Source organism: Barbus barbus (genome assembly GCF_936440315.1).
Source record: "Barbus barbus genome assembly, chromosome: 36".
NCBI lineage: Eukaryota > Metazoa > Chordata > Actinopteri > Cypriniformes > Cyprinidae > Barbus > Barbus barbus.
The window spans coordinates 16,243,587-16,315,675 of record NC_136714.1 but is presented as its reverse complement, the minus strand read 5'-3'; the positions used below and the strand labels follow the sequence as shown (position 1 = coordinate 16,315,675).

Genomic DNA, 72,089 nt, shown 5'->3' with positions numbered 1-72,089 from the left:
CGCACTCACGTCTGTGGTCATGAAGTCACTTGAGAGACTGGTCCTGGCCTACCTGAAGGACATCACTAGACCCTTGCTGGATCCTCTTCAGTTTGCCTATAGAGCAAACAGGTCTGTGGATGACGCTGTCAATATGGGACTGCATTACATCCTGCAACACCTCGACAAACCTGGGAATTATGCAAGGATCTTATTTGTGGACTTCAGCTCGGCCTTCAATACCATCATACCTGACCTTCTCTCAGACAAACTGAGACAGCTCTCTGTGCCCTCCTCCATCTGTCAGTGGATCAACAGCTGCCTAACAGACAGGCAGCAGCTAGTGAGGCTGGGCAAACTCACATCCAGGACTCTCACCATCAGCACTGGCGCCCCTCAGGGTTGCGTTCTCTCCCCACTGCTCTTCTCCCTCTACACGAATGACTGCACATCAAAGGACCCCTCTGTCAAGCTCCTGAAGTTTGCGGACGACACTAGTCATAGGCCTCATCAAGGACGGTGACGAGTCTGCTTACAGACAGGAAGTTGAGCAGCTGGCTGTCTGGTGCAGTCTTAACAACCTGGAGCTGAACACGCTCAAAACTGTGGAGATGATAGTGGACTTCAGGAGAAACCCCCCTGCTCTCCCCCCACTCACCATCATGAACAGCACGGTGACTTCAGTAGAGTCATTCAGATTCCTGGGCACCACCATCTCCCAGGACCTGAAGTGGGACAATCACATTGACTCTATTGCGAAAAAGGCCCAGCAGAGGCTGTATTTCCTCCGCCAGCTAAGGAAGTTCAACCTGCCTCAGGAGCTGCTGAAACAGTTCTACTCTGCAATCATCGAGTCTGTCCTATGTTCTTCTATAACTGTTTGGTTTGGTTCAGCTACCAAAACAGACATCAGAAGACTACAATGGACAGTTAGGACTGCTGAGAGAATTATCGGTGCCCCTCTGCCCAGCCTCCAAGAACTTTACACCTCCAGAGTGAGGAAAAGGGCTAAGAAAGTCACTCTGGACCCCTCACACCCAGCTCACTCTCTCTTTGTACTGTTGCCCTCTGGCCGGCGCTACAGATCACTGAGCACCAGAACAGCCAGACACAAGAACAGTTTTTTTCCCCCAGGCCGTATCCCACCTGAACAACACATAACACACCCCGGTACTGTACATCTGTAAATAACTCATCAAACCTTCATCTGTACATAGGACACATGCACATTCACAGTTCTGTCTATGGTCATGTCTCTTTTCTGTATATTTTTATTACTATTGTTATTCTTAATTATTGTATATTCTCTTCATTAGTGTTCTTTATCACCTTAATTATATGTTGTCTGCACTATGTTTGTACTTTCTGTACTGGAAGCTCATAACACCAAGACAAATTCCTTGTGTGTGCAAACACACTTGGCAATAAAGCTTTCTGATTCTGATTCTAAGTTGCGGAAACACCAGCTCTACCTCAAGGCAGAAAAATGTCTATTTCACCAACCATCAGTACACTTCCTTGGATATCATCAGTCACGGTGGCATCCGCATGGACAAGGGGAAGGTGGAAGCCATCACATCCTGGCCCCGACCCACCACGATCAAGGAATTGCAGCGCTTCCTGGGTTTCTCAAACTTTTATAGAAGATTCATTCCCAACTATAGTTCGATCACAAGCCCCCTCACTGATCTCCTGCGAGGAGGTAAGAAGTCCCTTACCTGGGATGTGAATGCCACCAATGCCTTCAACCGTCTCAAAGAAGCCTTCACTACCGCACCACTCCTCGTCCACCCCGATCCAGAACTGCCCTTCATCTTAGAGGTGGACGCATCAACAACTGGAGTAGGTGCGGTATTATCTCAGCAGCAGGGGAAGCCTCCCAAGCTCCATCCATGTGCCTTCTTCTCCAAGAAGCTCAGCCCGGCGGAGAAAAACTACGACATCGGCAACAGGGAGCTTCTGGCCATCAAGCTTGCCCTGGAGGAGTGGAGACACTGGTTGGAGGGGGCAGCTCAACCATTTCTCGTGCTCACAGATCACAAGAACCTCGAATATCTACGAGACGCCAAAAGATTAAATCCACGCCAAGCAAGATGGGCATTGTTTTTCACCCGTTTCAATTTCCAAATCTCCTATCGACCGGGATCCCATAACGCCAAGGCAGACGCTTTATCTCGTCTTCACACCGAGGAGGATTCTCTCGAGGAGCCCAAAGGTATCTTGCCCTCCAACATCATCGTAAGTCCCATTGCCTGGTCCTCTCCTCCAGTGGTCTCCGACACTCCTCCTGCCAATCCTCCAGGCTGCCCACCGGGTCGTCAGTATGTTCCCAGGACACAGCGCGCTTCCCTCATCCACTCCTCTCACACTTCACTTGGCACTGGTCACCCAGGGGCCAACGCTACTCTCTCGCTGCTGAGCGATTGCTTCTGGTGGCCGAACATGGCCAGGGATGTGAGAAGGTTCGTTCAGGGCTGCCCAGACTGCGCCATATCCAAAAGTTCCCGTCATCTCCCTTCAGGCAACCCTTACCCATTCCCAACCGCCCGTGGTCACACCTAGGAGTGGATTTCATAACTGACCTTCCACCCTCCGACCATAATACCTGCATCCTCGTCATCATCGACAGATTTTCCAAATTCACCCGTCTCGTTCCTCTGCCCGGACTCCCCACTGCCATGCAAACCGCAGAACTTTTATTCAATCATGTATTCCGTTACTACGGCCTCCCCGAAGATATAGTCTCGGACAGAGGTCCACAATTCATCTCCCGCGTATGGAAGGCCTTCTTCGCTCTCCTAGGTGTGACCATCAGTTTGACTTCAGGTTACCATCCTCAATCAAATGGGCAGACTGAACGCAAAATCCAAGAAATTGGGCGCTTCCTGAGAACCTTCTGCCATCGCCGCCAGAACTCTTGGAACCAGTTCCTAGGCTGGGCCGAGTACGCCCAGAATTCACTCCGTCAATCTTCTACTGGACTCTCTCCCTTCCAGTGCGTACTCTGTTTCCAGCCTCCATTGTTCCCCTGGTCCGGAGAACCTTCTGATGTGCCTGCGGTCGACCACTGGTTCCGAGAGAGCGAGGGAGTCTGGGACTCAGCACATCACCACCTGCAACGGGCTGTACGCAGGCAGAAGATCGCCGCCGATGCTCGTCGTTCAGTAACACCCACCTATCTGCCTGGACAGAAGGTATGGCTTTCCACACGAGACATTCGGCTACGCCTGCCCAGCCGTAAGCTGAGTCCCAGGTTCGTTGGCCCCTTCACCATCTTGGAACAGGTCAACCCGGTCACTTTCAAGCTTCAACTCCCTGCACAATATAAAATTCACCCTACTTTTCACGTCTCCTTAATCAAACCATATTACCCTTCTGTTTCCCCAGAGCCTGGTCCGACCGAGGAACCCCCTCTCCCACTCATCATTGATGATGGAGCCATCTACAAGGTCCGAGACATCCTAAATTCCCGGCGTCGTGGTGGGAGACTAGAATACCTCGTGGACTGGGAGGGGTACGGTCCTGAGGAGCGCTCCTGGATCGCCAGAGATGATGTTCTCGATCCCAGCCTTCTGGATGATTTCCACGCCTCCTATCCTGATCGTCCTGCACCTCAAGGCCGAGGCAGACCACCACGACGCCGAGGTCGGCCCCCAGGAGTGGGCCATGGAGGGGGGGGGTACTGTAACAGAAGGACCAGGCTCCTCCCAGAGCCAGTTACCCCGATCCACTTCACCTGAGTTTTAATCACCTGCACCTGCACCTCATTATCACCAGCCACATATAAGCTCAGTCACCAGTTGTCCGATCTCAGGATTGCTACATGGACCGTCTCTGCTTCCCTAAAAGCTGAGTATAGATAACTGTGAATACTTACCTGTCCTTACTTACCTTCTGCCTTGTCCTCTTCCAGTCATCCTCCTCGTCTGTCCCCGGTGGCTTGGTTGAATCCTCGTGTGTCTCTGCCGCTCTGATGCTGCCTAGCTCTAGGATCTGTCAAGACAGAGAGACTTATTGTGACTGACATTCCTCTTACTTTAACCTCACAAATTGATACTCACCAAGTCCTAAGAATCTTCACGATTGCTGATTGCTGTTCACCTTGTAAATAAACACCTTGTGATTTCACTTACCTTCTGTGTCCGACCCGTTCCATTACAGCTATTCTTCCTTCATCAATTTTTAAAACTGGTAGAGATTGGTTTCTATAAATTCCTCCCATTTTCCTAATTGATCCCATACTTCACTTATGTCAATATCTTCTCCTATAGTATTACACCAATCTCTCCAGTACTTCTTTTTAGCTGCTCGGACTATTCTTCAGTACATCAGTGCTTCAGTCACAATCCAGTGTTGCCACCCGCCGAACCTTGGAAAACTCCTGACCGTTCCACCTCTATCGGTGTTGACAGAGAATTGCACCCTCAGATCCTATTTAATAATAATGAGCCTTATGAATTAAGAAGATTGAATACATAGCGAATTACACTACTACTAAATATTTAAAAAATAATTCCTTTTAAGTGTCACTTAAGTTTAATTAAGTATTGTTTAGACAGTATAATAATAATTAATAATTATGATGATACTGCCTAAATGATACTAATGAGATAACCTTAAGAGGCCTCATTTTTATAAAAATTTTCTTTTAGTCTGTGGTTATTAAATGCTTTGACAAAAGAATCTAATGGTAAACTTTTTTGTTTGTTTGAACCAACTTTGGTTCAAATATGGACTAACCTAGCTAAATTTTTACATTAAATTTTTTACCCAAAATTTGGGTTAGTTCATATTTGACACAAAGTTGGCTTAAAACAACCAAGCATTTTAGTGTTACACAGCATTTTGTTAATGATCTGTAAGCCTCGTTTTGTTCATATATGCATTCAGTTTTATTTTCTCTGTCTCTAGCAGTCAAAATGTAGGCTTACTTACTGCCATAACTGCCACAACCAGTCCTTGCACTGCCATAACTGCCACAACCAGGTCTGCAAGTGCACTTATTCTTTCAGCAATGCCATGACATTTAATCCAAAGCTTGGATCCAGATTTACAGGTGCTGCAATGTGTTTTTGTTTTAAACGTAGCACCCCTCTCAAATATGACCTGAATTACATCGCAGCATGACAATAGGCCTATATTATTTCTCTAGTTTCTCTTTCTGAATCAAGTAGTTTCTACAGTTTCATGATTTAGGCCTAAAAATAACCCAAAGATAGGTTTTATTTTAGTATCTATTACTATTAGATACTAGTATAGTTATTGTTAATAATTCATTTTAGTTCCTTTCAGCAACTTTTCTGTATACCCCACCACCACCACTTATTTATTTATTTATTTATTTAAATTTGTCTTGGCATATATTTTATTTATATTTATTTAATGTTTATTTTAGTTCAAGTAATTAATAAATTTTTTTATGGTTTTAATTTCAAATCCTGAAGGAAGACGTATTAAGTTCCAGGAGTTATCAAATTGATTTGCAAACAATACAGCCTTTTAGAAGAACTAAATGAAGAGTTCAGATGCAAAAGCCTCTAAGTACATCTGACCTTTTTCTTTAAAATTAACATTTCTTTCTGGCTACTATGTATAGGTTTCTATGTACAGTCGGGGTCAGAATTATTGGCACCCTTGGTAAATATGATCAAAGAAGGCTGTGAAAATTAATCTGCATTGTTAATCGTCTTGATCTTTTATTGAAAAAATTCACAAAAATCGAACCTTTCATTGAACTAAAACAATTGAAAATGGGGGAAAAGCTCATTATGAAATAAATGCTTTTCTCAAATACATGTTGGAAACAATTATTGGCACTCCTAGAAACTCTTATGAGTAAAATATCTCTGAAGTATATTCCCATTCATATTTACAATTTTGAGCACTCCAGGGTGATCATGAACATGAAATAATCCAGCCATGGCTTCCTGTTTCACAGAAATATAAATAGGAGGGAAAACAAAGCCTAAATTCCCTTAATCATCTATCACAATGAGAAAAACCAAAGAATATATTTCTGATGTGGAGTAAAAGATAATTGAGCTTCACAAATTAGTGAAGTGGCTTTAAGAAAAGAGCTAGAGCAGTGAAAATTCCCATTTCCACCATCAGGGCAATAATTAAGAATTTCCAATTAACATAAAATGTTATGAATCTGCATGGAAGAGGACGTGTGTCTATATCGTCCTAATGCACGGTGAGGAGGAGAATTTGAGTGGCCAAAGACTCTCCGAGGACCACAGCTGGAGAATTGTAGAGAAAGGTTGAGTTTTGGGGTCAGAAAACCGAAAAAATAGTCAAATAGCCCCTACATAACCACATGTTCCCTTCCAGGAACATGCATATTGGAAATGCATATTGGAAATGCATATTGGAACGCCTTCAGCGTGACCAGGCTCTGAATATGATGTGTAATCAGTCAAACAAGGGCGAGGCGTCACGGGCGGGGTGACGTCACGACCAGGAAGCATATAAGCACGTGCGGCGGAGCCGGCATCAGCTTTTTGTCATTCAGCGAAGCGCTCTGTGTGTATCAGTCTTATTTACTGTTGTTTGTCCTAGTTTTAGAGAAAAATAAGCCGGTCCCGCTTCTGCCGTAATAAAGAGAGAAAAAAAGGCAGAGAGGCGGCTGCGCTCGCGGGGCTTGCAGAGAGAGAGAAAGAAAATGGCTGGCGAGAGTCAGACGGGCATGTCCTTATCCCCTCCCGTATCCGCCAGATCTGGCGCCCCGTCTCTCGGTTCGGAAGCGGTCTCTTCCCCCCGAGACGAGGGCTCAACGTTTCGTCTCTCTTCCTCCGAGGAGGTTGATGTGACGAGCGTTGACGAGGTTTCGCCGCCTCTCTCGCCCCAGAGAGCTACTTCTATACAGGAGCCTTCTGTTTTCCCCGATCTCCTCACCGAGGTGTCGAGATCGCGGGTGGAATCTTTTCGTCCCGGCCATTCGTTCCCGCGGGAACTGAATGAGCGCGGGTATGCGCCGATGCCGCGGGTTGAACAGACGTTTGCGAGCTATCTGTCTCCCTCTACGGCATCGCCTTTGAAGGCTCCTGCTCTGCTTACAACATCTTTGGTGGGCAGAGGGTATGCGCGCTCTCTAAACTCAGGTGGCTGCTGGGCGGGCGTAGCCTCCTCCGCATACCAGCTCCTCGCGCAAAAGGTCCTGACGGGCGAGCCCCATCCTTGGTTCTTGTCCCGGGGCCCGGTGCTGGGAGCTCCTTATCGCCGCGTCTCACTAGCGACGGATGCTTCCCTCACCGGTTGGGGTGTGGTCATGAGTGGCCACCCTGCCCGCGGTCTGTGGAGTGGTCGCCACCTGACGTGGCATATCAACCAGCTAGAGATCCTAGCTGTGTTCCGTGCGCTCAAGCACTTCCTCCCAGACCTAAGAGATCACCACGTGCTGGTGCGCACCGACAGCACGGCAGTGGTCTCTTACATCAACCACCAAGGAGGTCTGCGGTCGCGCCCCTTGTATAAGCTGGCACACCAGATCACCCGAGGGGTGAAGCAGACGTGGAAGGTTTTTGGCCAGGCACAGGTGGACCTCTTCGCCACTCGAGAGTCAGCGCAATGTCCCCTCTGGTTCCTCCAGCTCCTCTGGGACTGGACGCTATGGTACAGACATGGCCGAGGCTCCGTCTGTACGCCTTCCCCCCGATCGCTCTGCTCCCGGGAATTCTGGCGAGAGTGCGCCGGGACGAGGTCAGTCTACCATTGGTAGCGCCGTTCTGGCCGGGCCGAGTATGTCTCGGACCTGATATCTCTCCTCGACGGCACTCCGTGGGAAGTGCCTGTCAGGAGGGACCTCCTCTCACAGGCCGGGTGCACCGAGGTGCACCCTCACCCGGAGTTATGGAAGCTGTGGGTGTGGCCCCTGAGGGGGCACAACTCATAGCTTCCGGGCTGTCAACCGAGGTTGTCGAGACCAGCCTCCAATCCAGAGCTCCCTCAACAAGGAAACTGTACGCCTTGAAGTGGAGGCTCTTCACTTCTTGGTGCGGGGACCGCCATGCTCGACCCAGTCAACTTCCCCGTTGGTGCAGTACTGGAGTTCCTGCAGGCCCGTTTCTCCGCAGGGGTAACCCATTCCACTGTTAAGGTCTACGTGGCAGCTATTTCATCATACCACGCCCTTATTGGTGGCCAGTCAGTGGGTAGACACCCCCTAGTTACACGTTTCCTCCGCGGTGCGCTGAGGCCTCCGGTACGATCTCGCGTCCCTACGTGGGACCTGGCTGTGGTTCTGGAGGCTCTGTGCATTGCACCTTTCGAGCCCATTCAGGAGATAACTGAGAGACTCCTCACTATCAAGACCGTTTTCTTATTGGCTATCACCTCTCTGAGGAGGGTGAGTGACCTTCAGGCCCTGACTACGGCCTCTATTCACTTTGCGCCCGGTTCAGCGAAAGTATTCCTCTACCCCCGCGTGGGGTATGTTCCGAAGGTCCCATCGGTCATTCCACAGCCGGCCGTACTGCAGGCCTTCTGTCCTCCTCCCTTCGGGGAGCCAGACCAGGAGAAGCACAACCGTATGTGTCCAGTGCGAGCACTAGACGCATACATCCACAGGTCCTCCCTGTGGAGAAAGTCGGACCAGCTGCCCGTGTGCTATGGTCCACCTAGGAGGGGTCTTCCTGCTACGAAGCCCTCCTCTTAGTAGGTGGATTGTGGGTGCCATGGCTTTGGCATACGAGGCCTCTGAGCTCCCCCCACCGGTGGGAGTCAGAGCGCACTCAACCCGAGGTGTGGCGGCCTCCAAGGCCTTCTGGGCAGGTGTTCCATGCAGGACATCTGCAACGCAGCTGGGTGGTCCACGCCCCTGATTTTCGTTAGGTTCTATGACCTCGACATCCGAGCCACTCCCGGCTCCTCTGTCCTTTCGTCCTGACACCAGGCAGGGACTTGTCAGTCTGGCGGCGTTGGTATCTCGTTCCCATATGCGTTTCGACGCAGCTCGAAGTTCCTGGAAGGGAACGTCTCAGGTTACGTATGTAACCATGGTTCCCTGAAGGGAACGAGACGCTGCGTCGCGTTGCCACACTTCCGGCATCCCTGCCAGCGCTTGCTTCATGACTTGAAGCTGAAGCCGGCTCCGCCGCACGTGCTTATATACTTCCTGGTCGTGACGTCACCCCGCCCGTGACGCCTCGCCCTTGTTTGACTGATTACACATCATATTCAGAGCCTGGTCACGCTGAAGGCGTTCCCATATGCGTTTCGACGCAGCGTCTCGTTCCCTTCAGGGAACCATGGTTACATACGTAACCTGAGACGTTATTTGGGAGGGTTTCAAGAAAAATTATCCTAGCTCATCCAAAAACAAACTCCAGAATATTCAGTTGTTTTTCAGACACGACTGGAACTTCAAATGGGACTGGCTTCTATGGCCAGATGAAACTAAAAAATTAGTTTTTAGCAGCAAACACTCAAGATGGGTTTGGTGCACACAGGGATAAAAAAGTACCCCATGTACAATATACTGCTGTATTTTTAATGTTGTGGGCCTATATTTCTGCTGGAGGTCCTGGATATCTTGTTTAGACTCATGGCATCATGGATTCTATCAAATACCAACAGATAAAAAAATCAATAAGTGACTGACTCTATTAGAAATCTTTTAATGGGCCATGTTTAGATCTTCCAACCGTACAATAATCCAAACACAAACCTAAAAAAAAACACAAAAATGGGTCACTGAGCACAAAACCAAGCTTCTGCTATGGCCATTTCAACGCTATCTCACGGCAATTCGTATGTATTTTACGAGGTGGCTAATTCGTATGAATTCATACGACCTCACTCGTACGATTTAGGATGATTTGTCTAAACCCCAGTGATGAGTAGGTTTAGATTAGGCGGGGTTAGATGTAGGTCATTCGTATAAATTCATACGGATAAAATACGTACAATTAAGCAAAAATCTTATGAATTTGTACGAGTGAGGTCGTACGAATTCGTACGAATTAGCCACCTCGTAAAATATTTACGAATTGCCGTGAGATCGGGCTGGCCATTCCAGTCCTCTGACCTGAACCCTGTAGAAAATGAGTGAGGTGAACTGAACAGCAACATCATGGAGCTAAATCTGAAGGATCTGGAGTGATTCTGGATGAAGGAATGGTCTCTGATCTCTTGTCAGGAGTTCTCTAACCTCATCAGGCATTACAGGAGAAAATTTAGAGCTGTTAAACTAGCAAATGGAGGTTTCAAAAAGTATTGAATAAAAAGGTGCCGTTAATTGTGGCCAATGTGCATTAGAGAAAAACATTTATTTCATAATGATACCCCCCCCCCCCCCATCTTAAATTCTTATTGTCCAATGAAAGGTTACATTATTGTGTTTTTTTTAAATAAAAGATCAAAAGGATTAACAATGCAGATTAATTTTCACAGCCTTCTTTGATCATATTTACCAAGGGTGTCAATAATTCTGACCACGACTGTAAGTACTGGTATTTCTGAATGGGTTGAGGTTGGGATTTAGCAAATTTGAAGTGAAAGTACTTGATGAACATATATATATATATATTTTTTTATTTGACCTTTATTTAACCAGGAAAATCTCTCTGAGATTAAAAATCTCTTTCACAGGATATATATACTGTGTGTGGAGAGCATTCACTCAGTATTGTTATCTCATTTTTGACCAAGATGGTTTTTAGAGGCTTTTGCATTGGAACTCTTCAAATGCCTTTTTCTTATGACTCTGTTGATGATTCACTTGCTCTGAATTACAACTCTGTTGGATGTCCAAGAAGTGAAGTGAGTCTTGTTAGATTAACCTCTCATTAAAAATGTGTTTGTGAAGGTTTTAGGCTCTGAGGACTATTAGTATACTCTAATCTCTGTCAGTCTTTATGGAAATGCCTATTCCCAAACAATCATGTAAAAACAAACATATTTTTCAGCACAAAAAGTGAACATAAATAATTAATTAACTTTGAGGCGAAGGGGAGTTCCAGTGGGGGTGTTTGTCTTGATACTCCAGAGCTTTCAAGTCACAAAAGATGCACTTTCTTTTCTAAAAAATCACAGAAGGGAAATATAATGATGCATTTTGAAAATGGAGATGCCATTTCATTAATGTCATCATGATGTTTTTTGTAATAATAGCTCAACTTTTGTAATAAAATCACAACTTTTTGTCAGTATTATTGTCATTTTCAAAAAGGAAACTTAAAAGTCTGTTTAAAACTTACTTGCCAATTATAAAATACTCTTCAAAGCTCTGAATTGTTTGTTTGTTTGTTTTTACAAATAATATATTCTAATGAATGTTCATGTATTAAGGCATGGTCTATGGAAAATAAGCCACGAATGGTTGATACCACAAACAGTATTATACATATTTTTTAATTTCATTATGTAGAATTAAAATCCATATAAATTGTGTAAGTGCAGTTTTACATATATTTCATATAAAAATAAAACATTAAACATTAATTAAAATAACACTAAACATTAAAGATACACAAATTGTATGGAATATTTCCAGTAAAACAGTAGATTTTATCAATTATCAATATATGAATTGCCTAAATCTATTTCATTTAAAAACTAAAATTAATGGACCATGGTAAATAATCACTTCATTTACCAGAATGCATGCTAATTTACTTTAATGTCAATTGCAAAATTGAGCAAATCAATAATATGAAATGAATATGATATAATATTAATATGAAGTCTGTGGATACATATTCTTATATAAATATATTCTTGTCTAGATTTGGAATTGGATTGGAAAAGTCCTTTCAACTAAATAAAGTGTCTTGACAAGTGCTTTGTCAGAAATGTTGATAAAAATCTGATAAAATACCATAATATTGGAACTTTTATAAAGTTACATGTACTGGCAATTTGTGATTTAAGGAGAGTGTCAGTAACAGCTAGCTATTAACCTGTAGCATTTGGCTGCATTCCCACTGAAGCTAAAACCTGCAGGGGAATCTTAGGTTGCTGCAGAAAGTGGCATTAGGAAGGCAAGAGGTTTTCATCCTGCTCTTAATGCAATAGTATAGTGCTGATGACAATGTAAAAAGGCACTGCTGATCAAATGAGATGTTAAACAGCCTTGAACCCAAGGGTCTTAATAGTCCACAAAACTGGTTATTCTATCTTTTACGCACCATGTTGCTTCAAACCTGGATGACTTTCTTTCTTCTGTTGAACATAAACAAAGATATCTTGAAGAATGTTGCTTAACCAGTTTTGGTTACAATGCAAACTGAAACTCTTTGGTTACCAACATTCTTCAAAATATTTTCTTTGTGTTCTCCAAACGAAAGCAAGTCATACTCGTTTAGAACGACATAAGGGTGAGTAAAAGATGCCAGAATATTCAGTTTTGGTTGGACTATCCCCAGTCTCACTGCCACAAAGCAAATGTAATTTTACAGAGAATACACAGGTGTTCATATTTGACCTCTAATAAAAGCCTAACAATGCATTTATTACAAAGTGGTTAGCCACTGCTTTTGAGTCTGGGCCTTGTCATACCAAATCTGTTTTCCCTCTGTCAGTTATATTAAATATTCATAATATTGCTGTTTTTGTTCATGTGATGTTTGAAAAAACAAGTTTCCTCAATGGTCACGCAAAAGATCCACTGGGACAGTGGTGAAAAGATGTAGAGAACACGTCAAAAATGGCAAAATCAGTCATTTAGAAAAAAAGAACCGCAAATTACAAAATCCAAAATGAGAAGCATCTCATTCTACATAAACTCTCTATTTTGTTTCTCTCATGGTTTTAATTTCTCTCCTGACAGACAAGTGAGTCTGGCCTCTACTTACAGTACATCAGAGTTCATTTAGATGTCAATTCTGCTTGAAACAGATAAAATGACTAAAGCATAAGCTGTAACAATTTTCATGTCACATGACCAGAAAATGTGCAAAAATGAGCAAACACAAAACATCGATGATCAAACAGATTGCAAAAATGTTTGCAGGTTAGTTATTTTAGTCTGATTCATTTTATTAAACACAATTTAATCTCAAATGATTATCTCCATGTTCAGGAACATATCCAATATATTTCAGTTCAGTACCTAAGTGCTAATGTTTAAACCACTGATATTAAACGTGTTGCTCTATGACAAATGGTTTGACTTTGCCTTTACCAAAAGTGAAGTAGTATTTAAATAAACAGCTGAAGGCCTGGTCTCTCAGGCCATATATAAGAGGACTTAAACATTTGGGGAAAATGATAAACATTAAAAAGCAAAAATACATCACATTCAGTGAAGTTATATAGTCAGTATAAACAAAAATAGCTTCTTGGATAACTCCAACTAAAATAGACGCAGCACAGAGTCCCAGTTGTATTAGATGCAGAAGAACAGTCTTGTTGGCTTTTTTAGCTGACATTTTATCACAGGCGGCTATTTTAGCCACAGCTGCTATAGAGGCGTAAGTAAAGATAATAACAAAACACACAGACACAAAAAATATACATGTGAAAGCTATTTCAAGTTTCTTATAGATCTGAAGTCGGAAAAGAGTGGTTCTTGAGCAGAATACATTCATCACTGTGTTTGTAGAATCAATCGCATAGAAAATAATCATCTCAGACAAGCACTGAATCAAACCCAACATCCAAACAACACCGATAGCTATGTGAGTTTTTCTGTAACTGGTGATTTCTGCATGTCTGAGAGGAAAGCAGATGGCCACATACCTCTCCAGTGACATTAAAGCCAGATTTAGAGTAGAAACCTGAAAGAGAGCTTGTGCAGCAATGAGAAGAACAAGACAGACATTTTTCATAATTAAAATCCTACTGACAGCACATATATACAACATTACACTCATAAAGAGATTGAGTGTATCGACCCAAAGCATGTGACCAAACAGAATATAGCGAGATGTTTCCTGAAAAACAGTCTTTTTCCTCAAAGTGAAGAGCATGACCCCGTTGACATAGAGGAAAATGACACATGGGGTCACAAACAAAAATGCCTTCATTGGTACATCTCGATTCAGAACCAACAGAGGCTGAGTGATGTTAGTTTTAGATTCATTCAAATTAGACATCTTCAAAAGCATAAGACATCAGATCAAGATGCTGTTACAGAACACTGAATAGAATAATACTGCAATCTTCAGCATGCGCTTCCCTTCCAGGTGCTGTTAACAGCACAGGTCACATTTTAAATACCGTTAAACTGAATCCCAGTGGGTGATTTGTGTATGTGCATCACAAAGACCTAGGTTGTGCATTTCACTAATAGCTGTCAGACAGCAGCCTTTGCCCCTCCTTGAGAAAACAAATACTCTATGCAATGTGACTGCAATTACTTCATTGTCTTTGTTATATTTATCATTTTTAGCTCATATTTCACTAATAAAAACATTCTGTCTACCATTGTGCTTTAATGATGATGGTTCTTTCAACAGCACTAGTTACCGAATCACCAATGAAAACAAAAACAACATTTAATGCCACTTAAATGAACAGGGATTAGATAAGGGATTTAATAGAAATTAATAATATGATATGAACATGAATAGTCTACATCAAGAGGAAATATTTTATACTTCAACTGCGACATCTAGAACTTGGCTTCTGCTAAAGCAAGTTTATACTTATATAGCAAACTCATAACATAAAGATAAAATAAAATAATAAAATAAATGGAAAAATTAAATTATTCTTTTAAATATGAAACTAAAACCAGCAGGTGACTTTGGTGCAGCGAATAACATCTGTGCTAATATTCGATAAAATAAAGGACATCATATTATATTGCTTACATCATGCTATACCTATTAAAAACAAGAACTCATATAGGGACATTTTTGCTCCATAACTTGAAGCACAAAAACTGTATGAGGGTAATTTTTGTACTTTCTCACTTGGTAGCTGTTGATGTTGCAATGAACACATTGCCACTTGTTGATAAAATTGATGAATGTAAATTTCACTTATGACATAACTATTAAAAGAAGACTAAATGGAGATCAACAAGAGGTAGGCCAAGATAATGTCTACTTGTAGACTACTGTTCAAAAGTTTTGCCAAATATTATTTCAATATACAATAACTGTTTTTTATTTGAATGTAATTTATTCCAGATGGTAATGCTGAATTTTCAGCATCATTACTGCAGTCTTCAGTGTCACATGATCCTTCATTCTATCATTCTACTATACTGATTTGCTGCTTAAGAAACATTTATTATTATTATCAATGATAATATATTTGTAAAAGCTGTGATACATTTGTTTTTCAGGATACTTTTACAGAAGTGTATGTTTAATTCTCATAATGTGAGGTACCAAGACTGTCAGTCAATCAATCAATCAATCAATCAATCAATCAATCAATCAATGTGATGCTCAGTGTTGTACATTAGTATCATGTCATGTCACTTTCCTTTATATAGCACTTCATACAACACAAAGCAGCTTCACAGTGATAAACCAGAAAACTAGCAGAATCAATTATATAAATTATTTGTTCTGTTCAGATAGGGCTGCATAGTGAATTATATTTGAATAATGCTAGATGCATAATACATTTGACAACGTCTTCTATGAAGGAGCTGAATCTGTAGTCAAATTGGTGAGGGTCTACTGCTCTTATAATGAAGGCCCTGATGTAACTGTACATGAAAGTCACTTGACTTGACTGTTCATTATCTTTTACACACTGTAGCTTAGTTGTAAGTTGGATGACAGCTTAATAGCAGGTTTTTTAGATGAAAACCGCTAAATAAGGTCTGATAACATTTTTGGTCAGTGATGACTGTTTTATTTTCTGTCGTAACAGCTGTCACATTTCTGCACGAATAGTTGCAAAAAACATAAATTAAAAGAAAACGATAATAAATACAATACACTTTCTTGTGGCCATACTCTACAGAGCAAAAAATTAGGGACATATGACATACAACAATGTCTGTTTATGAAGAAAAAAGTATTTTCTTAATCCTTACTTGTGTCCCAGTTTTAACCAGTAAAACATCTAAACAGAATTTAACACTAAAATAAGTTTACAGTGTTTTACAATGAAATCTGGTTTGTAAAGAATGCTGCAAAGTGTAGTGTGATCAGGGCTTAACAAAGACATTTCATAAAAATAAATCAGATGGCCAGAATAAATATGACTGATAGACTGATAGAATAAATTGCATGGATGCATTGAAAAGGAGATACAGCAGAACATTGAGTTGCATTGAGTCAAACAGTATAGATAAACTCTTTTAACACACACGGACAAGAAATTGTTCATAGAACTGTATTGGTATAAAACAAAGCAATGATGGAAAGATGAAAATAAAAAACTATACAATATTACAGACCATTCAGCAACAGCTATGGTGTAAACTCTAGTAATTGTATAAGATCAGTAAAAGGAAAAGCTGCAAAACTTGCACAAACACATCACGTGAGTTTTGTTGATGAACACATAATTGACATGCTGCATAAAATGCTTTAATTGTTGCATATTATATATATGTATATGTATGCATATATATCTTCTCCTATAGTATTACATCAATCTCTCCAGTACTTCTTTTTAGCTGCTCGGACTATTCTTCAGTACATCAGTGCTTCAGTCACAATCCAGTGTTGCCACCCGCCGAACCTTGGAAAACTCCTGACCGTTCCACCTCTATCGGTGTTGACAGAGAATTGCACCCTCAGATCCTATTTAATAATAATGAGCCTTATGAATTATTAAGAAGATTGAATACATGGGTGGTGATAGCACAGTGGATAAGACACATGCCTTTGGTGTGAGAGACCCGGGTTCGAATCCACTGTGAGACACCAATGTGTCCCTGAGCAAGACACTTAACCCCTAGTTGCTCCAGAGGCGTGCGACCTCTGACATATATAGCAATTGTAAGTCGCTTTGGATAAAAGCATCAGCTAAATGAATAAATGTAAATGTACATAGCGAATTACACTACTACTAAATATTTAAAAAATAATTCCTTTTAAGTGTCATTAAGTGTCACTTAAGTTTAATTAAGTATTGTTTAAACAGTATAATAATAATAATTAATAATTATGATGATACTGCCTAAATGATACTGATGAGATAACCTTAAGAGGCCTCATTTTTATACAAATTTTCTTTTAGTCTGTGGTTATTAAATGCTTTGACAAAAGAATCTAATGGTAAACTTTTTTGTTTGTTTGTTTACGATTCTACCCCACCATTACAAGATCCATTTAAAATACTGATTTGTTTCAACCCAACTTTGGATCAAATATGGACTAACCTAGCTAAATTTTTACATTAAATTGTTTACAAAATTTGGGTTAGTTCATATTTGACACAAAGTTGGCTTAAAACAACCAAGCATTTTAGAGTGTTACACAGCATTTTGTTAATGATCTGTAAGCCTCTTTTTGTTCATCTATGCATTTAGTTTTATTTTCTCTGTCTCTAGCAGTCAAAATGTAGGCTTACTTACTGCCATAACTGCCACAACCAGTCCTTGCACTGCCATAACTGCCACAACCAGGTCTGCAAGTGCACTTATTCTTTCAGCAATGCCATGACATTTAATCCAAAGCTTGGATCCAGATTTACAGGTGCTGCAATGTGTTTTTGTTTTAAACGTAGCACCCCTCTCAAATATGACCTGAATTACATCACAGCATGACAATAGGCCTATATTATTTCTCTAGTTTCTCTTTCTGAAAGTTTCTACAGTTTCATGATTTAGGCCTAAAAATAAACCAAAGATAGTTTTTATTTTAGTATCTATCACTATTAGATACTAGTATAGTTATTGTTAATAATTAATTTTAGTTCCTTTCAGCAACTTTTCTGTATACCCCCCCCCCCCCCCCCCACCACCACCACCTTTTATTTATTTATTTATTTATTTAAATTTGTCTTGGCATATATTTTATTTATATTTATTTAATGTTTATTTTAGTTCAAGTAATTAATACATTTTTTTATGGTTTTAATTTCAAATCCTGAAGGAAGACGTATTAAGTTCCAGGAGTTATCAAATTGATTTGCAAACAATACAGCCTTTTAGAAGAACTAAATGAAGAGTTCAGATGCAAAAGCCTCTAAGTACATCTGACCTTTTTCTTTAAAATTAACATTTCTTTCTGGCTACTATGTATAGGTTTCTATGTACAGTCGGGGTCAGAATTATTGGCACCCTTGGTAAATATGATCAAAGAAGGCTGTGAAAATTAATCTGCATTGTTAATCGTCTTGATCTTTTATTGAAAAAATTCACAAAAATCTAACCTTTCATTGAACTAAAACAATTGAAAATGGGGGAGAAGCTCATTATGAAATAAATGCTTTTCTCAAATACATGTTGGAAACAATTATTGGCACTCCTAGAAACTCTTATGAGTAAAATATCTCTGAAGTATATTCCCATTCATATTTACAATTTTGAGCACTCCAGGGTGATCATGAACATGAAATAATCCAGCCATGGCTTCCTGTTTCACAGAAATATAAATAGGAGGGGAAACAAAGCCCAAATTCCCTTAATCATCTATCACAATGAGAAAAACCAAAGAATATATTTCTGATGTGGAGTAAAAGATAATTGAGCTTCACAAATTAGTGAAGTGGCTTTAAGAAAAGAGCTAGAGCAGTGAAAATTCCCATTTCCACCATCAGGGCAATAATTAAGAATTTCCAATTAACATAAAATGTTATGAATCTGCATGGAAGAGGACGTGTGTCTATATCGTCCTAATGCACGGTGAGGAGGAGAATTTGAGTGGCCAAAGACTCTCCGAGGACCACAGCTGGAGAATTGTAGAGAAAGGTTGAGTTTTGGGGTCAGAAAACCAAACAAATAGTCAAACAGCCCCTACATAACCACATGTTATTTGGGAGAGTTTCAAGAAAAATTATCCTAGCTCATCCAAAAACAAACTCCAGAATATTCAGCTGTTTTTCAGACACGACTGGAACTTCAAATGGGACTGGCTTCTATGGCCAGATGAAACTAAAAAAATAGTTTTTAGCAGCAAACACTCAAGATGGGTTTGGTGCACACAGGGATAAAAAAGTACCCCATGTACAATATACTGCTGTATTTTTAATGTTGTGGGCCTATATTTCTGCTGGAGGTCCTGGATATCTTGTTTAGACTCATGGCATCATGGATTCTATCAAATACCAACAGATAAAAAAATCAATAAGTGACTGACTCTATTAGAAATCTTTTAATGGGCCATGTTTAGATCTTCCAACCATACAATAATCCAAACACAAACCTAAAAAAAAACACAAAAATGGGTCACTGAGCACAAAACCAAGCTTCTGCTATGGCCATTTCAACGCTATCTCACGGCAATTCGTATGTATTTTACGAGGTGGCTAATTCGTATGAATTCATACGACCTCACTCGTACGATTTAGGATGATTTGTCTAAACCCCAGTGATGAGTAGGTTTAGGGGCGGGGTTAGATGTAGGTCATTCGTACAAATTCATACGAATTGGCAACTCGTAAAATACGTACAATTAAGCAAAAATCTTATGAATTTGTACGAGTGAGGTTGTACGAATTAGCCACCTCGTAAAATATTTACGAATTGCCGTGAGATCGGGCTGGCCATTCCAGTCCTCTGACCTGAACCCTGTAGAAAATGAGTGAGGTGAACTGAACAGCAACATCATGGAGCTAAATCTGAAGGATCTGGAGTGATTCTGGATGAAGGAATGGTCTCTGATCTCTTGTCAGGAGTTCTCTAACCTCATCAGGCATTACAGGAGAAAATTTAGAGCTGTTCAACTAGCAAATGGAGGTTTCAAAAAGTATTGAATAAAAAGGTGCCGTTAATTGTGGCCAATGTGCATTAGAGAAAAACATTTATTTCATAATGATACCCCCCCCCCCCCCCCCCATCTTAAATTCTTATTGTCCAATGAAAGGTTACATTATTGTGTTTTTTTAAATAAAAGATCAAAAGGATTAACAATGCAGATTAATTTTCACAGCCTTCTTTGATCATATTTACCAAGGGTGTCAATAATTCTGACCACGACTGTAAGTACTGGTATTTCTGAATGGGTTGAGGTTGGGATTTAGCAAATTTGAAGTGAAAGTACTTGATGAACATATATATATATTTTTTTTTTATTTGACCTTTATTTAACCAGGAAAATCTCTCTGAGATTAAAAATCTCTTTCACAGGATATATATACTGTGTGTGGAGAGCATTCACTCAGTATTGTTATCTCATTTTTGACCAAGATGGTTTTTAGAGGCTTTTGCATTGGAACTCTTCAAATGCCTTTTTCTTATGACTCTGTTGATGATTCACTTGCTCTGAATTACAAATCTGTTGGATGTCCAAGAAGTGAAGTGAGTCTTGTTAGATTAACCTCTCATTAAAAATGTGTTTGTGAAGGTTTTAGGCTCTGAGGACTATTAGTATAATCTAATCTCTGTCAGTCTTTATGGAAATGCCTATTCCCAAACAATCATGTAAAAACAAACACATTTTTCAGCACAAAAAGCGAACATAAATATTTAATTAACTTTGAGGCGAAGGGGAGTTCCAGTGGGGGTGTTTGTCTTGATACTCCAGAGCTTTCAAGTCACAAAAGATGCACTTTCTTTTCTAAAAAATCACAGAAGGGAAATATAATGATGCATTTTGAAAATGGAGATGCCATTTCATTAATGTCATCATGATGTTTTTTGTAATAATAGCTCAACTTTTGTAATAAAATCACAACTTTTTGTCAGTATTATTGTCATTTTCAAAAAGGAAACTTAAAAGTCTGTTTAAAACTTACTTGCCAATTATAAAATACTCTTCAAAGCTCTGAATTGTTTGTTTGTTTGTTTTTACAAATAATATATTCTAATGAATGTTCATGTATTAAGGCATGGTCTATGGAAAATAAGCCACGAATGGTTGATACCACAAACAGTATTATACATATTTTTTAATTTCATTATGTAGAATTAAAATCCATATAAATTGTGTAAGTGCAGTTTTACATATATTTCATATAAAAATAAAACATTAAACATTAATTAAAATAACACTAAACATTAAAGATACACAAATTGTATGGAATATTTCCAGTAAAACAGTAGATTTTATCAATTATCAATATATGAATTGCCTAAATCTATTTCATTTAAAAACTAAAATTTATGGACCATGGTAAATAATCACTTCATTTACCAGAATGCATGCTAATTTACTTTAATGTCAATTGCAAAATTGAGCAAATCAATAATATGAAATGAATATGATATAATATTAATATGACGTCTGTGGATACATATTCTTATATAAATATATTCTTGTCTAGATTTGGAATTGGATTGGAAAAGTCCTTTCAACTAAATAAAGTGTCTTGACAAGTGCTTTGTCAGAAATGTTGATAAAAATCTGATAAAATACCATAATATTGGAACTTTTATAAAGTTACATGTACTGGCAATTTGTGATTTAAGGAGAGTGTCAGTAACAGCTAGCTATTAACCTGTAGCATTTGGCTGCATTCCCACTGAAGCTAAAACCTGCAGGGGAATCTTAGGTTGCTGCAGAAAGTGGCATTAGGAAGGCAAGAGGTTTTCATCCTGCTCTTAATGCAATAGTATAGTGCTGATGACAATGTAAAAAGGCACTGCTGATCAAATGAGATGTTAAACAGCCTTGAACCCAAGGGTCTTAATAGTCCACAAAACTGGTTATTCTATCTTTTACGCACCATGTTGCTTCAAACCTGGATGACTTTCTTTCTTCTGTTGAACATAAACAAAGATATCTTGAAGAATGTTGCTTAACCAGTTTTGGTTACAATGCAAACTGAAACTCTTTGGTTACCAACATTCTTCAAAATATTTTCTTTGTGTTCTCCAAACGAAAGCAAGTCATACTCGTTTAGAACGACATAAGGGTGAGTAAAAGATGCCAGAATATTCAGTTTTGGTTGGACTATCCCCAGTCTCACTGCCACAAAGCAAATGTAATTTTACAGAGAATACACAGGTGTTCATATTTGACCTCTAATAAAAGCCTAACAATGCATTTATTACAAAGTGGTTAGCCACTGCTTTTGAGTCTGGGCCTTGTCATACCAAATCTGTTTTCCCTCTGTCAGTTATATTAAATATTCATAATAACATTGCTGTTTTTGTTCATGTGATGTTTGAAAAACAAGTTTCCTCAATGGTCACGCAAAAGATCCACTGGGACAGTGGTGAAAAGATGTAGAGAACACGTCAAAAATGGCAAAATCAGTCATTTAGAAAAAAAGAACCGCAAATTACAAAATCCAAAATGAGAAGCATCTCATTCTACATAAACTCTCTATTTTGTTTCTCTCATGGTTTTAATTTCTCTCCTGACAGACAAGTGAGTCTGGCCTCTACTTACAGTACATCAGAGTTCATTTAGATGTCAATTCTGCTTGAAACAGATAAAATGACTAAAGCATAAGCTGTAACAATTTTCATGTCACATGACCAGAAAATGTGCAAAAATGAGCAAACACAAAACATCGATGATCAAACAGATTGCAAAAATGTTTGCAGGTTAGTTATTTTAGTCTGATTCATTTTATTAAACACAATTTAATCTCAAATGATTATCTCCATGTTCAGGAACATATCCAATATATTTCAGTTCAGTACCTAAGTGCTAATGTTTAAACCACTGATATTAAACGTGTTGCTCTATGACAAATGGTTTGACTTTGCCTTTACCAAAAGTGAAGTAGTATTTAAATAAACAGCTGAAGGCCTGGTCTCTCAGGCCATATATAAGAGGACTTAAACATTTGGGGAAAATGATAAACATTAAAAAGCAAAAATACATCACATTCAGTGAAGTTATATAGTCAGTATAAACAAAAATAGCTTCTTGGATAACTCCAACTAAAATAGACGCAGCACAGAGTCCCAGTTGTATTAGATGCAGAAGAACAGTCTTGTTGGCTTTTTTAGCTGACATTTTATCACAGGCGGCTATTTTAGCCACAGCTGCTATAGAGGCGTAAGTAAAGATAATAACAAAACACACAGACACAAAAAATATACATGTGAAAGCTATTTCAAGTTTCTTATAGATCTGAAGTCGGAAAAGAGTGGTTCTTGAGCAGAATACATTCATCACTGTGTTTGTAGAATCAATCGCATAGAAAATAATCATCTCAGACAAGCACTGAATCAAACCCAACATCCAAACAACACCGATAGCTATGTGAGTTTTTCTGTAACTGGTGATTTCTGCATGTCTGAGAGGAAAGCAGATGGCCACATACCTCTCCAGTGACATTAAAGCCAGATTTAGAGTAGAAACCTGAAAGAGAGCTTGTGCAGCAATGAGAAGAACAAGACAGACATTTTTCATAATTAAAATCCTACTGACAGCACATATATACAACATTACACTCATAAAGAGATTGAGTGTATCGACCCAAAGCATGTGACCAAACAGAATATAGCGAGATGTTTCCTGAAAAACAGTCTTTTTCCTCAAAGTGAAGAGCATGACCCCGTTGACATAGAGGAAAATGACACATGGGGTCACAAACAAAAATGCCTTCATTGGTACATCTCGATTCAGAACCAACAGAGGCTGAGTGATGTTAGTTTTAGATTCATTCAAATTAGACATCTTCAAAAGCATAAGACATCAGATCAAGATGCTGTTACAGAACACTGAATAGAATAATACTGCAATCTTCAGCATGCGCTTCCCTTCCAGGTGCTGTTAACAGCACAGGTCACATTTTAAATACCGTTAAACTGAATCCCAGTGGGTGATTTGTGTATGTGCATCACAAAGACCTAGGTTGTGCATTTCACTAATAGCTGTCAGACAGCAGCCTTTGCCCCTCCTTGAGAAAACAAATACTCTATGCAATGTGACTGCAATTACTTCATTGTCTTTGTTATATTTATCATTTTTAGCTCATATTTCACTAATAAAAACATTCTGTCTACCATTGTGCTTTAATGATGATGGTTCTTTCAACAGCACTAGTTACCGAATCACCAATGAAAACAAAAACAACATTTAATGCCACTTAAATGAACAGGGATTAGATAAGGGATTTAATAGAAATTAATAATATGATATGAACATGAATAGTCTACATCAAGAGGAAATATTTTATACTTCAACTGCGACATCTAGAACTTGGCTTCTGCTAAAGCAAGTTTATACTTATATAGCAAACTCATAACATAAAGATAAAATAAAATAATAAAATAAATGGAAAAATTAAATTATTCTTTTAAATATGAAACTAAAACCAGCAGGTGACTTTGGTGCAGCGAATAACATCTGTGCTAATATTCGATAAAATAAAGGACATCATATTATATTGCTTACATCATGCTATACCTATTAAAAACAAGAACTCATATAGGGACATTTTTGCTCCATAACTTGAAGCACAAAAACTGTATGAGGGTAATTTTTGTACTTTCTCACTTGGTAGCTGTTGATGTTGCAATGAACACATTGCCACTTGTTGATAAAATTGATGAATGTAAATTTCACTTATGACATAACTATTAAAAGAAGACTAAATGGAGATCAACAAGAGGTAGGCCAAGATAATGTCTACTTGTAGACTACTGTTCAAAAGTTTTGCCAAATATTATTTCAATATACAATAACTGTTTTTTATTTGAATGTAATTTATTCCAGATGGTAATGCTGAATTTTCAGCATCATTACTGCAGTCTTCAGTGTCACATGATCCTTCATTCTATCATTCTACTATACTGATTTGCTGCTTAAGAAACATTTATTATTATTATCAATGATAATATATTTGTAAAAGCTGTGATACATTTGTTTTTCAGGATACTTTTACAGAAGTGTATGTTTAATTCTCATAATGTGAGGTACCAAGACTGTCAGTCAATCAATCAATCAATCAATCAATCAATCAATCAATCAATGTGATGCTCAGTGTTGTACATTAGTATCATGTCATGTCACTTTCCTTTATATAGCACTTCATACAACACAAAGCAGCTTCACAGTGATAAACCAGAAAACTAGCAGAATCAATTATATAAATTATTTGTTCTGTTCAGATAGGGCTGCATAGTGAATTATATTTGAATAATGCTAGATGCATAATACATTTGACAACGTCTTCTATGAAGGAGCTGAATCTGTAGTCAAATTGGTGAGGGTCTACTGCTCTTATAATGAAGGCCCTGATGTAACTGTACATGAAAGTCACTTGACTTGACTGTTCATTATCTTTTACACACTGTAGCTTAGTTGTAAGTTGGATGACAGCTTAATAGCAGGTTTTTTAGATGAAAACCGCTAAATAAGGTCTGATAACATTTTTGGTCAGTGATGACTGTTTTATTTTCTGTCGTAACAGCTGTCACATTTCTGCACGAATAGTTGCAAAAAACATAAATTAAAAGAAAACGATAATAAATACAATACACTTTCTTGTGGCCATACTCTACAGAGCAAAAAATTAGGGACATATGACATACAACAATGTCTGTTTATGAAGAAAAAAGTATTTTCTTAATCCTTACTTGTGTCCCAGTTTTAACCAGTAAAACATCTAAACAGAATTTAACACTAAAATAAGTTTACAGTGTTTTACAATGAAATCTGGTTTGTAAAGAATGCTGCAAAGTGTAGTGTGATCAGGGCTTAACAAAGACATTTCATAAAAATAAATCAGATGGCCAGAATAAATATGACTGATAGACTGATAGAATAAATTGCATGGATGCATTGAAAAGGAGATACAGCAGAACATTGAGTTGCATTGAGTCAAACAGTATAGATAAACTCTTTTAACACACACGGACAAGAAATTGTTCATAGAACTGTATTGGTATAAAACAAAGCAATGATGGAAAGATGAAAATAAAAAACTATACAATATTACAGACCATTCAGCAACAGCTATGGTGTAAACTCTAGTAATTGTATAAGATCAGTAAAAGGAAAAGCTGCAAAACTTGCACAAACACATCACGTGAGTTTTGTTGATGAACACATAATTGACATGCTGCATAAAATGCTTTAATTGTTGCATATTATATATATGTATATGTATGCATATATATCTTCTCCTATAGTATTACATCAATCTCTCCAGTACTTCTTTTTAGCTGCTCGGACTATTCTTCAGTACATCAGTGCTTCAGTCACAATCCAGTGTTGCCACCCGCCGAACCTTGGAAAACTCCTGACCGTTCCACCTCTATCGGTGTTGACAGAGAATTGCACCCTCAGATCCTATTTAATAATAATGAGCCTTATGAATTATTAAGAAGATTGAATACATGGGTGGTGATAGCACAGTGGATAAGACACATGCCTTTGGTGTGAGAGACCCGGGTTCGAATCCACTGTGAGACACCAATGTGTCCCTGAGCAAGACACTTAACCCCTAGTTGCTCCAGAGGCGTGCGACCTCTGACATATATAGCAATTGTAAGTCGCTTTGGATAAAAGCATCAGCTAAATGAATAAATGTAAATGTACATAGCGAATTACACTACTACTAAATATTTAAAAAATAATTCCTTTTAAGTGTCATTAAGTGTCACTTAAGTTTAATTAAGTATTGTTTAAACAGTATAATAATAATAATTAATAATTATGATGATACTGCCTAAATGATACTGATGAGATAACCTTAAGAGGCCTCATTTTTATACAAATTTTCTTTTAGTCTGTGGTTATTAAATGCTTTGACAAAAGAATCTAATGGTAAACTTTTTTGTTTGTTTGTTTACGATTCTACCCCACCATTACAAGATCCATTTAAAATACTGATTTGTTTCAACCCAACTTTGGATCAAATATGGACTAACCTAGCTAAATTTTTACATTAAATTGTTTACAAAATTTGGGTTAGTTCATATTTGACACAAAGTTGGCTTAAAACAACCAAGCATTTTAGAGTGTTACACAGCATTTTGTTAATGATCTGTAAGCCTCTTTTTGTTCATATATGCATTTAGTTTTATTTTCTCTGTCTCTAGCAGTCAAAATGTAGGCTTACTTACTGCCATAACTGCCACAACCAGTCCTTGCACTGCCATAACTGCCACAACCAGGTCTGCAAGTGCACTTATTCTTTCAGCAATGCCATGACATTTAATCCAAAGCTTGGATCCAGATTTACAGGTGCTGCAATGTGTTTTTGTTTTAAACGTAGCACCCCTCTCAAATATGACCTGAATTACATCACAGCATGACAATAGGCCTATATTATTTCTCTAGTTTCTCTTTCTGAAAGTTTCTACAGTTTCATGATTTAGGCCTAAAAATAAACCAAAGATAGTTTTTATTTTAGTATCTATCACTATTAGATACTAGTATAGTTATTGTTAATAATTAATTTTAGTTCCTTTCAGCAACTTTTCTGTATACCCCCCCCCCCCCCCACCACCACCACCTTTTATTTATTTATTTATTTATTTAAATTTGTCTTGGCATATATTTTATTTATATTTATTTAATGTTTATTTTAGTTCAAGTAATTAATACATTTTTTTATGGTTTTAATTTCAAATCCTGAAGGAAGACGTATTAAGTTCCAGGAGTTATCAAATTGATTTGCAAACAATACAGCCTTTTAGAAGAACTAAATGAAGAGTTCAGATGCAAAAGCCTCTAAGTACATCTGACCTTTTTCTTTAAAATTAACATTTCTTTCTGGCTACTATGTATAGGTTTCTATGTACAGTCGGGGTCAGAATTATTGGCACCCTTGGTAAATATGATCAAAGAAGGCTGTGAAAATTAATCTGCATTGTTAATCGTCTTGATCTTTTATTGAAAAAATTCACAAAAATCTAACCTTTCATTGAACTAAAACAATTGAAAATGGGGGAGAAGCTCATTATGAAATAAATGCTTTTCTCAAATACATGTTGGAAACAATTATTGGCACTCCTAGAAACTCTTATGAGTAAAATATCTCTGAAGTATATTCCCATTCATATTTACAATTTTGAGCACTCCAGGGTGATCATGAACATGAAATAATCCAGCCATGGCTTCCTGTTTCACAGAAATATAAATAGGAGGGGAAACAAAGCCCAAATTCCCTTAATCATCTATCACAATGAGAAAAACCAAAGAATATATTTCTGATGTGGAGTAAAAGATAATTGAGCTTCACAAATTAGTGAAGTGGCTTTAAGAAAAGAGCTAGAGCAGTGAAAATTCCCATTTCCACCATCAGGGCAATAATTAAGAATTTCCAATTAACATAAAATGTTATGAATCTGCATGGAAGAGGACGTGTGTCTATATCGTCCTAATGCACGGTGAGGAGGAGAATTTGAGTGGCCAAAGACTCTCCGAGGACCACAGCTGGAGAATTGTAGAGAAAGGTTGAGTTTTGGGGTCAGAAAACCAAACAAATAGTCAAACAGCCCCTACATAACCACATGTTATTTGGGAGAGTTTCAAGAAAAATTATCCTAGCTCATCCAAAAACAAACTCCAGAATATTCAGCTGTTTTTCAGACACGACTGGAACTTCAAATGGGACTGGCTTCTATGGCCAGATGAAACTAAAAAAATAGTTTTTAGCAGCAAACACTCAAGATGGGTTTGGTGCACACAGGGATAAAAAAGTACCCCATGTACAATATACTGCTGTATTTTTAATGTTGTGGGCCTATATTTCTGCTGGAGGTCCTGGATATCTTGTTTAGACTCATGGCATCATGGATTCTATCAAATACCAACAGATAAAAAAATCAATAAGTGACTGACTCTATTAGAAATCTTTTAATGGGCCATGTTTAGATCTTCCAACCATACAATAATCCAAACACAAACCTAAAAAAAAACACAAAAATGGGTCACTGAGCACAAAACCAAGCTTCTGCTATGGCCATTTCAACGCTATCTCACGGCAATTCGTATGTATTTTACGAGGTGGCTAATTCGTATGAATTCATACGACCTCACTCGTACGATTTAGGATGATTTGTCTAAACCCCAGTGATGAGTAGGTTTAGGGGCGGGGTTAGATGTAGGTCATTCGTACAAATTCATACGAATTGGCAACTCGTAAAATACGTACAATTAAGCAAAAATCTTATGAATTTGTACGAGTGAGGTTGTACGAATTAGCCACCTCGTAAAATATTTACGAATTGCCGTGAGATCGGGCTGGCCATTCCAGTCCTCTGACCTGAACCCTGTAGAAAATGAGTGAGGTGAACTGAACAGCAACATCATGGAGCTAAATCTGAAGGATCTGGAGTGATTCTGGATGAAGGAATGGTCTCTGATCTCTTGTCAGGAGTTCTCTAACCTCATCAGGCATTACAGGAGAAAATTTAGAGCTGTTCAACTAGCAAATGGAGGTTTCAAAAAGTATTGAATAAAAAGGTGCCGTTAATTGTGGCCAATGTGCATTAGAGAAAAACATTTATTTCATAATGATACCCCCCCCCCCCCCCATCTTAAATTCTTATTGTCCAATGAAAGGTTACATTATTGTGTTTTTTTAAATAAAAGATCAAAAGGATTAACAATGCAGATTAATTTTCACAGCCTTCTTTGATCATATTTACCAAGGGTGTCAATAATTCTGACCACGACTGTAAGTACTGGTATTTCTGAATGGGTTGAGGTTGGGATTTAGCAAATTTGAAGTGAAAGTACTTGATGAACATATATATATATTTTTTTTTTATTTGACCTTTATTTAACCAGGAAAATCTCTCTGAGATTAAAAATCTCTTTCACAGGATATATATACTGTGTGTGGAGAGCATTCACTCAGTATTGTTATCTCATTTTTGACCAAGATGGTTTTTAGAGGCTTTTGCATTGGAACTCTTCAAATGCCTTTTTCTTATGACTCTGTTGATGATTCACTTGCTCTGAATTACAAATCTGTTGGATGTCCAAGAAGTGAAGTGAGTCTTGTTAGATTAACCTCTCATTAAAAATGTGTTTGTGAAGGTTTTAGGCTCTGAGGACTATTAGTATAATCTAATCTCTGTCAGTCTTTATGGAAATGCCTATTCCCAAACAATCATGTAAAAACAAACACATTTTTCAGCACAAAAAGCGAACATAAATATTTAATTAACTTTGAGGCGAAGGGGAGTTCCAGTGGGGGTGTTTGTCTTGATACTCCAGAGCTTTCAAGTCACAAAAGATGCACTTTCTTTTCTAAAAAATCACAGAAGGGAAATATAATGATGCATTTTGAAAATGGAGATGCCATTTCATTAATGTCATCATGATGTTTTTTGTAATAATAGCTCAACTTTTGTAATAAAATCACAACTTTTTGTCAGTATTATTGTCATTTTCAAAAAGGAAACTTAAAAGTCTGTTTAAAACTTACTTGCCAATTATAAAATACTCTTCAAAGCTCTGAATTGTTTGTTTGTTTGTTTTTACAAATAATATATTCTAATGAATGTTCATGTATTAAGGCATGGTCTATGGAAAATAAGCCACGAATGGTTGATACCACAAACAGTATTATACATATTTTTTAATTTCATTATGTAGAATTAAAATCCATATAAATTGTGTAAGTGCAGTTTTACATATATTTCATATAAAAATAAAACATTAAACATTAATTAAAATAACACTAAACATTAAAGATACACAAATTGTATGGAATATTTCCAGTAAAACAGTAGATTTTATCAATTATCAATATATGAATTGCCTAAATCTATTTCATTTAAAAACTAAAATTTATGGACCATGGTAAATAATCACTTCATTTACCAGAATGCATGCTAATTTACTTTAATGTCAATTGCAAAATTGAGCAAATCAATAATATGAAATGAATATGATATAATATTAATATGACGTCTGTGGATACATATTCTTATATAAATATATTCTTGTCTAGATTTGGAATTGGATTGGAAAAGTCCTTTCAACTAAATAAAGTGTCTTGACAAGTGCTTTGTCAGAAATGTTGATAAAAATCTGATAAAATACCATAATATTGGAACTTTTATAAAGTTACATGTACTGGCAATTTGTGATTTAAGGAGAGTGTCAGTAACAGCTAGCTATTAACCTGTAGCATTTGGCTGCATTCCCACTGAAGCTAAAACCTGCAGGGGAATCTTAGGTTGCTGCAGAAAGTGGCATTAGGAAGGCAAGAGGTTTTCATCCTGCTCTTAATGCAATAGTATAGTGCTGATGACAATGTAAAAAGGCACTGCTGATCAAATGAGATGTTAAACAGCCTTGAACCCAAGGGTCTTAATAGTCCACAAAACTGGTTATTCTATCTTTTACGCACCATGTTGCTTCAAACCTGGATGACTTTCTTTCTTCTGTTGAACATAAACAAAGATATCTTGAAGAATGTTGCTTAACCAGTTTTGGTTACAATGCAAACTGAAACTCTTTGGTTACCAACATTCTTCAAAATATTTTCTTTGTGTTCTCCAAACGAAAGCAAGTCATACTCGTTTAGAACGACATAAGGGTGAGTAAAAGATGCCAGAATATTCAGTTTTGGTTGGACTATCCCCAGTCTCACTGCCACAAAGCAAATGTAATTTTACAGAGAATACACAGGTGTTCATATTTGACCTCTAATAAAAGCCTAACAATGCATTTATTACAAAGTGGTTAGCCACTGCTTTTGAGTCTGGGCCTTGTCATACCAAATCTGTTTTCCCTCTGTCAGTTATATTAAATATTCATAATAACATTGCTGTTTTTGTTCATGTGATGTTTGAAAAACAAGTTTCCTCAATGGTCACGCAAAAGATCCACTGGGACAGTGGTGAAAAGATGTAGAGAACACGTCAAAAATGGCAAAATCAGTCATTTAGAAAAAAAGAACCGCAAATTACAAAATCCAAAATGAGAAGCATCTCATTCTACATAAACTCTCTATTTTGTTTCTCTCATGGTTTTAATTTCTCTCCTGACAGACAAGTGAGTCTGGCCTCTACTTACAGTACATCAGAGTTCATTTAGATGTCAATTCTGCTTGAAACAGATAAAATGACTAAAGCATAAGCTGTAACAATTTTCATGTCACATGACCAGAAAATGTGCAAAAATGAGCAAACACAAAACATCGATGATCAAACAGATTGCAAAAATGTTTGCAGGTTAGTTATTTTAGTCTGATTCATTTTATTAAACACAATTTAATCTCAAATGATTATCTCCATGTTCAGGAACATATCCAATATATTTCAGTTCAGTACCTAAGTGCTAATGTTTAAACCACTGATATTAAACGTGTTGCTCTATGACAAATGGTTTGACTTTGCCTTTACCAAAAGTGAAGTAGTATTTAAATAAACAGCTGAAGGCCTGGTCTCTCAGGCCATATATAAGAGGACTTAAACATTTGGGGAAAATGATAAACATTAAAAAGCAAAAATACATCACATTCAGTGAAGTTATATAGTCAGTATAAACAAAAATAGCTTCTTGGATAACTCCAACTAAAATAGACGCAGCACAGAGTCCCAGTTGTATTAGATGCAGAAGAACAGTCTTGTTGGCTTTTTTAGCTGACATTTTATCACAGGCGGCTATTTTAGCCACAGCTGCTATAGAGGCGTAAGTAAAGATAATAACAAAACACACAGACACAAAAAATATACATGTGAAAGCTATTTCAAGTTTCTTATAGATCTGAAGTCGGAAAAGAGTGGTTCTTGAGCAGAATACATTCATCACTGTGTTTGTAGAATCAATCGCATAGAAAATAATCATCTCAGACAAGCACTGAATCAAACCCAACATCCAAACAACACCGATAGCTATGTGAGTTTTTCTGTAACTGGTGATTTCTGCATGTCTGAGAGGAAAGCAGATGGCCACATACCTCTCCAGTGACATTAAAGCCAGATTTAGAGTAGAAACCTGAAAGAGAGCTTGTGCAGCAATGAGAAGAACAAGACAGACATTTTTCATAATTAAAATCCTACTGACAGCACATATATACAACATTACACTCATAAAGAGATTGAGTGTATCGACCCAAAGCATGTGACCAAACAGAATATAGCGAGATGTTTCCTGAAAAACAGTCTTTTTCCTCAAAGTGAAGAGCATGACCCCGTTGACATAGAGGAAAATGACACATGGGGTCACAAACAAAAATGCCTTCATTGGTACATCTCGATTCAGAACCAACAGAGGCTGAGTGATGTTAGTTTTAGATTCATTCAAATTAGACATCTTCAAAAGCATAAGACATCAGATCAAGATGCTGTTACAGAACACTGAATAGAATAATACTGCAATCTTCAGCATGCGCTTCCCTTCCAGGTGCTGTTAACAGCACAGGTCACATTTTAAATACCGTTAAACTGAATCCCAGTGGGTGATTTGTGTATGTGCATCACAAAGACCTAGGTTGTGCATTTCACTAATAGCTGTCAGACAGCAGCCTTTGCCCCTCCTTGAGAAAACAAATACTCTATGCAATGTGACTGCAATTACTTCATTGTCTTTGTTATATTTATCATTTTTAGCTCATATTTCACTAATAAAAACATTCTGTCTACCATTGTGCTTTAATGATGATGGTTCTTTCAACAGCACTAGTTACCGAATCACCAATGAAAACAAAAACAACATTTAATGCCACTTAAATGAACAGGGATTAGATAAGGGATTTAATAGAAATTAATAATATGATATGAACATGAATAGTCTACATCAAGAGGAAATATTTTATACTTCAACTGCGACATCTAGAACTTGGCTTCTGCTAAAGCAAGTTTATACTTATATAGCAAACTCATAACATAAAGATAAAATAAAATAATAAAATAAATGGAAAAATTAAATTATTCTTTTAAATATGAAACTAAAACCAGCAGGTGACTTTGGTGCAGCGAATAACATCTGTGCTAATATTCGATAAAATAAAGGACATCATATTATATTGCTTACATCATGCTATACCTATTAAAAACAAGAACTCATATAGGGACATTTTTGCTCCATAACTTGAAGCACAAAAACTGTATGAGGGTAATTTTTGTACTTTCTCACTTGGTAGCTGTTGATGTTGCAATGAACACATTGCCACTTGTTGATAAAATTGATGAATGTAAATTTCACTTATGACATAACTATTAAAAGAAGACTAAATGGAGATCAACAAGAGGTAGGCCAAGATAATGTCTACTTGTAGACTACTGTTCAAAAGTTTTGCCAAATATTATTTCAATATACAATAACTGTTTTTTATTTGAATGTAATTTATTCCAGATGGTAATGCTGAATTTTCAGCATCATTACTGCAGTCTTCAGTGTCACATGATCCTTCATTCTATCATTCTACTATACTGATTTGCTGCTTAAGAAACATTTATTATTATTATCAATGATAATATATTTGTAAAAGCTGTGATACATTTGTTTTTCAGGATACTTTTACAGAAGTGTATGTTTAATTCTCATAATGTGAGGTACCAAGACTGTCAGTCAATCAATCAATCAATCAATCAATCAATCAATCAATCAATGTGATGCTCAGTGTTGTACATTAGTATCATGTCATGTCACTTTCCTTTATATAGCACTTCATACAACACAAAGCAGCTTCACAGTGATAAACCAGAAAACTAGCAGAATCAATTATATAAATTATTTGTTCTGTTCAGATAGGGCTGCATAGTGAATTATATTTGAATAATGCTAGATGCATAATACATTTGACAACGTCTTCTATGAAGGAGCTGAATCTGTAGTCAAATTGGTGAGGGTCTACTGCTCTTATAATGAAGGCCCTGATGTAACTGTACATGAAAGTCACTTGACTTGACTGTTCATTATCTTTTACACACTGTAGCTTAGTTGTAAGTTGGATGACAGCTTAATAGCAGGTTTTTTAGATGAAAACCGCTAAATAAGGTCTGATAACATTTTTGGTCAGTGATGACTGTTTTATTTTCTGTCGTAACAGCTGTCACATTTCTGCACGAATAGTTGCAAAAAACATAAATTAAAAGAAAACGATAATAAATACAATACACTTTCTTGTGGCCATACTCTACAGAGCAAAAAATTAGGGACATATGACATACAACAATGTCTGTTTATGAAGAAAAAAGTATTTTCTTAATCCTTACTTGTGTCCCAGTTTTAACCAGTAAAACATCTAAACAGAATTTAACACTAAAATAAGTTTACAGTGTTTTACAATGAAATCTGGTTTGTAAAGAATGCTGCAAAGTGTAGTGTGATCAGGGCTTAACAAAGACATTTCATAAAAATAAATCAGATGGCCAGAATAAATATGACTGATAGACTGATAGAATAAATTGCATGGATGCATTGAAAAGGAGATACAGCAGAACATTGAGTTGCATTGAGTCAAACAGTATAGATAAACTCTTTTAACACACACGGACAAGAAATTGTTCATAGAACTGTATTGGTATAAAACAAAGCAATGATGGAAAGATGAAAATAAAAAACTATACAATATTACAGACCATTCAGCAACAGCTATGGTGTAAACTCTAGTAATTGTATAAGATCAGTAAAAGGAAAAGCTGCAAAACTTGCACAAACACATCACGTGAGTTTTGTTGATGAACACATAATTGACATGCTGCATAAAATGCTTTAATTGTTGCATATTATATATATGTATATGTATGCATATATATCTTCTCCTATAGTATTACATCAATCTCTCCAGTACTTCTTTTTAGCTGCTCGGACTATTCTTCAGTACATCAGTGCTTCAGTCACAATCCAGTGTTGCCACCCGCCGAACCTTGGAAAACTCCTGACCGTTCCACCTCTATCGGTGTTGACAGAGAATTGCACCCTCAGATCCTATTTAATAATAATGAGCCTTATGAATTATTAAGAAGATTGAATACATGGGTGGTGATAGCACAGTGGATAAGACACATGCCTTTGGTGTGAGAGACCCGGGTTCGAATCCACTGTGAGACACCAATGTGTCCCTGAGCAAGACACTTAACCCCTAGTTGCTCCAGAGGCGTGCGACCTCTGACATATATAGCAATTGTAAGTCGCTTTGGATAAAAGCATCAGCTAAATGAATAAATGTAAATGTACATAGCGAATTACACTACTACTAAATATTTAAAAAATAATTCCTTTTAAGTGTCATTAAGTGTCACTTAAGTTTAATTAAGTATTGTTTAAACAGTATAATAATAATAATTAATAATTATGATGATACTGCCTAAATGATACTGATGAGATAACCTTAAGAGGCCTCATTTTTATACAAATTTTCTTTTAGTCTGTGGTTATTAAATGCTTTGACAAAAGAATCTAATGGTAAACTTTTTTGTTTGTTTGTTTACGATTCTACCCCACCATTACAAGATCCATTTAAAATACTGATTTGTTTCAACCCAACTTTGGATCAAATATGGACTAACCTAGCTAAATTTTTACATTAAATTGTTTACAAAATTTGGGTTAGTTCATATTTGACACAAAGTTGGCTTAAAACAACCAAGCATTTTAGAGTGTTACACAGCATTTTGTTAATGATCTGTAAGCCTCTTTTTGTTCATATATGCATTTAGTTTTATTTTCTCTGTCTCTAGCAGTCAAAATGTAGGCTTACTTACTGCCATAACTGCCACAACCAGTCCTTGCACTGCCATAACTGCCACAACCAGGTCTGCAAGTGCACTTATTCTTTCAGCAATGCCATGACATTTAATCCAAAGCTTGGATCCAGATTTACAGGTGCTGCAATGTGTTTTTGTTTTAAACGTAGCACCCCTCTCAAATATGACCTGAATTACATCACAGCATGACAATAGGCCTATATTATTTCTCTAGTTTCTCTTTCTGAAAGTTTCTACAGTTTCATGATTTAGGCCTAAAAATAAACCAAAGATAGTTTTTATTTTAGTATCTATCACTATTAGATACTAGTATAGTTATTGTTAATAATTAATTTTAGTTCCTTTCAGCAACTTTTCTGTATACCCCCCCCCCCCCCCCCCCCCCCCCCACCACCACCTTTTATTTATTTATTTATTTATTTAAATTTGTCTTGGCATATATTTTATTTATATTTATTTAATGTTTATTTTAGTTCAAGTAATTAATACATTTTTTTATGGTTTTAATTTCAAATCCTGAAGGAAGACGTATTAAGTTCCAGGAGTTATCAAATTGATTTGCAAACAATACAGCCTTTTAGAAGAACTAAATGAAGAGTTCAGATGCAAAAGCCTCTAAGTACATCTGACCTTTTTCTTTAAAATTAACATTTCTTTCTGGCTACTATGTATAGGTTTCTATGTACAGTCGGGGTCAGAATTATTGGCACCCTTGGTAAATATGATCAAAGAAGGCTGTGAAAATTAATCTGCATTGTTAATCGTCTTGATCTTTTATTGAAAAAATTCACAAAAATCTAACCTTTCATTGAACTAAAACAATTGAAAATGGGGGAGAAGCTCATTATGAAATAAATGCTTTTCTCAAATACATGTTGGAAACAATTATTGGCACTCCTAGAAACTCTTATGAGTAAAATATCTCTGAAGTATATTCCCATTCATATTTACAATTTTGAGCACTCCAGGGTGATCATGAACATGAAATAATCCAGCCATGGCTTCCTGTTTCACAGAAATATAAATAGGAGGGGAAACAAAGCCCAAATTCCCTTAATCATCTATCACAATGAGAAAAACCAAAGAATATATTTCTGATGTGGAGTAAAAGATAATTGAGCTTCACAAATTAGTGAAGTGGCTTTAAGAAAAGAGCTAGAGCAGTGAAAATTCCCATTTCCACCATCAGGGCAATAATTAAGAATTTCCAATTAACATAAAATGTTATGAATCTGCATGGAAGAGGACGTGTGTCTATATCGTCCTAATGCACGGTGAGGAGGAGAATTTGAGTGGCCAAAGACTCTCCGAGGACCACAGCTGGAGAATTGTAGAGAAAGGTTGAGTTTTGGGGTCAGAAAACCAAACAAATAGTCAAACAGCCCCTACATAACCACATGTTATTTGGGAGAGTTTCAAGAAAAATTATCCTAGCTCATCCAAAAACAAACTCCAGAATATTCAGCTGTTTTTCAGACACGACTGGAACTTCAAATGGGACTGGCTTCTATGGCCAGATGAAACTAAAAAAATAGTTTTTAGCAGCAAACACTCAAGATGGGTTTGGTGCACACAGGGATAAAAAAGTACCCCATGTACAATATACTGCTGTATTTTTAATGTTGTGGGCCTATATTTCTGCTGGAGGTCCTGGATATCTTGTTTAGACTCATGGCATCATGGATTCTATCAAATACCAACAGATAAAAAAATCAATAAGTGACTGACTCTATTAGAAATCTTTTAATGGGCCATGTTTAGATCTTCCAACCATACAATAATCCAAACACAAACCTAAAAAAAAACACAAAAATGGGTCACTGAGCACAAAACGTACCAGGTTACGTATGTAACCCAGGTTCCCTGAAGGGAACGAGAGCTACGTCCGAAGACGCTATGGGAACGCTATCAGCGTAACCGGCGCTCTGAATATTTTATACAACAGTCTAATGGATGGGCGAGGCGTCACGGGCGGGGTGACGTCACGACCAGGAAGTTATATAAGCACGTGCGGCGGAGCCGGCATCAGCTTCAAGTCATGAAGCAAGCGCTGGCAGGGATGCCGGAAGTGTGGCTCGGGACGTAGCTCTCGTTCCCTTCAGGGAACCTGGGTTACATACGTAACCTGGTACGTTCCCTTCCAGGAACTTCGAGCTACGTCCGAAGACGCTATGGGAACGCAATACCAACGCCGCCAGACTGACAAGTCCCTGCCTAGTGTCAGGCTGAAAGGACGGAGGAGCCTGGAGTGGCTCTGATGTCGAGGTTGTAAAACCTGGCGAATGTCAGGGGCGTGGACCATCCAGCAGCGTTGCAGATATCTTGCATGGAGACACCTGCCCAGAAGGCCTTGGAGGCCGCCACACCTCGGGTCGAGTGCGCTCTGACTCCCAGCGGCGGGGGAAGGTCAGAGGTCTCGTACGCCAGATTGATGGCATCCACTATCCACCTGCTAAGAGTGGGCTTCGAAGCTGGAAGACCCCTCTTAGGCGGACCAAAGCACACGAGCAATTGGTCCGTCTTTCTCCACAGGGCAGCTCTGTGGATGTATGCGTCCAGTGCTCGCACTGGACACACACAGTTGTGCCTTTCCTGGTCGGGCTCCCTGAAGGGAGGAGGACAGAAGGCCTGGAGTACGACCGGCTGTGGTACGACCGTCAGAACCTTCGGTATGTACCCCGCACGGGGGTAGAGGAAGACTTTCGCCGAACCGGGCGCAAAGTCGATATGCGAAGGGGCCACAGATAGGGCCTGGAGGTCACTCACCCTCCTCAGAGAGGTGATAGCCAGCAGGAAGACGGTCTTGATCGTGAGGAGTCTATCAGTTATCTCCCCGAGAGGCTCAAAGGGTGCTCTGCCCATAGCCTCTAGTACCACCGCCAGGTCCCACGTGGGGACACGGGGCCGTACAGGCGGCCTCAGCCTCAGCGCACCGCGGAGGAAACGTGTAACCAGGGGGTGTCTGCCCACTGACTGGCCACTGATAAGGGCGTGGTACGACGAGATAGCTGCCACGTAGACCTTAATAGTGGAGTGGGTTAACCCTGCGGAGAAGCGGGCCTGCAGGAACTCCAGAACTGCGCGGATCGGGCAGTTGACTGGGTCGAGCTGGCGGTCTCCGCACCATGAAGTGAAGAGTTTCCACTTCAAGGCGTACAGTTTCCTCGTAGAGGGAGCTCTGGATTGGAGGATGGTCTCGACAACCTCGGTTGACAGACCGGAAGCTATGAGTTGTGCCCCCTCAGGGGCCACACCCACAGCCTCCAGCACTCCGGGCGGGGGTGCACAAGGGTGCCCCCGGCCTGTGAGAGGAGATCGCTCCTGATCGGTACCGGCCACGGGGTGCCGTCGAGGAGGGAAATCAGATCCGAGAACCATACTCGGCCCAGCCAGAACGGCGCTACTAACAGTAGGCTTACCGCGTCCCGGCGCACTCTCGCCAAAACTCCCGGGAGCAGAGCGATCGGGGGGAAGGCGTACAGACGAAGCCTCGGCCAGGTCTGTACCATAGCATCCAGTCCCAGAGGCGCTGGAGGAGCTAGAGAGAACCAAAGGGGACATTGCGCAGACTCTCGAGTCGCAAAGAGGTCCACCTGTGCTTGGCCAAAGACCTTCCAAATCTGCTTCACCACCTGGGGGTGAAGCATCCATTCCCCGGGCCTCGGCCCCTGTCTCGACAGGACGTCTGCTCCGACGTTGAGATACCCAGGAATGTGCAGAGCTCTCAATGATAGGAGCTTGCCCTGGGACCACACAAGGATCTGGTGTGCCAGCTTGTACAAGGGGCGCGACCGCAGACCTCCTTGGTGGTTGATGTAAGAGACCACTGCCGTGCTGTCGGTGCGGACCAGCACGTGGCGATCTCTCAAGTCTGGGAGGAAGTGCTTGAGAGCACGGAACACAGCTAGGATCTCTAGCCAGTTGATATGCCACGTCAGGTGGCGACCACTCCACAGACCGCGGGCAGGGTGGCCACTCATGACCGCACCCCAACCGGTGAGGGAGGCGTCCGTCGCTAGCGAGACGCGGCGACAAGGAGCTCCCAGCGCCGGGCCCTGGGACAAGAACCAGGGTTTCCTCCACATTTCTAAGGCACGGATACAGCGCCGTGATAACTTGACAGCGCGGAGCGAGTTTCCCCTCAGGGAGACCCCCCTGGTCTTGAGCCACCACTGTAGGGGCCTCATGTACAGCAGGCCAGAAGGAATCACGCTGGACGCAGCTGCCATGAGCCCAAGCAGCCTCTGAAACTGCTTGACAGTGAATGGCTGGCCTTCTCGCACTCTCCTGACTGCCGTGAGGATCGACTCGATCCGAGCAGGGGTCAAACGAGCCTGCATCGTGGTCGAATCCCACACCACGCCTAGATAAGTGGTTCTCTGAGCTGGAGAAAGCACACTCTTCTTGGCGTTTAGTCTTAACCCCAAATCTTTCATGTGGGCAAGAACGACATCTCGATGCCGAACTGCCAACTGCTCTGATTGAGCAAAAATCAACCAATCGTCGATATAATTTAGTATGCGGATGCCTTGCAGTCGCAACGGGACCAGTGCCGCATCCACACACTTGGTGAAAGTGCGGGGTGAGAGTGCTAGGCCGAAGGGAAGAACCCGATACTGGTACGCTTTGCCCCCGAAAGCGAACCTCAGGAACTTCCTGTGAGAGGGAATGATGGACACATGGAAATAGGCGTCTTTGAGGTCTATCGTGACAAACCAGTCCTCGGACCTGATTTGGGACACGATCTGCTTGACCGTCAACATCTTGAACTTCAGCGGTCTGACTGAGAGGTTCAAGAGACGCAAGTCCAGTATGGGCCTGAGCCCTCCATCCCTCTTCGGAACAATGAAGTACCGGCTGTAGAAGCCGGTGTGCACTTCGTGAAGTGGAACCAACTCTATGGCTTCCTTTTTCAGCAAAGTGTTGACTTCCTGTTCCAGGACCAGAGCCTGCTCGGGGCGGACCGTAGTCACGCAGACCCCGTTGAACCGCGGGGGCGGCCCATCGAACTGGATGGAATAGCCAGCCTCTACCGTGCGCAGGACCCAGAGAGACACGTTCGGCAGCCGTTGCCAGGCCGCCAAACGATCTACTAAGGGAATCAGTCTCTCGAGACTGACCTCTGGTGTTAGAGAAGCGGCCAGACCGCTGTCTTGCTGGAGCGTACCGGCAGGGGACGCGTAGTCTGGCGGCTGGGGCGAGTCTCTCAGGCCCGCTGAGATCACAGGCGGTAGAACCTGAGGATAGTACTCGCTGGGACCTGCTGTGCCCTGGAACTGCAGGGTTGGCAGACAGATCCCCGGAGGGCACCGAGGGGAGACGGTCACCGTGAGCTGCGGTGTGAGTCGCTCCACCCCAGTAGGGGTCACCCTCCGAAGTCCTGGGACTTGCCCATCAGGACTTCCTTGCCGCGGACCTCTTGGCTGCCAAGACATCCCTCAGGTCTGTCTTGGGTTTTGAGGCCCCCGGCGCGGAGCGCCGCTGCCCTCGGCTCCGCCTCGGGGGAGCACGAGAGGCGACGCTCTCCTTCTGCGCAGCCCTGTGCGAGGAACTAGTATGCGGAGGAGGCTGCTCCCGCCCAGCAGCCTCCAGAGTTAGAGAGCGGCGGGGGAGGAACCGCCGAAACGCCTCCGCTTGCCTACGGGCCTCCTGAAACCTGTCGACGACGGTACCCACGGCGTCGCCGAACAGGCCAGAAGGCTGAAGCGGGGCGTCCAGGAGGCAGACCCTGTCCTTCTCCTTAATGTCGGACAGGGTCAGCCACAAATGCCTCTCCGTTGTCACCATAGCTGCCATGGAGCGGCCGATAGCACGGGCCGACTCCTTGGTGGCGCGGAGAGCCAAATCGGCGGTTCTCCTGAGCTCTGAGATATCCTCAGCTCTGACATCCCCCAGCTCATCTAAATCCTTCAGCAGTTCGGCCTGGTACGCCTGCAACACCGCCATCGTGTGCAGACACGCACCAGCCTGTCCTGCTGCCGCATACCCCTTGCCCACCAGGGATGATGTGGTGCGCAGAGGCCTGGTGGGCAGGGTAGGAGCCTTCAAGGACGATGCTGTGGAAGGAGACAGATAGCCCGCCAGCGTCTGCTCAATCCGGGGCATCGCCCTATATCCACGCCCGTCCAATTCCCGTACATTACCGTAGTAATCTGACGCGGGAATGAAAGGGCGGGATGTATATGGTTTCACCCACGATCTCGACACCTCGGTGTGGAGATCGGGGAAAAACGGAAGGCTCCTGCGAGGAGGTGGCGGCCGCGAGCGCAGGAAACGCTCGTCCAGCAGGCTGGACCGCGGCACAGTTGTTCTCTCGGGGGGCCAACTGATGTCAAGCTTGGCCACTGCCCGAGTTGCCACCTCCAAAAGCTCCTCGTATTGGGGCGAGAGAGGCGGCGCAACCTCTTCAACGCTCGTCACATCAATCTCCTCGGAGGAAGATAGACGAAGCGCTGAGTCCTCATCTCGGGGGGAAGTAACCGCTTCCCCGAGAGACGGGACACCAGATCTGGCGGATACGGGAGGAGATAGAGACATGCCCGTCTCACTCCCGCCAGCCAGATCAGCCTGCGAGCCCCACGAGTGTAGCAGCCGCTCTGCCTCGGCAGCAGCGGGGCCAGCACCGCGTGGGAGGCTCGCGAAGGCTCCCTTCTCGAAGAGAGCCTTCCGGGTGCGGAGTGTGTGCAGCGGGAGCCGCTCACAGTGCAGGCAACCAGCTCCCTCGAGAGCTGATGCCGCATGCTCCGCACCCAAACAGACCACGCACAGGCTGTGTGTGTCTCCACTCGTGATGTAACGAGGGCAGGGACTGACACACAACCTGAAACGCGATCTGGGATCGCCCCTAGTCTTTGCCTTAGCTTTAGGCATTTTTCCCTGGCTTTCCAAGACAGACAACACCAAATAAGACTCACAAGACAAAGAATCAGACTGACAATACACAGAGCGCTTGCTGAATGACAAAAAGCTGATGCCGGCTCCGCCGCACGTGCTTATATAACTTCCTGGTCGTGACGTCACCCCGCCCGTGACGCCTCGCCCATCCATTAGACTGTTGTATAAAATATTCAGAGCGCCGGTTACGCTGATAGCGTTCCCATAGCGTCTTCGGACGTAGCTCGAAGTTCCTGGAAGGGAACCAAGCTTCTGCTATGGCCATTTCAACGCTATCTCACGGCAATTCGTATGTATTTTACGAGGTGGCTAATTCGTATGAATTCATACGACCTCACTCGTACGATTTAGGATGATTTGTCTAAACCCCAGTGATGAGTAGGTTTAGGGGCGGGGTTAGATGTAGGTCATTCGTACAAATTCATACGAATTGGCAACTCGTAAAATACGTACAATTAAGCAAAAATCTTATGAATTTGTACGAGTGAGGTTGTATGAATTAGCCACCTCGTAAAATATTTACGAATTGCCGTGAGATCGGGCTGGCCATTCCAGTCCTCTGACCTGAACCCTGTAGAAAATGAGTGAGGTGAACTGAACAGCAACATCATGGAGCTAAATCTGAAGGATCTGGAGTGATTCTGGATGAAGGAATGGTCTCTGATCTCTTGTCAGGAGTTCTCTAACCTCATCAGGCATTACAGGAGAAAATTTAGAGCTGTTCAACTAGCAAATGGAGGTTTCAAAAAGTATTGAATAAAAAGGTGCCGTTAATTGTGGCCAATGTGCATTAGAGAAAAACATTTATTTCATAATGATACCCCCCCCCCCCCCCCCCCATCTTAAATTCTTATTGTCCAATGAAAGGTTACATTATTGTGTTTTTTTAAATAAAAGATCAAAAGGATTAACAATGCAGATTAATTTTCACAGCCTTCTTTGATCATATTTACCAAGGGTGTCAATAATTCTGACCACGACTGTAAGTACTGGTATTTCTGAATGGGTTGAGGCTGGGATTTAGCAAATTTGAAGTGAAAGTACTTGATGAACATATATATATATTTTTTTTTTATTTGACCTTTATTTAACCAGGAAAATCTCTCTGAGATTAAAAATCTCTTTCACAGGATATATATACTGTGTGTGGAGAGCATTCACTCAGTATTGTTATCTCATTTTTGACCAAGATGGTTTTTAGAGGCTTTTGCATTGGAACTCTTCAAATGCCTTTTTCTTATGACTCTGTTGATGATTCACTTGCTCTGAATTACAAATCTGTTGGATGTCCAAGAAGTGAAGTGAGTCTTGTTAGATTAACCTCTCATTAAAAATGTGTTTGTGAAGGTTTTAGGCTCTGAGGACTATTAGTATACTCTAATCTCTGTCAGTCTTTATGGAAATGCCTATTCCCAAACAATCATGTAAAAACAAACATATTTTTCAGCACAAAAAGTGAACATAAATAATTAATTAACTTTGAGGCGAAGGGGAGTTCCAGTGGACCCGTTTGTCTTGATACTCCAGAGCTTTCAAGTCACAAAAGATGCACTTTCTTTTCTAAAAAATCACAGAAGGGAAATATAATGATGCATTTTGAAAATGGAGATGCCATTTCATTAATGTCATCATGATGTTTTTTGTAATAATAGCTCAACTTTTGTAATAAAATCACAACTTTTTGTCAGTATTATTGTCATTTTCAAAAAGGAAACTTAAAAGTCTGTTTAAAACTTGCCAATTATAAAATACTCTTCAAAGCTCTGTATTGTTTGTTTGTTTATTTTTACAAATAATATATTCTAATGAATGTTCATGTATTAAGGCATGGTCTATGGAAAATAAGCCACGAATGGTTGATACCACAAACAGTATTATACATATATATTTTTTAATTTCATTATGTAGAATTAAAATCCATATAAATTGTGTTAATTAAAATAACACTAAACATTAAAGATACACAAATTGTATGGAATATTTCCAGTAAAACAGTAGATTTTATCAATTATCAATATATGAATTGCCTAAATCTATTTCATTTAAAAACTAAAATTTATGGACCATGGTAAATAATCACTTCATTTACCAGAATGCATGCTAATTTACTTTAATGTCAATTGCAAAATTGAGCAAATCAATAATATGAAATGAATATGATATAATATTAATATGAAGTCTGTGGATACATATTCTTATATAAATATATTCTTGTCTAGATTTGGAATTGGATTGGAAAAGTCCTTTCAACTAAATAAAGTGTCTTGACAAGTGCTTTGTCAGAAATGTTGATAAAAATCTGATAAAATACCATAATATTGGAACTTTTATAAAGTTACATGTACTGGCAATTTGTGATTTAAGGAGAGTGTCAGTAACAGCTAGCTATTAACCTGTAGCATTTGGCTGCATTCCCACTGAAGCTAAAACCTGCAGGGGAATCTTAGGTTGCTGCAGAAAGTGGCATTAGGAAGGCAAGAGGTTTTCATCCTGCTCTTAATGCAATAGTATAGTGCTGATGACAATGTAAAAAGGCACTGCTGATCAAATGAGATGTTAAACAGCCTTGAACCCAAGGGTCTTAATAGTCCACAAAACTGGTTATTCTATCTTTTACGCACCATGTTGCTTCAAACCTGGATGACTTTCTTTCTTCTGTTGAACATAAACAAAGATATCTTGAAGAATGTTGCTTAACCAGTTTTGGTTACAATGCAAACTGAAACTCTTTGGTTACCAACATTCTTCAAAATATTTTCTTTGTGTTCTCCAAACGAAAGCAAGTCATACTCGTTTAGAACGACATAAGGGTGAGTAAAAGATGCCAGAATATTCAGTTTTGGTTGGACTATCCCCAGTCTCACTGCCACAAAGCAAATGTAATTTTACAGAGAATACACAGGTGTTCATATTTGACCTCTAATAAAAGCCTAACAATGCATTTATTACAAAGTGGTTAGCCACTGCTTTTGAGTCTGGGCCTTGTCATACCAAATCTGTTTTCCCTCTGTCAGTTATATTAAATATTCATAATAACATTGCTGTTTTTGTTCATGTGATGTTTGAAAAACAAGTTTCCTCAATGGTCACGCAAAAGATCCACTGGGACAGTGGTGAAAAGATGTAGAGAACACGTCAAAAATGGCAAAATCAGTCATTTAGAAAAAAAGAACAGCAAATGACAAAATCCAAAATGAGAAGCATCTCATTCTACATAAACTCTCTATTTTGTTTCTCTCATGGTTTTAATTTCTCTCCTGACAGAAAAGTGAGTCTGGCCTCTACTTACAGTACATCAGAGTTCATTTAGATGTCAATTCTGCTTGAAACAGATAAAATGACTAAAGCATAAGCTGTAACAATTTTCATGTCACATGACCAGAAAATGTGCAAAAATGAGCAAACACAAAACATCGATGATCAAACAGATTGCAAAAATGTTTGCAGGTTAGTTATTTTAGTCTGATTCATTTTATTAAACACAATTTAATCTCAAATGATTATCTCCATGTTCAGGAACATATCCAATATATTTCAGTTCAGTACCTAAGTGCTAATTTTTAAACCACTGATATTAAACGTGTTGCTCTATGACAAATGGTTTGACTTTGCCTTTACCAAAAGTGAAGTAGTATTTAAATAAACAGCTGAAGGCCTGGTCTCTCAGGCCATATATAAGAGGACTTAAACATTTGGGGAAAATGATAAACATTAAAAAGCAAAAATACATCACATTCAGTGAAGTTATATAGTCAGTATAAACAAAAATAGCTTCTTGGATAACTCCAACTAAAATAGACGCAGCACAGAGTCCCAGTTGTATTAGATGCAGAAGAACAGTCTTGTTGGCTTTTTTGGCTGACATTTTATCACAGGCGGCTATTTTAGCCACAGCTGCTATAGAGGCATAAGTAAAGATAATAACAAAACACACAGACACAAAAAATATACATGTGAAAGCTATTTCAAGTTTCTTATAGATCTGAAGTCGGAAAAGAGTGGTTCTTGAGCAGAATACATTCATCACTGTGTTTGTAGAATCAATCGCATAGAAAATAATCATCTCAGACAAGCACTGAATCAAACCCAACATCCAAACAACACCGATAGCTATGTGAGTTTTTCTGTAACTGGTGATTTCTGCATGTCTGAGAGGAAAGCAGATGGCCACATACCTCTCCAGTGACATTAAAGCCAGATTTAGAGTAGAAACCTGAAAGAGAGCTTGTGCAGCAATGAGAAGAACAAGACAGACATTTTTCATAATTAAAATCCTACTGACAGCACATATATACAACATTACACTCATAAAGAGATTGAGTGTATCGACCCAAAGCATGTGACCAAACAGAATATAGCGAGATGTTTCCTGAAAAACAGTCTTTTTCCTCAAAGTGAAGAGCATGACCCCGTTGACATAGAGGAAAATGACACATGGGGTCACAAACAAAAATGCCTTCATTGGTACATCTCGATTCAGAACCAACAGAGGCTGAGTGATGTTAGTTTTAGATTCATTCAAATTAGACATCTTCAAAAGCATAAGACATCAGATCAAGATGCTGTTACAGAACACTGAATAGAATAATACTGCAATCTTCAGCATGCGCTTCCCTTCCAGGTGCTGTTAACAGCACAGGTCACATTTTAAATACCGTTAAACTGAATCCCAGTGGGTGATTTGTGTATGTGCATCACAAAGACCTAGGTTGTGCATTTCACTAATAGCTGTCAGACAGCAGCCTTTGCCCCTCCTTGAGAAAACAAATACTCTATGCAATGTGACTGCAATTACTTCATTGTCTTTGTTATATTTATAATTTTTAGCTCATATTTCACTAATAAAAACATTCTGTCTACCATTGTGCTTTAATGATGATGGTTCTTTCAACAGCACTAGTTACCGAATCACCAATGAAAACAAAAACAACATTTAATGCCACTTAAATGAACAGGGATTAGATAAGGGATTTAATAGAAATTAATAATATGATATGAACATGAATAGTCTACATCAAGAGGAAATATTTTATACTTCAACTGCAACATCTAGAACTTGGCTTCTGCTAAAGCAAGTTTATACTTATATAGCAAACTCATAACATAAAGATAAAATAAAATAATAAAATAAATGGAAAAATTAAATTATTCTTTTAAATATGAAACTAAAACCAGTAGGTGACTGCATGTCACTGTTTCAAGGAATCACATTAAATCTCACAGTCAAATGACTCATTCAAAACTGCTGATTGGTTTAAAGCAACTGTGAGTTATTGAACCATTTATTAAACCGATCGGTTCAAAAACACAGATTCTTTGGTAACACCGCTGTACATTTAAAACTATTGTCATTGGAGAATCTGAATATAAAATGTAAGTCACTTATATCAGACTTATTGTTTATTACACTGTTGTACTTTATAAAGCGAATAACATCTGTGCTAATATTCGATAAAATAAAGGACATCATATTATATTGCTTACATCATGCTATACCTATTAAAAACAAGAACTCATATAGGGACATTTTTGCTCCATAACTTGAAGCACAAAAACTGTATGAGGGTAATTTTTGTACTTTCTCACTTGGTAGCTGTTGATGTTGCAATTAACACATTGCCACTTGTTGATAAAATTGATGAATGTAAATTTCACTTATGACATAACTATTAAAAGAAGACTAAATGGAGATCAACAAGAGGTAGGCCAAGATAATGTCTACTTGTAGACTACTGTTCAAAAGTTTTGCCAAATATTATTTGAATATACAATAACTGTTTTTTATTTGAATGTAATTTATTCCAGATGGTAATGCTGAATTTTCAGCATCATTATTGCAGTCTTCAGTGTCACATGATCCTTCATTCTATCATTCTACTATACTGATTTGCTGCTTAAGAAACATTTATTATTATTATCAATGATAATATATTTGTAAAAGCTGTGATACATTTGTTTTTCAGGATACTTTTACAGAAGTGTATGTTTTATTCTCATAATGTGAGGTACCAAGACTGTCAGTCAATCAATCAATCAATCAATCAATCAATCAATCAATCAATGTGATGCTCAGTGTTGTACATTAGTATCATGTCATGTCACTTTCCTTTATATAGCACTTCATACAACACAAAGCAGCTTCACAGTGATAAACCAGAAAACTAGCAGAATCAATTATATAAATTATTTGTTCTGTTCAGATAGGGCTGCATAGTGAATTATATTTGAATAATGCTAGATGCATAATACATTTGACAACGTCTTCTATGAAGGAGCTGAATCTGTAGTCAAATTGGTGAGGGTCTACTGCTCTTATAATGAAGGCCCTGATGTAACTGTACATGAAAGTCACTTGACTTGACTGTTCATTATCTTTTACACACTGTAGCTTAGTTGTAAGTTGGATGACAGCTTAATAGCAGGTTTTTTAGATGAAAACCGCTAAATAAGGTCTGATAACATTTTTGGTCAGTGATGACTGTTTTATTTTCTGTCGTGACAGCTGACACATTTCTGCACGAATAGTTGCAAAAAACATCAATTAAAAGAAAACGATAATAAATACAATACACTTTCTTGTGGCCATACTCTACAGAGCAAAAAATTAGGGACATATGACATACAACAATGTCTGTTTATGAAGAAAAAAGTATTTTCTTAATCCTTACTTGTGTCCCAGTTTTAACCAGTAAAACATCTAAACAGAATTTAACACTAAAATAAGTTTACAGTGTTTTACAATGAAATCTGGTTTGTAAAGAATGCTGCAAAGTGTAGTGTGATCAGGGCTTAACAAAGACATTTCATAAAAATAAATCAGATGGCCAGAATAAATATGACTGATAGACTGATAGAATAAATTGCATGGATGCATTGAAAAGGAGATACAGCAGAACATTGAGTTGCATTGAGTCAAACAGTATAGATAAACTCTTTTAACACACACGGACAAGAAATTGTTCATAGAACTGTATTGGTATAAAACAAAGCAATGATGGAAAGATGAAAATAAAAAACTATACAATATTACAGACCATTCAGCAACAGCTATGGTGTAAACTCTAGTAATTGTATAAGATCAGTAAAAGGAAAAGCTGCAAAACTTGCACAAACACATCACGTGAGTTTTGTTGATGAACACATAATTGACATGCTGCATAAAATGCTTTAATTGTTGCATATTTATTAGTTTGATTTTATAAGGCTAGATTGGAAGCTTGTAAGCAAATTGTAAATTCATTCACAGTGTTATAAAAGCAGTTGTCATGATACAGTATAAGATTAAAGAGACAAAAACATTGTCATTGCGGTCATTGCACTTGCAAAAGTTGCGACAGGTTAAATATGGTTGTTTAAGACATGACTTGCCACAATTCAACTATTTTAGTGTGGTTGATCTCCACATCACATAAATACAGAATCACGTATTTTGCCATTTTAGAGAAATATACTTTTGTATCTTAACAACGAAAGAACATGATCTACTAAAGCTTTTTAGATAACATTCCAATAATCTTTTATATAGTATCTAGTATTTTTTTAGCCTCGTCCAACTACATGTATCTCTGTATTACAACTATTTTGCTTTTTGAAACCCAAAGTGAAGTAGTATTTAAATAAACAGCTGAAGGCCTGGTCTCTCAGGCCATATATAAGAGGACTTAAACATTTAGGGAAGATCAAAAACACTACAAAGCAAAAATACATTACATGTAATGAAGTCATATAGTCAGTATAAACATAAATGACTTCTTGGATAACTCCAACTAAAATAGATGCAGCACAGAGTCCCAGTTGTATTAGATGCAGAAGAACAGTCTTGTTGGCTTTTTTGGCTGACATTTTATCACAGGCGGCTGTTTTAGCCACAGCTGCTATAGAGGCGTAAGTAAAGATAATAACAAAACACACAGACACAAAAAATATACATGTGAAAGCTATTTCAAGTTTCTTATAGATCTGAAGTCGGAAAAGAGTGGTTCTTGAGCAGAATACATTCATCACTGTGTTTGTAGAATCAATCGCATAGAAAATAATCATCTCAGACAAGCACTGAATCAAACTCAACATCCAAACAACACCGATAGCTATGTGAGTTTTTCTGTAACTGGTGATTTTTGCATGTCTGAGAGGAAAGCAGATGGCCACATACCTCTCCAGTGACATTAAAGCCAGATTTAGTAAGGCAGCCTGATAGAGAGCTTGTGCAGCTGCAAGAAGAGTGAGACAGACATTTTTCATTATAGTAATCCTACTAACAGCACATATAAACAGCAGTACACTCATAAAAAGATGGAGCGTATCAAGCCAAAGCATGTGACCAAACAGAATGTAGCGGGATGCCTCCTTAAAAATAGTCTTTTTCTTCAGGGTGAAGATCATGACCCCGTTGACATAGAGGAAAATGACACATGGAGTCACACACAAGAACGTTTTCACCGGTGCGTCTCGATCCACCAGTGATACAATTTGAGAGAGGTTCAATGTAGAACCATTAAAAGCCGACATATTTAAAAAAATAAGACATGAAGATGTTGGCCACAGACGTTGGTATAGCACACCCACTCAGAATAATACTGCAATCTACAGCGTCCTTGTAACTGCAGATCTCCAGGCTTGTGTGTTGCTGAATGCACAGAGAGAGAAAGATCAGAGTGCTGTCACAGCATCACAATTTAAATATGGTTAAATTCATTATGTCATGTACGTGTTGAATCCCAGTGGCTGTTTTGTGTGTGTGAGTGTGTGTGTGTGTGTTGGGGGGGGGGGGGGGGGGGGGGGGGGTCTGTGTGTTTACCCTATCCCTAAAAAGAAAAGCAAAAAACATAAAAGCATGTTTTTTGAGTTATTTTAGGACTATTCACTTAAAAAAAAAATTCTGTTTTAATTGGTTTACTTTAATGAAGTTGCAATAACTTAATAAAATTGGTAACAGAAATGTAATTTTTTTTTATGAAAACAGGGGTGTGGATTTCTTGTTCCCAGCATTAGTGTTTAACACTAACACACTCCTTTTTGTTAAAGAGTATGTGGTTGGGTTGTGAGTGGCTACAGATAAAATGAATTTGTTCTGGAGCTGCTTCTCAATTTGTTGAAACCATTTTCTTTTTGAGTAATCAATTTAAACATTTGTTTATGCTACAAACTAATTTCCAGTAACTAATTTCCATGTTGGTTGAACATAATTTCAATTTAAAAATGACTGACATTTTGTTGAGCCAAAACTTTTTTTTTTTAGAATGCAGCACCCTGTTGCCATTATTTTAAAAGTGCTTAAGATGTTGAGATACTTTATTTGTTTCAGTCATTCTTCACGTACAATAAGCTATGTAAAGTATTTTTCATTTTTAAGCAAAACTCACATGAGCATGGTTAAAGAGGGCATGAAGTGGAAATTGGAATCAACTTTTCTTCCTTATTGTAACATATATCTGAGTGAAATGAGAAAATAAATGTTTGGAGGAACTTTATTTTGTCCATAGGGAATTGATTGATCATTGATTTGTTGTCAATACCTTATTTCCCTGCCAAATACATGACATTTTCTAGTTGTTGATCACTGCATAACTGGAGCAAGGGAAAAACATCGACTTGCTTTTAAAAACAAAAAAACGTGTTGCTCGCACCAGACAATCACTTGAGCATTCAGCAGACAATAGCGACTAACAGCAGTACATTGGCATAATCAGAATGTAGCTATGTCACGGAATGTTCACACAAAAGATCCATTTGCAGCTTTATTTTGAGAGTCGAACAAAAACATCCATGAGCAAAACAGGAAACAACGAACACACACGAACAGAACGCAATACTGACGCAACTAAAGACAAAATGAACAAGGTATATATATATAGGGTGAGGCTAATGAGTCAATGATAACCAGGTGGCAGTAATGAACCAATAAGTGCAAAGGGTGATGGGAAACGCAGTTCAGAACACCCAAACAATAACTCAAAGAGAGTGCCCTCTGGTGACTAAACTGGGCACTCCAACAACTGACTGTGACATTACCCTCCCTCTAAAGAGTGGCTTCCAGACACTCCATAAAAAGTCAAGATGTTCCAGGTGGGAGGTGGAATGGAGGTGGATTAGGGGGAGGGATGGTGGGCCAGGTCCATGTAATGGAAGATGAATCAGAAAAGGTGGCAGAGTGGGAGGCCAGGGCGGGGCCGGCAGAGCAGGCAATAAAGGTGAGGCTGATAACCACCTTAACAGAACTAAGATGACCAATAGACCTCCAAATGACACCATCATGACTGCAAAGAGAAGCACCAAGAGTTTAATAACTGCCTCAACGGCTGCAACAGGATGGACCGATAACTCTGCTATGGTCTCCTTGAACAAAACAGGGCAGGCAGACAGTACAACAGTCTTTTTAGCCATAACAGGGCAGACTGAGAGTTCAGGAGTGGGCGCCACCATCCAGAGAGGAGCTGAAGCGGACACCGCCGCCCCAGGAGGCTCCGCAGCAGAAATCGCCACCCCGCGAGGAACCAGAGCAGGCCCAGGAGTGGACTCCCGGACCGGAACGAGCTCTGGAATGGACTCATAAACTTGAGTGGGCTCTGGAGTGGACTCGGAGGGTTCCTGTACTGGAGCGGATTCGGAGGACTCCCGGACTGGTGCAAGCTCTGGAGCGGACTCGGAGGACTCCCGGACTGGTGCAAGCTCTGGAGCGGACTCGGAGGACTCCCGGACTGGTGCAAGCTCTGGAGCGGACTCGGAGGACTCCCGGACTGGAGCAAGCTCGGAGGGTTTCTGGACTGGAGCAAGCTCTGGAGTGGACTCGGAGGACTCCCGGACTGGAGCGGACTCGGAGGGTTCCTGGACTGGAGCGGACTCGGAGGGTTCCTGGACTGGAGCGGACTCGGAGGGTTCCTGGACTGGAGCGGACTCGGAGGGTTCCTGGACTGGAGCAAGCTCTGGAGTGGATTCGGAGGACTCCCAGACTGGAGAAAGCTCTGGAGAGAACTCGGAGGGTTCCTGGATTGGAGAAAGCTCTGGAGCAGACTCGGAGGACTCCCGGACTGGAGCGGGTTCTGGAGTGGATTCTGACCACTCCATGACTAAAGCGCTCTCTGTGACAATCTCTGGGACCACCAGAGCAGACTTAACTGCTCTCCTCCTCGACCTTTGCCTGCGGTTCAGAGATAGGGAAGCTTCACTATCCTCTGGAGATGTTATGGTGGATTCGGGCATCTTCGGAAGTACTGCAGTGGGCTCAGATCGACATGACATCACTAAACTGCGGTAACTGAGATAGTCAATGAAACTCCAAAAGTCAAGAGTTTTAAGCCCCTCCATCTCAAAAGTAGGCAAGACATTGTCTAAGCACTCATTAAAAATTTTGTTGAGCTCAGAATTACAAAGTTCCAATCCTACCGCCAATGTCCAAAAAGTCTGTGCCAGTCCACCCACTTGCATCCCCTGTTGCCGAAGACCCGCCAACATCCTAAGCCGAGCTTTCTGCTCCTTCTTTGAAGCAGGAGGAAGAATTCGAATGCCCATGGTCCACAAATCGATAGCTCAGTCTAGCTGCTGGATCTGTAAGTGGCGTCAGTATTCTGTCACGGAATGTTCACACAAAAGATCCATTTGCAGCTTTATTTTGAGAGTCCAACAAAAACATCATCCATATGAGCAAAACAAGGAACAGAACGCAATACTGACGCAACTAAAGACAAAATGAACAAGGTATATATAGGGTAAGGCTAATGAGTCAATGATAACCAGGTGGCAGTAATGAACCAATAAGTGCAAAGGGTGATGGGAAACGCAGTTCAGAACACCCAAACAATAACTCAAAGAGAGTGCCCTCTGGTGACTAAACTGGGCACTCCAACAACTGACTGTGACAAGCTATGCACATGATTTTTCGCCAAATCCATTAAAGCAACTGTACTGTATGTGGTTTTGTGTACTTATGCAACTTTGCAGCCCCCTACAGTAAAATAAGTAGAATTTGCTATCGTAATTTTATCACTGTTGCAATTAGAGTTGATGTCTGTACCAATGCCGCTTTGAGGCAAGCCCCCAAGGTTAGCAAAAAAAAAAAAAAAAACGCGTAACCCTGTGTTAGGCAGATAAAGAGACCAGAGGCAATTTTTTGTATGTCAATGGTGGAGAGTCTTTTCGACTTCTTTTGTGGGAAAACAACTTATCATTTAACGAATCAACAGACAGCCTATTGACCTATTGATCTTCAACATATTTACCATTAAACATTATTTTGGATTTATCTGTTTTATACAGTTTACACAGAAAAATTACTGTTTTATAAGAGAAGTCAATGGAATTTTTTGCCAGGTATCCAGAAACAACGATTGACTGTCTCACAACTCTGACAGAAATTCAATGGCGTCAAGGCTGTGATATGATTGGTTTTCAAGGCACCTGATCCAAGTTGGCAATTACAAACAGCATTCTCCACAGACCTCCCAATAATAATACCATCTCTGGCTGTACATGTGCATTTGTTGCTGCTGTAAAGACTCCATTTTGCTGCTGTAAACACACCATTTTGCAGAATTTTGGACCTGCCCACCAAACATACACAATCCCTAAACAGATGTTTGTGAGGAACATGGGAAAGAAACAGAAGCCATTCACCTTATTAGAAGTCAGTGTATAGGCCTACCTTCAGAATAATTGTAAAAATATTTCAAGGTAAAAAATATACATTGATTGTGTAAATTCATTCATTCATTGGGGGTGGGGTCAGGTACGGGGCATCATTTTCACCACATGGTTTTTACTGCTTGATGTAGAATGAAAAATCCCATCACTTTAGAAAAGCCCACTTTTGTTCTGCAGAGACCCCTTCTCCATTGTGTAAGCAACCAGCACTGTGGGTGACATGACCAATGAAATCTTTAGAACTGGCTGCAGGGCTGTGTTTGTGCTTCACTGGTTTGAGAAAAAAATCAAGCAGTGGCTCATAAGTTCTGACGTGGCTTTGAATGCACACAGAAAAAACATGGTCTGCTTGCCAGATCATGTGCCAAACATACACACAAACCAGTTTACCTTTCATTTTTGTGATGAAACAAAAAATTTTTACAGGTTCAAATTATTTAATTTACAGGCTTCATGCAAAAGATAGTTTGTAAAGCTAGTATTGTAAATTTGTTGACAAAAAATTAAAAGAAAAAAAATATAACAGTGAAAATGAATCTATCATTTGCATATAAATGAACTGCATATTTACTGCTTATAAAATGAATTCCTATCTACATAATCATGTTCGCAAAAAATAAATGTTTGATTAAGTGGTCAGTACTATTGACACGGTATTTTATTTTTCTTAGTTTTTAACCTTCAAAAGGGCTACTTCTGAACCCAATTTGATGTTACATACGTTCCATAAAATGACAAAAGACAGAAAAAGCAAAATAACCACAAAAATATGTTTGTCACATGGCCAGAAAGGGTACAAAACATTGACAACTAAAACTAACACTTGCAAAACCAAATCTGGGGTGGTCAGTACATTGGCAAACATTGTGACGGGTTTAATATGTTTGTTAAATATGCTTGCAATTTTTTTTTGTGTGTCTGAACTTCCGTTGCTCATTGTATAAAGATATAAGTTCATATTTTGCAATAATACACAAATGTAGTGAAAAGATAGTGACAAAATATTATTTTCTAAAGCATATTAGATAACATTTCAATAGCCATCAGATACATCTGGTATTTCTCAACCACCTGATACTAAATGTATCTCTGTATTACAATGGTTTTTCTTTTTGAAACCAAAAGTGAAGTAGTATTTAAATAAACAGCTGAAGGCCTGGTCTCTCAGGCCATATATAAGAGGACTTAAACATCTTGGAAAAATCATAAACACTACAAAGCAAAAATACATCACATTCAATGAAGTAATATAGTCAGTATAAACATAAATGGCTTCTTGGATAACTCCAATTAAAATAGACGCAGCACAGAGTCCCAGTTGTATTAGATGCAGCAGAACAGTCTTGTTGGCTTTTTTAGCTGACATTTTATCACAGGCAGCTGTTTTAGCCACAGCTGCTATAGAGGCATAAGTAAAGATAATAACAAAACACACAGACATGAAAAACATACATGTGAAAGCTATATCAAGTTTCTTGTAGATCTGCAGCCTGAAAAGAGTAGTTCTTGAGCAGAACAAATTCAGTGTTATGTTTGTGGTATCAATGGAATAGAAGACAATAATCTCAGACAGGGATTGAATGCAGCTTATCATCCAAATGACACCAATGGCCACGTTAGTTCTTCCGTAAGTGGTGATTTCTGCATGTCTGAGAGGAAAGCAGATGGCCACATACCTCTCCAGTGACATTAAAGCCAGATTCAAGGTAGAGACCTGATAGAGAGCTGTTGCAGCAACCAGAAGCACAAGGCAGACAATTTTCATAACAAAAAGCCTACAAACAGCACACACAAACAACACTACACTCATTACAAGATTAAGCGTGTCAATCCAAAGCATGTGTCCAAACAAAATATAGCGGGATGCCTCCTGAAAAACAGTCTTCTTCTTTAAAGTGAAGATCATGACCCCGTTGACATAAAGAAAAATAATACATGAGGACACAGACAAAAATGTTTTCAAATCTTGATGCAACGGCAGTACAGTCTGAGTGATGATAGATGTAGAATTATTAAACTTAGACATCATCAAAAAGATTATAAAGCACTGAATAATACTGCAAAATCAAAAATCCTTATAATAGCAAATCTTCTAGCTTGTGCCACCGCTGTTGTTGAAGACACAGTGAATGTTCAGAGAACATCCCACTTTTAATATCATTGCAAAGTAGCTGTCATGAAGTACGTATGGAACCCCAGTGGCTGGTTTGTGTGCTTGTCAAAATGCCTGTGAAAAAAAAGAAAAATAAATAACCCTAGGTTTAGTGGCTGATTAATAGTATCAAGTAAAAATAATGAGTCCCAGTGGTTTATATTTCTTTGTTTCTGTCTTTGCAGTTATAATACTGTTAGAAGTTGGGACTTCAGTTTGGTCTTTTTCTGTTTCATCTATCTGTTCCTGTTTTCCCTTATTTGGTTTTGTTCCGGTTTTCCTCATTAGTTCTTTAATTAAGGTTAAGTCCGTTCACCTGTGTTTTGTCATTATCTCGTTCACTCCTTTGTTTCCGTTTTCTTTATAAGCATTCAGTTCGGTGATTATGCTTGTCGAGTCTTAATGTTATGTTGATGTTGAAAACTTTGTGTCATTAAAACCTATTTTCCCGGAACTCCCGTTTCCTGCCTTCCCTGGTGCACGTCACCGTAACAGAAGACTCGACCCCACCGAAAATGCTGACGGCTGAGGACAAGTTGTGGGGTCTGCGGCAGGCTGGCCGGAAGCTGGAGCGGTATGTGGAGGAGTTTATTGAGCTTTGTTCACCAACTGAACTGGCGGGGGGGTCCAAGATGGCGTCCTGCTAACTTGTTCTTTGCTGAGCTCTGCTGACAAACTTTTATAACGGCATACACTTAATTCTTTTAAGCTACTTTTACGCAAAATTATCCACTTCTACCTTTCCGCCTACTCTATGATTCAAAATATGAAGTCGACCACTGACAGAAGGAGAGATATGTCGCGTATTTCGCAGCATTCTGACAAGATGAACTTTCATAGTTATTCATCTAACGTTAAGGGGGAAACTCTGTCCGGGGCTAAGACGCCGCCTCCAGATAGCCCAGCTAAACCTCCATCCAAAAAGGGCAAGACAGATGATGACATCTCGTCTGTTATTGCAACGCTCTCTCAGCTAATTAACACCCGCTCCGACACCATAGAGAAAATGGTGAGTGAAAATGCACTAAAAATTGAAGGTCTGAAAAAAACAGTGGACTTTGTATGTACCGAAATAAATGACATTAAAGGCAAAGTTAATCACTTTGAGACGAGATTGGACACTGAAGAGAAAAAAATGGGATTCTGTGAACAACGTCTCACTGACCTGGAAAGATATTCCCGTCGATGGAATCTGCGTTTGCAAGGTGTCCCTGAGAAGGAACGAGAGGATGTGAGAGCGGAGTCCATCCGTGTCTGTGAAGCTACGTTTGCCGAGGGAGGCCACAGCCTAGCTGACAAAATTGACACGGTTCACCGAATTGGAAGAAGGCTCCAAAATAGTTCACGACCTCGACCCATCATTATTCAGTTTTCTTCGCGAGTGGCGAGGGACGGAGTATGGAAAGCAGCGAGGACATCGGAGTTTCTTCGTGCCAATCATCTTCGTTTCTCGGAGGATCTCATCGCGCCTGATCGGGAAAGAAGACAGCTGCTTTGGCCCGCTGTCGAAAAGGCTCGAAAGGAGGGGAAGAGGGCTCACTTCGTGGGAGCCCGTGCCTTCGTTGATGGATCTGAAATATTTCCACCTTAGCACGGTAAACCTGTTTGATTTAAGTGGATGAAACTTAGTTTCTGAGTGACTGACTGCGTTTATGCCGAAGATTGGATTCATCTGACTTTGTTAGTCAGCTACTGATGCACTTTCTCTTTAGAAGGTTCAACAAAGTTTGTTCTACTATTTTTGTTCTGTTTTTTATTTTTCTATGTCTATCTCAATTGTTTCTCTTAATGCCAGGGGGTTACGTGATAATGTAAAGCGCAAAGCACTGTTTCTGTATGCTAAATCCTTTAAAACGGATTTTTGTTTTTTTCAGGAGTCTCATTCTGTGTTCAATGACTCTACTTTTTGGAAAAACCAATGGGGCAATGAGGTTTGGATGGCTCATGGTTCTGAGCACTCTGCTGGTGTAATGATAATGAAAAACCATTTTGCTGGTTCAGTCTTACAGAACTATACTGATCCTAAGGGGCATTTTCTGTTACTTTTAATTTGTGTTAATAATATTTTTATATTGTTGATTAACATTTACGGTTTTAATTCCTCCCGAGAAAACGAATTGTTGTTTGAAGAGATAGGAGAAATAATTTTATTATGGTCCAATACACTTCCAGATGCTTTGATTTTCATTGGCGGAGATTTTAATATCGCTCCTGATAACAGTCTTGACAGATTTCCTCCCAGACAGTCTGCTTCCTCTAACTCTAAATTGAAAATGTTCATGGAGAAGTTCGATTTAATCGATATCTGGAGAGAGAAGTTTCCAAATGTTAAATCTTATGTAACGGGTTCTTCGGACTCACTAGCCAATATTAATATGTCATAAATATTAGCTATAATAAATTAAATAAATAACTATGGAATTAAACAGTTTAGGCTAGTTAGATCCCAGAAGTCTAAATTCGGCTACAGGAGCTGGTAGTCAGTAATAACACAGAAACATGAATTTAAATTTAGTACAGGTACCATGTATTGAAAGTGATTAAACAAAATATTTACAGACAAAAAATAATGAAAATAGAAAGGAAAAATAAAGAACCCAAAATATTTACAGACTACAATTGAACCAGTTATAATTAAGTGCACTTTGTGGTTATTGTTCAAACAAAATATGACAATAGAAATTACAACAAATACACACAAAAAACAAAAAGGAAAACTGTCCCATCGATGTTTGACTTCTTCAAGACTCACGCAACAAACCACAAAAGGTTTATGAGAGTTTGTACCGATAAATCCATAGGTTATTGTTCGTTAAGAGGAAAAAGATGTGCGTGTGGGATTGAAGCGCTAGTCTGTGGAGAAGTGTATGTGGGACCCAGGCTGCGGACAACCTTCCTACCAGACCAGTAGGCCGACTGTTCAGTGAATGCTGCACAGATGGTAGACTCCCAGCCGTAATAGTTCAGCTCGCCATCATTCATCCCCAAACAAAGAAAAAAACCTGGCCTGTAAAGCAACAACAGGACCAGTAAATAAGGCTAAATTGGAACTAAAATTACATTAACCTTTAGCTAATTCCACACTCAAATACCATTTCCTTGTGTACCCAATTCTAAATCATTACAGAATCATCAAATAAATGTATAAACTACAATTAATAAACATTACATACTTGACAACAGTACTATAATCTGATTTCCTTAGTGCATGTAAACATACTTGGTACAAACCCATTTGTAACCCAGAAATAACACACTTTACAGCAGTATAAATCAAAACCCTTTTTGTTAAACAGCCAAATGCCAATGCTAAAACTAATGTTAATGTTCAACGCCGCTAGCTTAACATATCAGCCTCCAGCATATAGCTAATTCATTCAATTTACTCACCAGTTCATCTATGTAAACATAACTTGATGGCGGCGACGGATTCCCTTCAGCCAGTAAGTGGTTCTAATAAGTTACAATAATAAGCTTAACCTAAACGCATGAATCAAGCACTAGAGTGACTAGTCTGTAAAACACAAACCTGTCCACAGCTGTCGATCGGCTTCCCCACACTTCTGAATGAGGAAGACGCCGCAGCCCTGTTAAACACTCGTGCTAAGCATAATCACGTGACTCGAATTACATGAGGTCGCAGGGCACACATTCCGCATGGGGAATTTAAAGGGACAGGGACGGCAAAACCGACATACAACCATTTAATATATATTGATAGATTTTAACCTGGGTTACACCCTCCCCCCTTAAACCCACGCACGTCCCGTTGCAGGTTAAACCACGTGAATAACTGAACTGGTGGTAGACACAGGATTTAAAATGTCTGATATACTGTGTAAAAGAGTTTGAACCACAGATATCAGAGAATTACCAAGCGAACTGTACTGCAACCTTTTAGGCGGTAATCGTTGACGCACAGAACGCCTTGGACCGGGTTCTAGTTCTACAGAATCAGGGTTTACATCAAAGTTTAAGGGTTCAAAGACACTAGAGACTAACGTCTCAGGATCAACAGACTCTTCAGCGTCGGCTTCAGACTCAGGTAGGTGTTCAGGTAAGTCAACTTCAACATGTGCTACCGATTCTTCAGCTTCAGGTAAGTGGTCAGGTGTTACAAGTAATGTCTCGTCTTCAGGTAAGTGCTCACTCTCCAACCCTTCATCAACAATGGCCGGTTCACTCGCAGATATCATTGGTGGAAGAAAATAGTCATTGGCAACACTTGGGGATGAAGCCTTTTTGTAAAGCTTCTCTACAGTGAACTTTATTGGACTTAGGTCCAGACCGAAAACTGTTGGTTCAGGTGGAGAGTCTTCCTCTTCAGAGACAGGAAGAATCTCGCACTGCTGCCGCGTTCTTGGCCTTGAGACTGGACTGGCCTCAATGGACGGCTCTTCAACAGCAGGGAGGAAACCACATGGTAAAAGAAGATCTCTGTGAAGAGTACGTTTAGGACCATTACAACGCTCTGGCTTCACTGTATAGACTGGTAAATCTCCAGCTTGATCCACGACAACGTAGATGTCCTGCTCCCACTTATCACTGAGCTTGTGTTTACCTCTCAATCGAACACTGCGCACAAGCACTCGGTCTCCAGGCTCCAACTGTGAAGGAATGACTCTTTGATCAAAGCGGACCTTGTTTTTTTTCAGATGCTTTAGTGGCGTTCTTTAAGGCAATGTCGTAGCTTTCCTTCAACCGGGACTTCAGATTTTGGACATACTGTGAATGAGGTTGGTGTTTTTCCCCATTCAACGGTAACCCAAAAGCCAGGTCGACCGGAAGACGAGGAGAACGTCCAAACATTAGTTCGTATGGGGTGTATCCTGTGGTTTCATTCCTTGTACAATTGTAGGCATGTACCAAGGGTTTGACAAAATCTTTCCATTTTGTTTTCTGTTTTGCTTCCAGAGTCCCCAACATGTTGAGCAAAGTGCGATTGAATCTTTCTACCGGATTTCCTCGCGGATGGTATGGTGTAGTCCGACATTTCTTGATTCCAGCCACTTCACACAATTCCTTAATCAGTTTGGACTCAAAGTCCCTCCCTTGATCTGTATGTAGTCTTTCTGGTATCCCATAATAAACTATAAAATTGTCCCACAGACATTTGGCCACTGTCCTAGCCTTCTGATTAGAGGTTGGAAAGGCTAAGGCGAATTTGGTGAAGTGGTCTGTTAACACGAGGATGTCTTTAGTGTTGCTAGAGTCTGGCTCAAGGCTAAGAAAATCCATGCAGATAAGTTCAAGTGGTCTGGAAGTTTGAATACTAATAAGAGCAGCAGCTCTCTCAGGAAGAGCTTTTCGACGAATACACCGTCCACAAGTCTTTATTTTATGCTCTACATCAGCAGACATCTTGGGCCAATAAAAACGGGTACGAGCGAGATCTAACGTACGCTCTATCCCCATGTGACCCATATCATCATGGAGACTCTGCAAAACAGTAGAACGAAGTTCTTTAGGCAGGACAAGTTGATATGAAATCTGTTCATTGTCCTGTCGTGTTCTATAAAGAATACCTTCAACCAGTTTGAACTTGTTGAGCTCCCTCAGCAACAAGGAGATCTCAGGCAGCTCCTCCTTGGCTGTAGGAGGAACTTTCTCACCTGTCTCCATCTGATATATGACTTCCCGGAGATTTGAGTCAGCCCTCTGCTTATCCCGAAGCTCATGATGGGACAAAGCCGGAACCACAGGCAACCCAAGATCTTCTATATAACTCTCAGGAAGAACATCTGCCATGATAGACAGGGACTCGATCAAAGTACTTGCTGCTTCCACTCGGATGAGGCAGCTCTGGCAAATGGCATTGACAACCTCAGACGAAATTGAGGAGTCGCCAGAATCGAAAAGATGTTGTCTAGCAAACTGATTGAGAAGTTCTTGATCAGATTCGCCGCAAGGTTTACAGGAATCTTCCTGTGGTCGGCGGGAAAGTGCATCCGCATCCAGATTCTGTCGTCCAGCTCTATATTGCAACTTAAAAGAAAACGTGGAAAGCGCAGCCAACCACCGATGGCTCGCTGCATCCAGCTTAGCTGATGTCAAGATATAAGTAAGAGGGTTATTATCAGTAACCACAGTAAAATTGGCACCATACAAATAGTCCTGAAATTTTTCTGTCACACTCCACTTTAGTGCCAAAAACTCAAGCTTATGGGCCGGATAACGACTTTCACTTAATGATAGTCCTCGACTTGCAAAAGCAATAGCCCGAAGATTGGAGTCTTGTTCTTGATACAGTGCTGCACCCAGCCCAGTGGTGCTCGCATCCGTATGCAAAATGTAAGGGCGTTTTGGATCAGCGAACCCCAGGACTGGTGCACTGGTAAGTTTCTCAATCAAGATAGTAAAAGCGAGTTGACAAGAAGGACTCCACCGAGAACCGAAGGGTTGCTTTGGATCGAACTGGCAGACCTTTGAATCAAAGAGTTTTAAGCTCTTTCTTGTGGAAGAATACCCACGGGTCAGGTCGTTGAGAGGTTTTGCAATGCTGAATACCCCTTAATAAAACGGCGGTAATAGCCTGCGAATCCCAGGAAGGATCTTAAGGTCTTAAGATTAGTGGGAACTGGCCAGGATTTTAGTGCAGACACCTTCTCTGGATCGGTCTCAACACCATTTTCAGAAACAATGTGTCCCAGATATTTAACTGATGTCTGAAAGAATTTACACTTTTCAGGCGATAGTTTCAATCCGTACTCTCGTAAACGGTTCAGCACTCTAAGCAAACGGCTCTCGTGCTCCTCAAGCGTGTTAGAAAAAATTATCAAGTCATCCAAAAACACAAGAACCTCTTCCAAGTGGAGATCTCCCATACACTTTTCCATTAACCTTTGAAAGGTTGAAGGTGCGTTGGTTACTCCCTGGGGCATTCGGTTGAATTCCCAGAATCCAAGAGGCGTAACAAAGGCTGTTTTTGGTTTATCTGCTTCATTCATTTCAATTTGATAATAACCTGACTTGAGGTCTAGCACCGAAAACCACTTGGATCCAGTGAGTGCAGAAAACGATTCCTCCAAGTTTGGCAATGCATACGCATCCTTTACAGTCTGCAAATTGAGCTTGCGGTAATCAATACATAATCGAATATCTCCATTTTTCTTCTTGACAACAACTATAGGCGACGAGAATGGGGACTCGGATTCTCTGATAACACCAGCATCTAGAAGCTCTCTCAGATGTTTGCGAACAGCTTCTATATCCTGAGGATGAATTGGTCTTGCTCGGTGCTTAAACGGAGTGTTGTCATGGAGATTAATATAGTGTTTCACATGACTAGCGCAGCCAACATCCATGTCATGCTGGGAAAAGACATTGGACATTGCATTCAACTTGATGGTAATTCTTTCCTTCCATTCCGGGGGTAATGGTGATTCCCCAAAGTTAAAAACTAGTGGGGTGCCGTTGAGCCCATGTGCTGAGGAACTGGTCACATGCTGCTCTGAAACGATGCACGCATACGCTCCCAGCTCTGCTATGATGGTCGAAGACGGTATATAGATGTCTTGCTCCGATTCATTTCTCACCCTGACTGGTACTTGGTGAGGGAAACGCGTTGGCATGGCGACAAGACAGCTGCTAACGCACAGACCACCTGGTAGGCCTGAATCCGGATGTTGGACGACAGCATACTGACTTGCTGGAGCAAAGACTTTAACGGAGCCGTTCAGCAATACGGTGTGGCCAGCAGGAACAAGCACAGAGGATTTACCGAGCAGAGTTACAACTCCAAAATGGTCGCTGCAGCTTTGTTGGTAGATGACTTGAAGAGTTTGTAGTACAGCTCGGTAACCGGATACATTTGGTTGGAAAGAAGAATTGTCGCTTTGCCGAAACTGGTCGTAGAGTGTTTCGAGAGTGTTCATGCCAATCAGGATTGAGGTGGGAAATCCTGGTCTGACATCAGGAACAATAAGTGCAAGAGTTGGAACAGTAACAATACTTCCAACAAAATCTTTAGGAAAAGTCACTGTAGTTTCAATGTAGCCAAGATATGGAACATTTTGGCCTGCTGCTCCTTCGACATGGAGTAGCTCATACAGGGGTTGAACTGGTTGCTTGGAAAGACGTTCATTGTAGAAGGAAACCGGAATGGTCGTAACTTGAGACCCAGTATCCAAAAGACAAGAACCTTGGTGACCGGCGACTTTGACATCAGCAGTACATCTGGATCCTATAAGTCCTTTTGGCACTCTCCTTGATGTAGACTGCAGCTCAGAACAGTTAACAGGAAGCTTACTCTTGGCGGGACAAATTTGATCCTGCTCAGCCCCTGGTTGTCCCACACCAGGAACTAGAGCTAGTTTAAATGCTTTCTTGCAGATGGATTTTGTCTCTGCCACTTCTGCTGCCTGTCCTGAAACTGCTTTCGCTTGGCGCTAACCAGTACTGGGTTCGGATCAGAATCACACTGAGGCTTAATGTGGCCATCCTCCCCACATCGAAAGCAAAACCCAGGTTTTGGAGTGGAAGAAGCTAGTTTGGCGTTTCTCCCCATCCTCCCGGTTTCAGTCTGCTTTGAGGCAGAATACATAGCTGCTGGCTGATATCTGTTAGTCTGACCAGCATTAAGAGCGGCAAGCTGTTGCTGAATGGCTGTCATCTGTTGTGAAAGCTCTTTGGTAAAATTCGTTATCGCAGTGCACAGATTTGGTTCTTCATTCGGGCTGGTTACAAATTGAGCATGAGTGGTTACCTTTTGTTTGGTTCCTCCAAAGTGCTGTTTCATTCTTTGCTCCTTTGCTGCTTCTCTATCCTCCTCTGTTCGCAGGAGTAGTAAAAGTTCAGCAAAAGATGGTGGACTTGATTTCCTTTGCTTAAGTTGGAGTTCTGAAATCAGTCCATTGTCCCAACACCCTCTGCAAAATTGAGCCAATAAGCGTTTATCCATATCTCTCTCAGATACTCCTCCTCTCCTCACAGCTTGTTGCAGTGCCCCCTGGATTCTCTGCAGGTACTTAGATGGCTTCTCTCCATGATTTTGGTAAGTGTCCATAAACTTGGCGTAAAGTTCTTCACCATCCTGGACAGTGCCATACGCCGACTCCAGCTGCTGCAGATACACATCAGGCAGCGCATCATGGCTTAGATGTTTCACCATGTCACAGGCAGGGGGCAGTAGGCTGTCACGAATTAGTCTGGCGCGTTGGAGATCAGAGATGGCTGGATCACACAGCACTAATTCGACGCCAGACCGCCAGGTGTCGTAGTCCATTTCATGGTTTGGCCTGGGCACTTTACCAGAAAACGGTCTCAGCCGATGGGTGGCATGCATGGATGAATCACTGCTCCGAACCACATGCTCCACAACGTAACGCTGCACCTCCGGAGGGTTAAGATCACCAGATGCAATCGATCGTCCTCCGGCGCTGTTCATACCGGCACTGTTAGAGGCAGAAGCAGGTGGAGTGAGAGAGGTTTGTAAGGGAACATACACTGGACCAAAAGTTTGACCTGGTAACGATGACTCTAGAGGGTTTTTTGGTTGATCAGCTATCTTTTGTTCAATTTTAGGGACATTTACAACAGCAGGATGAAGTTGTGCTATAGCTTGTTGTATCTGAGACATCATTTCCCCAAGAACCATCGAATAATCTTTCCCAGACATTTTAGCAATTCCTTTCAGGTCAGATAAATAGGTGTCAGTCTTTGAACCACCCAACTTCGACATGCAAATTTGGGATAAATTCTTAATATGGAATTCTTTATTTTCATCAGAAATAAATGTACACGGCAGTCGTGAAGACAGTTTTACTACTGACGCTCCCGACACAAATTCAACAACGAGCATATGGTGAAATTCGGATTCACTATCATCAATAATGTTATCACGATTAATGTCACCGTATTGATCAAGAAAATCTATAACTTCAGAAGAACTCTCTTCAACCGGCCCATCCACTAAGACGGCATTAGGAATTTTTATCCCGAGTTTTTCAAAAACTTCCATCGCAAAGACGAACTGGTGAGCATGAATAACTGTTTCTGTTATTATAAAATGTTAATTACTGTACAAACCAGCTCCTGGCTGGCTTGCCAGATGTAACGGGTTCTTCGGACTCACTAGCCAATATTAATATGTCATAAATATTAGCTATAATAAATTAAATAAATAACTATGGAATTAAACAGTTTAGGCTAGTTAGATCCCAGAAGTCTAAATTCGGCTACAGGAGCTGGTAGTCAGTAATAACACAGAAACATGAATTTAAATTTAGTACAGGTACCATGTATTGAAAGTGATTAAACAAAATATTTACAGACAAAAAATAATGAAAATAGAAAGGAAAAATAAAGAACCCAAAATATTTACAGACTACAATTGAACCAGTTATAATTAAGTGCACTTTGTGGTTATTGTTCAAACAAAATATGACAATAGAAATTACAACAAATACACACAAAAAACAAAAAGGAAAACTGTCCAATCGATGTTTGACTTCTTCAAGACTCACGCAACAAACCACAAAAGGTTTATGAGAGTTTGTACCGATAAATCCATAGGTTATTGTTCGTTAAGAGGAAAAAGATGTGCGTGTGGGATTGAAGCGCTAGTCTGTGGAGAAATGTATGTGGGACCCAGGTTGCGGACAACCTTCCTACCAGACCAGTAGGCCGACTGTTCAGTGAATGCTGCACAGATGGTAGACTCCCAGCCGTAATAGTTCAGCTCGCCATCATTCATCCCCAAACAAAGAAAAAAACCTGGCCTGTAAAGCAACAACAGGACCAGTAAATAAGGCTAAATTGGAACTAAAATTACATTAACCTTTAGCTAATTCCACACTCAAATACCATTTCCTTGTGTACCCAATTCTAAATCATTACAGAATCATCAAATAAATGTATAAACTACAATTAATAAACATTACATACTTGACAACAGTACTATAATCTGATTTCCTTAGTGCATGTAAACATACTTGGTACAAACCCATTTGTAACCCAGAAATAACACACTTTACAGCAGTATAAATCAAAACCCTTTTTGTTAAACAGCCAAATGCCAATGCTAAAACTAATGTTAATGTTCAACGCCGCTAGCTTAACATATCAGCCTCCAGCATATAGCTAATTCATTCAATTTACTCACCAGTTCATCTATGTAAACATAACTTGATGGCGGCGACGGATTCCCTTCAGCCAGTAAGTGGTTCTAATAAGTTACAATAATAAGCTTAACCTAAACGCATGAATCAAGCACTAGAGTGACTAGTCTGTAAAACACAAACCTGTCCACAGCTGTCGATCGGCTTCCCCACACTTCTGAATGAGGAAGACGCCGCAGCCCTGTTAAACACTCGTGCTAAGCATAATCACGTGACTCGAATTACATGAGGTCGCAGGGCACACATTCCGCATGGGGAATTTAAAGGGACAGGGACGGCAAAACCGACATACAACCATTTAATATATATTGATAGATTTTAACCTGGGTTACACCTACACATGGAGTAACAAGAACCATTCAAGGCTTTCTCGCTTAGATTATTGGCTTTTACCATACTCCTTTAAAAACTTTAATGTTTCAGTCAGTATCCTTCCCTCACCTTTAACTGACCACCACACTATTCTCCTCTCTACTCCTTTATCCACAGGACACTCAAATGCTAATTTTAGAGCTTCTTATTGGAAAATGAACTCCTCTCTGCTTAAACATGATGAATTGAAAAAAAGAATTTCCTTTTTGATTCAATACTATTGGACCAAAGCCTCATCTGACAAAAAATTTAGTTCTAACTGGGAGTTATTAAAATATGAAATAGGTTTGAGTGTTAGGCATTTCAGTAGCAATTTAGCAAAACAGAGAAGGTACGAAGAGGAAAAGGTAATTTCAAAGATCATAACACTTCAGAACAAAATTCAGGAAGACTTAACCGATTCTGATTTAACAGAACTTGCAGAGCTTCAATCTAAATTAGATAATATCTATAAGTACAAAGCTGAAGGCTCCTATATTCGTTCTAGGAGGAAATGGTTAGAACAAGGAGAGCAAAGCTCTGCTTATTTTTTCAGAATGGAAAAACATAATTCTAAGAATCTTACTATTAATTCATTGCAAGTTAATGGTACTTTGACAAATAATCCTAAGGAAATTTCCTCTTTCTGTAGTAACTTCTATTCAGAACTCTATAAGTCTAATTACTGTAAAGAATCTACTTCTCTTTTCTTTCAATCTTTAAAGAAAATTAATCTAATATCTAGAGATGAGCAGTCTGCCTGTGATAAAAATATAAATATTACTGATATAATTGATGGTATTGAAGGTCTTAAAAATAATAAGTCTCCCGGTACTGATGGCCTAACGGCTGAATTTTACAAATGCTTTGCAGAAGACTTGGCACCATTCCTGCTAGAGATGTTTTCAGAGAGTATTCAGTCAGAAAATCTGCCTCCAAGTTTAAAACAAGGACTACTAACTCTAATTCCTAAACCCAAAAAGGATACTACTCTGATAGATAATTGGCGGCCTATCTGTCTGCTCAATAACGATTATAAAATATTAGCTTGGATTTTAGCTAAAAGGCTTAAGAGTGTTTTAAACTCTGTTATTGACGAGACTCAATCAGGATTCATGCCAAAAAGACACATAGCTAATAATATCCGACTTGTTTTAGATTTATTAGATTATTCTGAGTTAGTTAATGATGATAGTTTTATTCTCTTTTTAGATTTCTACAAAGCGTTCGACTCTCTCAATCACGAATTTATCTTCTTATCTCTCAAAAAGCTTGGATTTGGTGACCCATTCTGTAAATTTGTAAGAACTCTTTACAATAACGCCAATTGCTCTATCAATCTTAAATGGGGTACCTCTCCTAGATTTCAATTGTCAAGAGGTGTTCGTCAGGGTTGCCCTGTCTCTCCTTATTTATTTCTTATAGCGGCACAACTTCTTTCCTCCTCCCTTTCAAGTAGTGATCTGCAAGGTATTACTGTTGCCAATAAGCATATACTTATTAGTCAGCTAGCCGATGACACTACTTTGTTTCTTAAAGATAAATTACAAATTCCAGTCGCTATCGAACTCATTAAAAGTTTTTCTAAAGCTTCCGGTTTAAAGCTAAATCTTGATAAATGTGAATTATTAGCCATTAAAACTTGTTCTTCTCCTTCTCTTTACAGTATCCCAGTTAAATCACAGGTGACCTATCTTGGTGTGTCTATATGTAAGGATGATAAAGCCAGATGCAGGTTAAACTTTGACCCAGTTGTTGGAAAAGCTAAAAGGAAATTCAATTCATGGTTACAGAGAGATTTATCATTAAGAGGCCGAACCCTCATTGCTAAAGCTGAGGGTATTTCAAGAGTGACGTACCCCGCTCTTTTTTTATATGTAGATAAACCTGTATGTGCAGAAATCGATAGAATGCTATTTGACTTTCTGTGGAAGCATAGAAGACATTATGTCAAGAAATCTGTTGTTATAAATAAATATGAATATGGTGGCTTAAATTTCTTAGATTTTGCTTCTTTAAATAATACATTTAAGATAAATTGGTTAAAGCAGTATTTAACAAATCCTGACTCATTTTGGAATACTCTTCCTAATATTGTTTTCTCTAAGATGGGAGGTCTTCCTTTCTTATTGTTATGTAATTACAATATCGCTAAGTTACCCCTTAAATTATCAAACTTTCATAAACAAGTGCTTTTGGCATGGCATCTGATTTATAAACATAATTTTAGCCCTCACAGCTATTTTATCTGGAACAATGGTGATATTCTTTTTAAAAATAAATCCTTATTTTTCCCAAATTGGATCAATAATAATATTATTCTAGTTTCTCAGTTATTAAACTCTGATGGTTATTTATATTCTTACTCTGAATTTCTAAATAAATATAATATTCCCGTCACTCCTCGAGAGTTCGC

General features: G+C 39.6%; 6 protein-coding genes across 6 annotated transcripts; all 6 read right to left on the bottom strand.

Annotated features, from left to right (window-relative positions):
- Positions 1-13,058: 13,058 nt before the first annotated feature.
- LOC306855825 (odorant receptor 131-2-like) lies at positions 13,059-14,015 on the bottom strand (the record flags this gene model as incomplete). Its single annotated transcript, XM_079394719.1, has 1 exon — positions 13,059-14,015. The coding sequence occupies one exon, from the start codon at positions 14,013-14,015 to the stop codon at positions 13,059-13,061; it is 957 nt and encodes a 318-aa protein (XP_079250845.1).
- Positions 14,016-22,616: 8,601 nt separating this feature from the next.
- LOC306856370 (odorant receptor 131-2-like) lies at positions 22,617-23,573 on the bottom strand (the record flags this gene model as incomplete). The annotated part of the gene is made up of 1 exon (XM_079395619.1): positions 22,617-23,573. One exon carries the CDS (start codon positions 23,571-23,573, stop codon positions 22,617-22,619), a length of 957 nt encoding a protein of 318 aa, XP_079251745.1.
- An 8,595-nt stretch (positions 23,574-32,168) lies between these two features.
- On the bottom strand, positions 32,169-33,125 carry LOC306856447 (odorant receptor 131-2-like; the record flags this gene model as incomplete). Its single annotated transcript, XM_079395742.1, has 1 exon — positions 32,169-33,125. One exon carries the CDS (start codon positions 33,123-33,125, stop codon positions 32,169-32,171), a length of 957 nt encoding a protein of 318 aa, XP_079251868.1.
- Positions 33,126-46,991: 13,866 nt separating this feature from the next.
- LOC306856299 (odorant receptor 131-2-like) lies at positions 46,992-47,948 on the bottom strand (the record flags this gene model as incomplete). The annotated part of the gene is made up of 1 exon (XM_079395478.1): positions 46,992-47,948. One exon carries the CDS (start codon positions 47,946-47,948, stop codon positions 46,992-46,994), a length of 957 nt encoding a protein of 318 aa, XP_079251604.1.
- A 3,008-nt stretch (positions 47,949-50,956) lies between these two features.
- LOC306855925 (odorant receptor 131-2-like) lies at positions 50,957-51,925 on the bottom strand (the record flags this gene model as incomplete). Its single annotated transcript, XM_079394882.1, has 1 exon — positions 50,957-51,925. The coding sequence occupies one exon, from the start codon at positions 51,923-51,925 to the stop codon at positions 50,957-50,959; it is 969 nt and encodes a 322-aa protein (XP_079251008.1).
- Positions 51,926-57,116: 5,191 nt separating this feature from the next.
- On the bottom strand, positions 57,117-57,818 carry LOC306855975 (odorant receptor 131-2-like; the record flags this gene model as incomplete). Its single annotated transcript, XM_079394942.1, has 1 exon — positions 57,117-57,818. One exon carries the CDS (start codon positions 57,816-57,818, stop codon positions 57,117-57,119), a length of 702 nt encoding a protein of 233 aa, XP_079251068.1.
- Between the last annotated feature and the right edge of the window lie 14,271 nt (positions 57,819-72,089).